This window comes from Dendronephthya gigantea, unplaced genomic scaffold, assembly GCF_004324835.1.
Source record: "Dendronephthya gigantea isolate DGI-Jeju-01 unplaced genomic scaffold, DenGig_1.0 000100F, whole genome shotgun sequence".
In the NCBI taxonomy this organism is placed as follows: domain Eukaryota; kingdom Metazoa; phylum Cnidaria; class Anthozoa; order Malacalcyonacea; family Nephtheidae; genus Dendronephthya; species Dendronephthya gigantea.
This window is the reverse complement of record NW_021163110.1, coordinates 195731-267819: the sequence shown is the minus strand read 5'-3', so window position 1 is coordinate 267819 and position 72089 is coordinate 195731. Positions and strand designations below refer to the sequence as shown.

General features: G+C 38.0%; 2 protein-coding genes across 2 annotated transcripts; both read right to left on the bottom strand.

The window, feature by feature from the left end:
- Positions 1 to 31987: 31987 nt before the first annotated feature.
- Positions 31988 to 33328, bottom strand: LOC114534425 (uncharacterized protein K02A2.6-like). The gene has a single exon (XM_028555869.1). It carries the CDS (start codon positions 33326 to 33328, stop codon positions 31988 to 31990), a length of 1341 nt encoding a protein of 446 aa, XP_028411670.1.
- Positions 33329 to 33847: 519 nt separating this feature from the next.
- LOC114534424 (uncharacterized protein K02A2.6-like) lies at positions 33848 to 36133 on the bottom strand. Its single transcript, XM_028555868.1, has one exon. The coding sequence runs from the start codon at positions 36131 to 36133 to the stop codon at positions 33848 to 33850; it is 2286 nt and encodes a 761-aa protein (XP_028411669.1).
- Between the last annotated feature and the right edge of the window lie 35956 nt (positions 36134 to 72089).

Here is a 72089-nt window from a genome sequence, read left to right as displayed (position 1 = left end):
GTAATGCGAAACGCCTGCTGATTAATGATTTGAAGATGGCGTTAGCTAATCCAAAAACGTACTACAAAAACCTTAATAATTTTAGGAAAGTCAGTTGAAGCTTGTTTAGCGTAGTTAAACAGCGTAGTCAAACAGCGTAGTTATTGTGTTTTTCTCTGTTTTGATCATCACATTATGCTTGCAGATTTATTCATTGCTATTATTCATATTACCATAATTTGAATATATTTTCCCTTCAATTTAATTGTGTAATATATATTAAACGTACACAGTTCCATTTCACGAAACGATAAATTGATGATATCTACATCACTATTACTTGAATGGCTTGATTCAATCAACCATTCGCGTTTGAAATCGTTCCTTCTTTTTTGTTTGCCATCAGTATACGAGGAAGGGCTACACCAGAATTCAAGGTTTCATATTTCCCTTCAAATGGATCATATTTCAACAATAACTATCAAAATATACACAGCTAAGACAGAACACTCGAAAATACATTTCTTACAAATGGATGGGCAAAATTCAGAAAGATTTTTAAGGATGTCCGCGAAATGGACATTTTGTTCCCAAAACAAATATATTATTCCGCAGGCGTTTCCCCAGTCGTTTGGTTTTTCTTCGCATTACCCGCGTTTCTAATGCTGCTCGCGCGCCGATTGCACCCTAATTTTTCCGCCCGCTCGCAGTATTATGAAACGACTGTGGAGGAGGTAGGTATATGTATATTAATTAAATTGGAATGTACATTAGTTATGAACTAATTACTCCCCCTTTCAATAAAAGATATTCATTTGACTTCTCATTGACTTTCAATTTTAGTTAATCCAGCTCACCATACATTTAACGTAAGGATATTTTTGAAATAATAAAGAATACAATAATTTATGTTGACGTCACGGAAAAGAGCTTCTAAGTGACTCAGTTATCTCATTGGAAAAGAAATTGCCAGAGTGCAAAGGGTTATCAAAGACTCTTCAAAGGTTATCAAAAGTGCCTCTTCAATTTTAGAATGTAAGTTGACACATATGCGCAACCTTGGTATGTTACCAGTCTAATGTAGCAATTTATGAAAGTTGGTATTGCATTTTTGAGTTTTTTGCATTAATGCTATTTGTTTTTCATTTAATCGCTCTTATTACAAATGTGTAACGTTAAAATAATATGATCAACAAGGCATTCATGATGAGCGAGATCAATCAATCATCATCCCTGGTACATACCATTTTTTTTATTGCAATTGAGTATAAATATGTCTAATAATTAGCATTATCTGATCTTCAAAAATTTTTACCCTATCAAAGTTGTGCGTGATGAAAAACTAGATAATTATTTTGCATTTTAGCTATGCCTAGTACATCTTTTAGCCCTTTCACAAAATCACCTAAGCATAAAGTTAGAAAAGGTATTGCACTTATTAGGTATTCCACAACACTTACAGCATATTAGGTACAGAAAACATTTTGGAATGGGGTATCATTTATGTTTTTTATGATAGTTGCATTCATTTAATACAGAAGATCACAGTTATTAGAATATACATGGTTTGGAGACTAGATGGAAGTACAATACAACTCATTATCAATGTTATTGTCCAGGTTTATGCAAAAAATGGTTGCTTGTCCGTCACATGTCTATTGTTTTTTAGCCCAACTAACCAATGGCAATGGCTTGGCTTAGCTCCTCAACCGTGACTTGAACAACATGTTAATTCAGACCTTACTATTGGTTTACTTGTTCAAAATACAATAGACACGTGACGAATAAGGAACAATTGTTTGCATAAATGTTCCCCGACATAGATGATGAGTTCTATTGTACTTTAATTTATGTAGTCTCCAAACCATATATATTCTATTAACTGTGAGAAGATGAAGGGTTATTGCCAAAGTCCCTGCTAAGTGTAGAACTAAACTTCTCTTTTCAGGTAACCAGTGTCGAAGCTTTAGTTATTACTTGCAATGAAAATGCTTTATTCTAACATACAACGTACTGTATTTAGATACAGGATGCAAAGAACCTGAAAAAGGCAGGGTGTCAATGATGGACAATTTACATCTATCAAACCCTGATAAGAAGTTTATATTATGATTATATGATCAGTCACTTTCAATTCAATCTAATTTTTATTCAGGAAATTTTTAAAACAAAAATGATGTAAAAACAAAATGTTTAAAATATTGTGAGATATACAGTACAATTATGCTTTTCTTACGTCCCTTATTCAAATTGTGCTATAGAATTAAAAGAGCAATTTGCCATCATAACCGAAAACACGATACAAAAACATTCAGGAAAATTACTTGTGAAGATGATGCTCGCCAATTACAACAAACTTTAACAAACCTAGCCACCTGGAGCAATACCAACAATATGAAGTTCAACGAGTTAAAATGCAAAGTGTTGACTGTGTCGCGAAAGAAACAACCGGTGGATTTCCCGTATCAACTGGGCTCAACCACTCTTTCTCATGTTGAGAAAGAGAAAGATCTCGGAGTTACAATGACTTGGAATCTTTCATGGGATTCTCATATCTATGAGATTACAGCTAAAGCGAACAAACTGCTCGGTTTATTGAAGAGGACATGCCCTTTCTTAACTGACGTCAGTGTTCGCCGTACTCTGTACCTTTCCTTAGTGAAATCAAATCTAACTTATGCCTGTGAAGTTTGGTCACCATATGTTTGCTCACAGAGGATAAAGATAGAGCGAGTGCAGAGGCGAGCCACTAGATGGATATTGAAAGCTAGGAAGGGTGACACCAGCTACAATGAACGTCTCAACGATCTGAACTTACTACCTTTGTGTTATGATAGAGAGATAAAAGATCTAATCCTCTTCTACAAGGCTCTTTATGGTCTTTCTGATGTCAATGTTCATGAGTATGTCTCGTTTGTTACCCATAACCACTCTCGTCTATGTCGTAATCCCAACCTGTTGCTTAAGATTCCACTGTGCAAAACCACAACATACCAGAACTCGTATTTCAACAGGATCGTGAAATTATGGAATAGCGTTTGTAAAGATGCCCCACCAAATACATTCTCCAGTGTCAAAACATTTAAATACTACCTCTGTAATCATTATTCTATGTTAGTATCGACTGTATTCGACGTAAACTTGTTATGTACCTGGTCCATGTCACGTGTCTGTCCTTGTCATAGGAGTTAATTGTCTCGTTGTGTAAACTTGTTATTAGTGTGTTTATTAAGTAAACTATATTCACATGTATTTTTTGGCAAGGTGCCTCGCATGGATAGCACAAATTTACGTTCCGTTCGCACCTCTTCCAATTGGGTAATACTGTATATGTTCTGTGCATGCATATTATAAGTACGTCTTTTTGTAAATAATCATGTTCATATTTACCCAATAAAGTATTAAAATTAAACCTGGGTGTTCCACAAAGAAATATTGAGCAACTCAATGAGAAATGCCAAAAATTTGGCAAAGGAGAAGACAGTGCTAATACAACATCTCAATTAGGAGATAAGATTGAACTATATAAAAAAACTGCATACAGCATCATATCTACCAAAAATGAAACAATAGACTCTTACAAAGAAGTAGTTGAGAAAGGAAATCTACTTGGAGGTCTTCTGACAAATTCTGAAAGGAATGCAATAACCAGTGAGGTTGAAAAGATGACAGCTATACTTAACATTGGTTTGAGCTCGAGAAGCAAAGGTGTTGTTGATATTGCTGAAAAGTTTGACCCAAAATTGTTCAAGAAGCTCAACGCCAGTGTCCAGCAATTTCTAACATTCTGGAACAGCTAGTTCTATCACGAAAAACGTCTAGAAATACCATATAAACAGCAGATATGAAGATGAGGGCATCGATTCATTTGTCGGCTTCCCTTCTGGATGTACGTAACCAGCGTGCTGGCAATGACATCCCAATCCTGTTTGAATTGCTTTGCATATGTTATGAAGCCGGCCCATGCAACATTTAGGACTTTCTGAATCATTCCAAGTTTTGTAAGTTTCATCTCAATTTAGAATGAAGATATGCTTTCATAATGATCAATCACTGCTTTTTTAACTTTGTTCAATGTTGTAGCCAGTGAAGTGCCAGTTGGGAATTGAATTCTCAAAACAAAGATTAATACCCAACAATTTCTTTTAAATGTATTGAAATAAAAAGGCACTACTTTTCAAAATGGATATTATGTTATTTATCATATTATCGCTCTTTTAAAAAGGATTTCTCGGGCATTAATCTTTGTATTGAGAATTGTAATGTATTAAATGTTGTAGTATATTGAATAATATGTTATGCCATCATATTTTTGCACTATAGAACTGATATGTGCTGTCCGCTGAAGTCACAGCTGTAAAATTATAAAGAAATTATTAAACTTCGGGTGAAAGATAATCAACCAGTTATCACATACCAAGACAACCTGCAGATGAAAAGAACCAGCATGCGTCACCGTCTCTCAAAATTACCCGATGCCGATATCGCACAAGAATCAGACGAAGATCGTAGGTGTGGCGGGAAATCTTAAAGAGTTTAATTTTAAGTGTGAAAAAGAAAAACAATATCTGCTTTTGCACCGTAGTGAAGAGGAGTTCGATTTAGATCGCGCCTACGAGAGATACGCGTTTATGAAAGCTCTTGAACGGCATAGGTGCATGAGGGTGTGAGGCAACGACAAAATGAACAAATCATACGGCATAAGCCTGTATATGAGGAGACACTATTGGTAATGGTAATGGTTTATTACATACACTGAATACTTATTAAGCTAAAACTATTGTGTTGTTTACAAAAGTTAAAAAGTTATAAGATTCTACATCAATTATCATTGTTATATTAAGTTGAAAAAATTTAAAAGTTTGTAAGTACGATAAGAAGGTTAAAAGTTTCAAAAATCTACATTATTAACAATCGATAATATGCAGTATATAATTACGAAGATGCATGCTTAAAATTAGGTACTAATGGATCCTCTGGTACCCTAAGTGTTTATCAGCAAATTCTCTAAACTAAAATTATATTTTTCGATGGTATAAAAAACCGGACTATACTTATAACGTTCGGTTTTACATGAGAAATTGTAATATTGTTCGCCATTTGACCTTGTCTGCCGACACCTGAGATACTTTTTTTGGTAGCAAATGATGTAATTGTGGTCCCTTCTTCGGCACCGCCTTAACTCACAGCGGCCTACGGTTTATTGATATCTCTAACAGTACTAGTGTCAAATACTGAAATACAGACACCTTTACCAAAGGTGTTGCGCTATTTTTGCGGCATATGTATACATATAGGGAAAAAATATTGTTCTCTCGTTTTTTAATGTGGCGCAGCGTATATAAACACTTCTTTATTGTCTAAACCAATGTCTATATAATATTATCATGTTTCAAAAGTCAAAAGACAAAAGTCTTCTTCAGCCATGACGAATGCATGCTAATATTGGGCTACAAAAAGTGAACGGTGAGCTAGATGAAAGAACTAATTGTTTACCTAAAACACTTCGTGGTATCACATCTGTGTCTCATACAAACACGAAGTTAAATAAAAAATTCGAGTTTTGAAAAACGATTGATATTGTACGAAAGAACGGTTTTGCACTTGGCAGCACTAAATGGGAATACGTGGCTTGTTGCTGGTTTAGTACAGTGTGCATGGAACCACCTTGGAGAGTGAGAATGGAGCCACCTTGGAGAACGAATTATTTTTTGACAGAATACCTCCACTCCAAATAGCAAGAATAAAAGAAAATGAATTCTTGACTTTGCTAATGAAAAAATAGAAATGAAAAAATACTTCGCATCGCATCTCATGCAAACCGTCTGTCAGTTCAGAATATGTTCACGCCGCAGTTGGATTTGAGGAGAAAACGGTTTCAAATTACGAACGTCTTAACATTGGTGATCAAAAAAATACTGTGACAGTACAGGGGTGTGCAAATAGGTGTCCAGATATTTATGCTTGTCATACAGCTGGAGGAGGCGACTTCCATTCGCGGGGTTACGTAAACGAATCGATTGCAAGGATTGCAGGACCTGGAGAATTCTGGCACCTAACCGAACGCATTATAAGACGGCCAACGGTTAATCCTAAATCTTTCAAAATCAAAATTTGAAGAAAACAATTACAATAACAATGAGGAAGCCCTGATGGATTATGACACGGGTTTTTTTTTGCTATGATAAAGAGTTGTCAAGAGTCAACCTTTTTCCCACATCAGAACAACTATCTGAATGCAAGGATACAACAGGCAACCACAACGATGCACTTTAAAAAAAATGAATGGATACAAGACCTCAAAAACGATAAGCAAGTCGTGCATAATACTGAGATAATCAACGACCTTGTGCCAATAACTAAGTGGTACAAGGAATCAATACGTCAAGGAAACGGCATTTCTGTAGAGGGAGTATGCATGTTGTGTCTGGCACTTTTTTGTTAAGTTGGTAAAATTAACTACTGCGACGAAGCGTTTACACAAATAGTGAATTCGATTGCAAAATGGCCGCTCGCTTATAGGAAGCTCCACCAAAAAAATCGAATTGTGAATTTAAGTGGTGATGTCACTCCCGCCGCCGGGGCACCGGACTGAAGCAGTTTAGGGCGGCGGGGGCATAGTTTTAGAAAAGGGCGCATTCATTTTACCATAGCAACCACACGAAGAGGAAACTCAAATTTACAAGTACATGCGAAATCGAAGGGAGAACGCATTTTCAATAATATTACCGGTTAGTTTTTATGCGAAAAGTAGGCATGATGATTAAATGTTGAATTTATAATACTTTTATATGGTAGCAATGGGCACAGGGCTGCCTCCGCTCGCCACCGTAAGCAAAGGGCAGGGTGGGTAGCTGCCCCCGCTGCCCCAGTGGTTCCGGCGCCCTAATGTGGGAAGACAACTGGCTGGTGACGGGCTGGAGTATTTGGTGCGACCAGTTAAGCAATTTTCAAATGCCCAGTCATCGTTTAACATGGTCGAACTGATGTCATGTAGTATCAACCTGCTTGAAATGAATAGGGAAATGCAAAGACGTAGAGAAGCATTCAATATTCGCTCCACGAAAAAGAATAAAACACCTAGTTTTGTTCTTGACCAGATGAAGGTTGCCCGATTCGCATTAAAGAAGGGATGGTTTGAAAGTAATGATGGAACAATTGTTAGGAAATACCCAAGGGTAGACAAGGTTTGTGCACCAGGTGATAAAGTATCCCAAATATATCAGTGCTTGCTCTAAAGGAGACGAAAAGGCAAAAGTTGAGTTTACGAGTTTCGTTCATAAAAAGTTCCCAGATGATATGCTTTGAGGAGTAAATGGGGAATAAATATTTTGATAAGTTTTTATAAGCAGGCATACAAACGTTGAAAATTAAATTCTTATATTTTGTTGCATGTGAAAACACTACAGTGAATAAATGGGAATAACTTGGGACTGGTGCTCCGGGACCAGTTGTATGAGGGCTGAATAGAGCTATCCACCGAATAGTGACTTTTTCAGCCATTGTCAATACCCATACCAAATGGCCGATCATACTTTATACAACATCTAGTCCCTGTTTCAATAATCCACTGTGAACTTTTTCAACATCATGTGGTAGGACATATTTCCGTCGTCTCTCACATCGCGAATTACAAAATCATTTCCCGTTATTCTACTCTGCTGTTGAAGATATTCAACTGCTTTCGGTTTAACACGACATGCCAGACGTCGACACAAATCATTCTGCCATTGGAAGGTGGGTGGACAGAATTCTAGTGAATTAGATACTTGCTCATGGGATCCCGTTATTAATATGTCCGCGTATGAGGTAGTTGTGGTACCAGTAAGAGGACAGGAAGCTAGCGCTTGGTAATCATAATTTTGTTCATCGCGTTGATCTGATGTTTCAGACCTCGTAGGTATTTGCAGTTTGCAATCAATGAATTGTTTCAAACCTTTAATTTTGGTTCGTCGGGGCATTCTTAAACATCGTTAAAAATAATATAGCTAGACAGCGTAGACAGGTTTGGTAAATGTTTTCTTTTAATTTGGGCGTGAACGATTTTTCACTGCATCTGCCTGCTGCTTTTGTTTTAAAATACATGTATAATTAGTTATAACGATATATAATATTTTGCGAAGTGGGAAGCTTCGACAGATTATTGCTTTAACATTTGTGAGGAGGCCTATATAATGGTAGACAAACTTGGTAGATTATTGACATTTTTAGCTGATTTCTAAACTCGGTTCACACTTGTTGTAACTTGCTACAAAGGTCAAAAGTAAAAATTCGAACTGCGTCAATCGATGCGGAATATTGCTTAAAATAATCGTGCCAAGTTTCATTCCTATCAAACAAGTAATGCTAGAGCCTTAGGGTTTTTTTAAAGAGCGTCGCCCCTTTACAACAAGAAGAAGAAGAAGAAGAAGAAGAAACAAGAAGAAGAAGAAGATTAGTATCGGTTAGGGACCAGTTCCTGGTCCAACAATGTAAACCACTTTATTTCGCTCAAAAACAGCGTTATAAAGAAAACACGTTAACTGAACATCAATAAAAACTATCTAACACCTATACCTAAAATATCAAAGTTCTTTGCGCTCCCATCAACCGTCGCCATTTTATTGAAGCCTCTGCAAAGAAAAAACAAAGAGAACAAACGTAACTCAGGATACAAACAATAGTTCATGAGATAATTATATCCAAAGGGAAGGGTGGGAGGGAACCTTGTTATATCTCGTCTCCTTATTCTTCATATAATTCATATTATACATCAGGCCGCAAGCGGCCCTCGCATAATCTGAAATTATATTTCAGAAACGTCGCCTCGATATAACAATGTAAGTTTAAAGCTACTCATGAACTGTTTAACGAGGATTTCGAAAGAACAGTCTGCACAATAGGATTCTCACAAATTGGTCAGTAATAAAATCGCTTAAACGTAGAGTCATTGGACCAATCAGCCAGACTTAAAATATCCTTAAGGGAAAGCACTAAAGCACTGCGAGTTGAATAAGCTTTAAAAATGTTGGTATCCACCCCCGCATTCTTCAAGAACTCGACCACCTAGCGACTTACAGTGTCTGTCGAGATGTATTTATGCGGTCGAATATATGACAGCAATAATTTGTTTGACATTTCGTCCGATGAAGTGCAAAAACACTGAGTGCAAGCTTCATACTCGCGGAGACAGGACACGACCGAAAGATTCAAGTCGGGTTGTCCGGAAAACTAGCGTGAAAAGATCTTTTACAAGCTTTTGAAAAGCATGACTTCTTGAGCAAGGTAGGTAATTCAAAAACTACACCTTCGGGAAGGTAACGACATAAAGAATATCGTGTGCAACTATTTTTGAAACTCTCTCCATCGATGTCAACAATAAAAAGACACTTAACTTCTGGGATAGAAGCTTAAGTGAAAGTGAATGATTCTCTTTCAATGAATCAATATAATTGAGTACCATTTGTATATCCCATGTTCTCCTATCCGAACTCCATCGATTATTGGATGTGTCATTAATATTGCAGAACGATCAACATTCAATGTCCTATAAGCCTTCCCCAACTGAAACTCAGCAGTCAAAAAATCTAAAATGGCTGCAATATCTGCGTGAATGGGATTAATTTGGAATTTACCACACCAGCTGACCCATTTTCGCCAGGCGGAAGCAAAAGTATTTGTAGTGCTTTTCCACCATGCTGCAAGGAGCAAGTCCTGAGCTGTTTGCGATATTCCTGCTGTCGAATAGGATTGGCTGATACAAACCAGCTTGCTAGTTGGAGATTCGTTAGAGGATGAATCTCTGCTTGTCGCAACAACAGTCCTGAAAAGTGTGATAAAAGTAGAGGGGCTGCTGCATGCAGTTCTAGAAGCAATGGGTACAGGGCTGTGTTTTCCACACTGGAGCAATTAACACTAAAGTTTGAACATTCTGGTCTACTACCTGTTTCAGACACCTTTCCACTAGTGAAAATGGCCGGGGAAATGTTTATCTTGAAGGCAGTGCCACTCTAGTGCCCAGGCATTGCAAGCTTCTGCCTCGGGGTCGGTTCGCCAACTCACGAACCGAGGAAGTTGTTTTGTTAATCGAGAGGCAAATAGATCGATTTCTAGAGGGCCCCATAGGTTGTTTATGTGCTTGAATACCTGAGGGGCTAGTTGCCAGTCGTTGTGATCGGCGAAAACCGTGGATTCTCTGTCTGCCGCCACATGTAGCACCCCTAGAATGTGTTGAGCCTCTATCACAATTCCCCGGGAGAGACACCACTCCAAGAGATTTATAGCTAGAGTGGCTAAAACTGGGGAACGGGTTCCTCCCATTTTGTTGATATAATATGTTGCTGTTATATTGTCTATTAAAAACGGTCCCTTATTTCTGCTCTGTTCTTTGCAAATGCTTTGAGCGCAAATGCCCCGGCTAATAGTTCTAAGCAATTGACGTGGAGAGATTGCTCCTGAGGTGTCCATCTTCCTCCAGTTGACACCCCCATGCAGGAGTCACCCCAACCTTGCTTGGATGCATTGGCTTCTATTACTAGGTCTGGCTCCCCTATTACAAGAGCTTTCCCGTTCCATGCATCTAAGTTGTCCCTCCACCAAATGAACTTGTCCTTCGCTTCTGGGCTGAGTTGAAAGGTGGCTGAATAATCCTGGGAGACTAGCAATGCTTTGTTCTTGTCTATCTGTAAATGCCGGAAATGTATTGGAGCAGGAAACACTGCTTGGATCGTTGATCATAGATACCCTAACAGCTTGGAAATTTGTTGAACTGATGGCCGGGGATTGTGTAATATACTCTGGCATTCTTTCTTTGCTTTGCGCACCTTGTCCTTTGGTAAGCTGAGTGAGAGACAACTTTTGCAATAAATCTACATCTAAAAGAACTGGGCTGATACTTACCTCGGTTACTGTTGTTGTTGCTGCTGTTAAGGCTGCACACCCCGGCCCCAAGTTCCCCGTTGTCGCAGGAAACCTCTGTTGAATCGTCTTGGAGTATCCCGATAATTTGCACCACTTCGGGGGAAATTTCTGCTCCAGAAGGAAGTGGTGCGGCCACGAAAAAAACCAGTTTGTCTCCCGACATTTGAAGCCTGAATTAGGGTTCGAGCCGTATCTGATCGTTGCTTGAGACGCTCTTCAAACCCTTCCGCAAACAGGTTCTTCTTAGCATCTGGAAACTCTTCTGAAGCTAGTGAGGTCAGAGTTCCTTTATTATTAATCTTTTTTAGAATTACAGTACCCCGTTCTTTAGATAGTAGTGCTGAGGCATTGCCGACCAACTTCATACCATCAGCAATAGCACCCAAGAAACACTGTGCTTGGGCTGCAGATAAAACAACATTGTCATCTTTCTGTGATGAATTTACTATATGGTTGAGGTGTTCATACACCAGGGCCAAAGGACCCAAAACAGCCAACACTCGGTCTTGCATAAACCGAAATTCTTTATCTGCTTGTTTTAGACCTGGAATCAGACCTGTCAAATAATTGTCTATCACTGGAGTATACGCAGCCTCCACATCAGGTCGGGGGAATTTGCGACAGATAGCCTTGCGATCAAACGAATCTAGAGGTTTTCGAAAGGACCCAATAAAGTCCGAGAGTTCATTACTTGCCTGCCAACGTGAGGCAGGCGAAGTTGACTCATCCTCAAAATCTTCCAGGTCGAATCCGTGTTGCGAATCGCTCGCCTCTAAGTCAATGCGAGGTCGTTTTTGTGGAGGTTCATTGGCCTCAAAAGTCTTTTCGGACACTGTTTGTTCATGTATCTCAGGATCAGTAACACGAGCCTTGGTCGCTCTCGTATTTGGCGTAATATTGAGAGCGGATTGAAGCAATTCTAGCGCTCTTGGATCTGGAAAAATGGACTGAACTAAAGCTTTAGTCTTTGAGTTACCTGATACTTCCTTTTCTGGAACCGCCGTGATGTCATCTAAAGATGCAGGATTCTCACGCAAACTATTTCCTTCCGTAATGTTTCTTTGAGAGCGAAGTAAAATGGCGACGGTTGATGGGAGCGCAAGGAAATTTGGGACGGTGTTAGATAGTTTTTATTGGTGTTCAGTTAACGTTTTTTCTTTGTAACGCTGTTTTTGGGCGAAATAAAGTGGTTTACATTGTTATATCGAGGCGACGTTTCTGAAATATAATTGACTTGTATACGTATATACTCCGAGTATAATGTCCGTTGTCATTTCCATTATTTTCTTTCAGCTATTGCTTCTTCTTTTTGAAGCAAAAAACTTGGCGGACTTCTGCGCAGAAGCTCTGCTGACGCGAATGGTCCTAAATGGCCATGGTAGTTACCACTGACCAGGCTCAAATCTGAGCCCGCTTCGAAAACATTTCTCTCCTGGATTCTTGGGAAATTTCTATTTTGTACGAAACCTCGTTGTTTTCGATATTTTCAATATATTGTATTAACTATAATAAAAAAAAACAGTATTTCAAGATGTATATAAGTCGTTCACGTTATTTTTACCAATACCAGGACAAATAAGTAAATTATAACTTCAAAAATGTTGAAAAGAAGTCAACTGCCTTACCGGTAATTTTCATTTTTCCGAGTTTCATTGATTCATCCATGTTTATCTTACAATCCGCAGGAAATCCAACTGATTTTTAAACTTCTAGAGGAAACGTCTAAGAATTTCTTAACTTTTCGTATGCCATAAGTTGTTTGGATCTTTTATGGAGATAAAATTGACTAAATTTTCTAAACTCTAATGCATTTATCATCATTTTATGTGCCAGAAATAGAATTTCAGCTAAGTCATATTTGATTTATAGCATTGCTCGTTTAGCATTTCTCACCATGCATGGATGCAACTTGATACAATGTAATACCTGTGATATTGTCCATTATGACAATGTTTAGTTAATATGGAGAATTGTATTTCAGAAATTATAGCTGATTTGTTACCAATTGGCGTAGGTTTTCTTTTACCGGCTGCAGTTACAGTGATTTCATGTTTCAAAGAAACTTTCAAAACGCAACGGGGCTTATTCACTCTATATTATAAATCCTGAATTATCCCTCCATTAAGTCATTAACTAGCCGTTTTGGGAGGATGGTTATCGGTTTGAGACACAATGCTTAGTCATTGTTTGTATTCATTTATTTGAATAACTATTGAACTGTAAGAAAAAAGGTTAAAATCAAGGCATAATCATTGCATTTTGCTCTAATTCAATATTTCAGAACAATGGAATGAAAGGATGCAAGCAATCTTTTGCTTTTTTGTTGATTTGCCCATTGGCATCTTATTCCTGCAAAATAAGAGGAATCTCGTAAGCCTCACCGCACTCAATTTAGTCCACCTTTTATTAATAGTTACAAAGTGAGTACAAGGATAGAGAAATTATAACTATTAAACCATGATAAATTTTGTCAAAGAAAATATTAGGCTTTAAAAGCCACCCCAGTGGTTGTTAAATATCTTATTTTGTATCAAAACATGCCTGAACCCCTGTCACTTCAAGCAGATTAAACCAATATAAAGTGACTACTGACTAGTATATCTTGTTCAGCTAAAAATATACGTACAATCTGCCACATACCCACAAACTTATAAATTGTATTGTACTAAAAGTTGGCTATTTGTATTCTACTAAAAGTTGGCTAATCTAGTCCCTTCCATATCTGTGCGTCGTAAATTGATAGTGATAATGGACTAGATTGAGTTCCGAAATATCAAATACTCGAACTGTTTTGACCTTGTAGCTCAGTTGGAAGAGCATTGGGCTAGAAAACCAAAGGTCGCGGGTACGATTCTCACCGTGGTCAAGGTAATTTTTCAGCTTGCCCGGTTGGTGACTCTGAGTAACAACATCACATATACATTTAATCAAAATATGCTGCTGGCAAGCATTTTTGCTTTTCATAACATAAGTTTTGATAGATTTACTGGCTTTGAGCTTTAATAGATGTCTTATATTAGTTATAAACTAAAGTCCAGAGTCTCCAGACGGAAGAAACGAAAATATTTTAAAACGAATTAGCGGCTTACCTGATTCTCTCCCGATAAAACATCGAGTAGTACATCACAAGTAGATCAAGAAACCACTTCTTCGCTTAATTTGTAAAACAGGGAAAGCCCGGAAACGAAGAAACAATCTTAACTTTTAAACAATTTTAAAAACTAAATATTAGGAAAAATTATTCACCGAAAACCACAAGTATTTTTTTTTAAAACAAGGAGAGAGATGACTCAATTTTTGTCTTTGGGTCGCGGTATTTTAGCGGTAACTACCCAGGCTATTTAGGACCATATGGCGTCAGCAAAGCCTAAAATCTGCCATCTTTTTTGCTTCACTTGATGATGGCGAGCACTCCCTTCAGGAATTATATTATAGCTCAGTGAGGCCAACACAGTGCATATCCCCACCGGGCAAACATCTATGTAAGGCAAGGAATTAGAATATAGCGAAATATGTCAACAACGACTTTCAAAAACGCATTATTGATGAGTTAATTCGAAAAAATCTGGTTCGTTCGATAGGCGACGAGAATAGAAAAAAGTCGAAATAAAAACGAGTATCCTTAGATAATTGCGACTAGAAGTTCGACTGAAATTGACTGGAATCGGACTGAAAATCGACTGAGAATCGACTGGACATCGGCTTGAACTAGAAAATAACAATTAAACAAACTCACTATAAAACGATCGAGTATATAACCCATGTATTATGACAATTAACGAGTATACTTATATACATCCACTAAGACTATAAATTATTATTGCCACTACGTAGTTACATGGCGATCAATGCTACAACTAAAAAGATGATGCATGCAAATTTAGCGTTTTGGAATAGCAATATTTAACTACAACATGCGGCCTACAAACTAACAAAGCTAATAAAGGAATACGCGTAAACTGATTGCTTTAAATAGACAAACAGCGTAAATTTGAACATAGCGCATGAGAATGATGAGATAACTATTAAATACAATTTCGATACGAATTTAACAAATAAATATCTAGTTTACTCACTTTGGTCAGTTGCGCATGCACCAAACTTTTTAGTGTAGAATATGTAGACAATAAACTGTTTAAGGTGGTCTTGATCTATTCTGTTTTAAAAATTGCAAGGGATGCAAACTTAAACGTCTCCCTAATCGACCCTGAATATTTTTTCTCAAAAAAATATATAAAGAACGCGACAATTAAACGAAAAGTTTTATTAATTAGGCTTTTACCCTGATCAAACGAGGGGTCGATCGGCTTATTCTATTGTTTCCTTGTTCTCTTGCATTGTTCTCTATAATTTATGAAAAAATGTTCATGGTTGACTTTAAAGTTAATTGGATCGGGCGTGGACCTAAAAGTGTTGCATTCCGTTCAGTCTAAGTAAAATAGCTACTGTTTATTTTGGGTAGATCGTGGAAGCTTTACATTTATAGCCTGTAAAACGTTTAATACTGGAAAATATTTATTTATTCGACGTTAGCTCCAAGGCAAAAATATTTAGAACTAAATAAAACAAATTCCGTTATTTTTGCGTTAAAACATAGTTTGTTATCGTTTTTACAAAAATCAACTATTTCCCACCATTGGGTGTGTCTGTTCTGGGTAATTATAGTGATTGAAGATTCCTACAAGTCTTTTTTCACTGAGAGCAAGTAGGCTTACAATATGGAGGGAAAAGATTTCTATATTTTTTAAAATAAAAAAATTTCTGCTACAAGACCACCTTAATAAAGTATAAATTTTCTAAGCTGGAAGGTTGCTAATTCTACTAAAGATAGCCATTATTCACACAAAATTCAATTGTCTTGAAAGAGTGAAAGTGAATAAAAACGATTTGTTAAACTGCGCCCAGTAATTCATGATGTGCTGTATATCATATTGTAAACTGATATCATATACCATTTCAGTTCATGCCCCAAGCCAGGTTTGAGTCGTGGACAAATCATTCATAGAACAACGATGAGCTGGGTTAAAGCAGCCATTCTGATATCGACCAAAGTTGTCCTCGCCGAATTTCTTTCCTTTCTCATCATCGCATGGAATACTGGATGGATTATAACTGCAATTTTGGTTATGGCTTCTGAATGAATCGTGATGAAATGGTACCGTAAGTTTATCATCTCTTTGAAGTAAAAAAGCACGGCAATTTGTCGCGCCGCTAGTAGAGCACTCGTTTCCGCGAACATTTACGAACTCAACATTCATGCATTTACTACCAGTAAAAGTCATAATGTCGACTTGAGTTTTTAAGCCTTCGATATAATCAGTTTTGTTGAGACCATCAACGTCATATCGACAAGTCATTCGCCATTTTGAAGAATCGTTCTGTATGGAGTGCATTGTAGCGTTGGACAGGCGGTAAAACTCCCAGTTTGGGTTTTCGGCATTTTTAGGATCGTTCCTGAAAAAAGGATTCTGAAATTCTACTCTCTTTCCAAATTTATAGGACTGGATGAGTGTCCAAGATACTGTAATATTATCTGCTGACTTAGCGAAATTGCAAAATACTGGAAAGGGTTTATTCTCGTCATCCACGATTGTGTAATGGCCCGAGACTGGTGGGTCATAGCTACCACTAACGTATCCACGGCATGACTTGATTGGCTGTTCACAATGGCTTCCGTGATAGCCTGGGGCACAGTCACATGTGAAACGTGGCGAATGCAGGATGTCAAAAGGATATCTTGGTTTACACACTCCAGCGTTGAGGCAAGGTTGTGAGGTCAGACAACAGTTTGTGTCTTTAAGGCAGTCCTTCTTTGCACCTTTCTAAATAATAAATTGAAAGACATTATAATCTCATGCGAAGATCTACTGTTAGCCTGAAAAAGCCGATTTTAATTTGAACGAGTAAAACAATAAAATGGTTACATGAGATTTTATAAATATAAGGTGATTTAAATCCTTCCTCCCCCCACCGCGTCTACCAATATCAGAATGCTGAATGGCTGAATAGGAATACTAAATGACTTTGGGTAAGTTATTCGGGAAGAAAACAAAAATTCATATCAGGGGGAAGGAACAAGAATGCGGTTTTGATGCAGAGATCAGCTGGTCATAGACGGCCCAATAAATGTTGTGAACTTTTATTAAAAATTGTTGAAGGTTTTTATTTCGTTTCATCCCGTTGGTTGATATTTTAAACCTTTTTAGCCTACTTAATGAACTAAGGAGTTTACAAAATGTTGTTTAATGATTTTAGTGAATTTATTTTTGAACATTTGTGAAACACCCCCAAATCGCACCTTAAAATCTTGAATATCACTAAACAAAATTCCAAACATTAAAAAAGTGGTATGAGATAGCAACCACTAGGATTAGAAATGCCAGATTAAAATGTAAAAAATTAATGTAACGTGTCTGAAAGATTTTGATTTCATCCCCAATTGATTAGGATTTGTACTGTCGCCCGCTAGCTTTATTAGGCTTGCTGGTTGCAGCAGCTATCAATGCACACGTACTCTCCGAAGGACTGAAATATTGCCCTCATAAATAATTACTATTATACAAAACATGTATTGATGAAACCACACCTCACAAACAAGTTGTTGATTTCTTTTGAAGGCGAAATAGCTACATTCTTCCATTTTGTCTTCCATCTTGAGAGACACGTTATGAGACAAACACAAACTACAAGTCTTATCTTCGTCACACATTCGCAAAGCTCGACACGTGCAATTTTTCAGACACTTTGCAAGACAATTTCCAATCGTCGTTTCTGATGTATTTTTAAAACTGCAGTTATAAGGAATTTTGTCTCTAATCTCTGTCACCCTGTAAAAAGCTTCATTCGGTACGATGCTCAACATTATCAGTACGAAACTGAAGAACGATCTAAAAAAATATGGCATGGAATAACCTGCATTATCATATTTATTTTAAAGAATTCACAGTCTCTGATGGGCTAATAGCCATGTGTGAAATCGTCATGTTCAACGTGTGACGTCATAACGTGTGATACGGCTTTTTTCTTGCCCGTTACTACTTCATAACGTGTGATAAATAGTCGTATTCCACGTTATGACGTCACACCAATGACGAAGACATCAACGTCCCAAAGGAGCGGGAATGTGAAATCGACACAAATTCAAGCAAACAATTCAAAGTCCTATTGTTCATTCTTAGCGCAATTAGCGGAATAGCCAATCCTTAACTGGGAGTCTGGGATGTATCATTTTCCGGCTGTAAGTTTATTTATGAATCGAAGTCTGGTTTCTCGAAGTTACAATACATTAATTTATATATACCACTTGTCAGTTTGGTGTTCGTAGCATTTCATTGGTCGAGAGCGAGTCACGCAAGAGTGACGAAATTTAGATGTCGCCAGCGCGACCCCCTGCAGAGTGATATAACTGTTATCTCATGGGAAATAACAGCTTTCATCACGTGGGCGCAGCTGGACGTGCGACTTTTAGACTGTTGAAATTATGAATAGCCTTTTATGAATAGATATTTCGTTGTTTACCTTGTAGTTTGGTTTTTCTTTGACAAGTTGTATATAATAAAAAACTTATTTACTGAGAACTCAGAAAATATTATGTATTGTGGACCCTCGATATAACGACAGGTCTCGGGTCCACAAAACATAACGTTTCCTTCGCTCGCAGTAAATAAGTGTTAAATAACTATTTAAGATGTCAAACGAAACACCAAAGAACGTTTAAACCAGGACAAGAGGTAGAAGAGTCAGAGCGGAAAATGTAAATGCCACTGTTGTTGCTTGTGTATGAGGCGATAGAATAGATGTCTGATGTCTGACTTGTTCTTGTATATATATCGTCGGAGAATTTGCACATCATATATTATTTATATATTTATAAATACACAGTATATGAGTGTATCAGTAGTTCTATTTCCTCAGTGAATTTGCCCAGCACTGAAAATAGTATATGAGAATCGATAGTTGATAGAAATTCTCAATGTAAATATAGGTATGCACTATCCGCGATCTTATAAATATTTTGTGGTAGAGACTCTGCGACTTTTGAAACGTTTCGATCGAAAGCATTTCGGCTATTTAATCCTATACGGAAATATAGCGTGAAGATAAAATAACGAGAACGCTACTACGCTCAGCTTTTGTATTTATATTTGCCAATACTCTCTTGCACGTAAAGTAATTGCAGTAGGTAGAACGGTATCATAACTAGTTGGTATAACGGCTAAAACATGCTTCCCAAGGAGTAAATATTTAATGCTATCTCTTGCTCGCGTTTAAGAATCAGTGCGCGTTTCGACATTCGAAAATTATTTAGTTTTAGAAAAGCGGAGCGAACGTAATCGTCATGCAATAATTTCCGCCAAGACCAGACGCCTTCAAATTTGAACATTAAAAATTAAAAATATTTACTCTTGATTGACAGCGGATTAGACTCGAAGCCAATCATCAATTTCCGTTTACAAGTGGACGGGGTTTCTAAAATACATAGCTAAACCCGGCAGGCGGTCTTTTGCCGTCGTTGCCTTGCCCGAATTTAGGGACTGTTTCCCATGCATGCAGGCTAATGTCTTAGTGACTCACAGACGATAATAGCGCATTTGTTAAATGGATGCCGCTTAGTATTTATATTATTGCCTGATGTTTAAAAACACATGTTTCTGCTACAAGAACCGATTACTATACAGGCATGGACGTAGTTTTGTTTTGTTGATGTAATATATTCAATGCTATATAACGCTGTACGTGTTTACATAAGACTGCAGTATTTGACAGGTGTATGGGACAGAGAGGCTGAGAGAAATATACATATGAAACATAGTTATGGTTGAAACTAACAGGGATTCGCGTGAAAAGAAAGTACTTTCGCATTTATAAATGCCCTTTTTGAAATCAATATTCTTAGGCTTTTTACTAAAAAAGTGGACCAGAATCCAAGAAGTTACCCTAACATTTCTGACTTAGCGCGTCTGGGGAATACTTAAATACACCCAAAATCGTTCTCAAGAGTGAAAGTTAAATGCTATTCAATTTTATCTTTCAATTGCATAAAACAATGCTACATAAAGTACGGTGAACTGAAATGACCCCGATAAGGAAGCCCTCTCAACGCTCATTTCGATTTCTTTGCGGCAATGCAATCTGCTCTAATGATACTAATAAAATATTCAGTAAAGAGATACACAGCTTTTAGAAATTTGTATAGATGTTTATATATATATTTTGTTGAGATATTCATGCATATATATTTCTAATCTCTAAAGACTGGGGATTAGGTATGCGTACGTACGAATACAGAAAAGACGACAGTTAATAAAACTAGATTTAGTCATGGCAACGAGAGATTCGATTCGAGAGTAAACGATTAATGGAAATAATATTATTTATTTATTACCTGATTTTGTAAAGCATCCTGCAATAAAACTGAGAGAAAAATGATTGAATACCACGTTAGAGTCTTTTTAACTTTAATCTTATTAACTTTAATCTTATTCATAAAATTGCCCAGAAAAACTGAACGTTATACGTGTTGTGTGACATCTGTATTTTTGAGACTTGAATAATTCTGCGTAATTATCCATGTCGTTAGAAGAACAGGTAACTTTCATAAATAAGAAATAAGGAATTGTCTACAAGGAAACCCGGAATCGGCCTTTGTAGTCCAAACTGGTATTGTTCCAAGGGAGAATGACAATTCTTTAAAATCGTCTATTAATCCATCGCCGGAATAGCAGTATTGTAATCACTACACAACTGGCACGGTTGTAAAATGCGCGGTGTCTAAAAAAGCCATTAATTTCAACAAGCTGCCATAAATAGCACATTGCATAAAGTAAAGCATAGCAGCAAAGAGAGCACTTAAGGTTTTCTGAGGGGTTGGGATAAAACGTGGAAACGAAATACGGAATACGGAACGGAATGGCGGAAGCGGATTCTACAAATGGGAATAAAACGCGGATTCCGGAAGTGGATTCCGCCAATGTGGATAAAACGCGGATTCCGCAAATGGGGATAAAACGCGGAATTGCACAAAAAAGATTAAAAGGAGCAGATAAAAACCCAAATGGGCAAGTTGTCGTCGACGACTCCCCTAAAGTGGTTGACAAAGTTGTAAGTATGTATGTATGTAAAACTTTACTTAAAGACACTAGCCCCAAGAACAATACGTTGATTTCCACGGGGGGCGTTTACAAGATTAAAAATTACAGAAAGCGTAAGAAAATAAAGACTATGTACAAGTTGGTGTGACCCCAGATAATATGGTTAGAAGATGTTACAACATATTTCTCAGATATTCATTACGTTGGAGTTAAGTTTTGGCCGGCTTTTGAATGTATAAATCGACTCAGGCAGTTTGATGTCGATAGGGAGACTATTCCATAACTTAGCTCCACTATATTTAAAGCTCTTTTTTAAAAATTCCCAGTTGGGCTCTTCCTAAAGCCATATCTGTATGACTATTTCTAAGTTCATAGTTAGTTTGCATATGATTGCGTCTAATCAAGGATTCTTTCAACTTGGGACCTACGTAATTGTTCAAGACTTTGTACATTAGTATTGATTTACTAGTACGTCGTCTTGTCTCTAAGTTGTCCTAATCAAGAGATCGAACAACATCAGCAGATCTAATGTCATAACTCGCACCGGCTATGATTCGGGCTGCACGGTTTTGGAATTTTTGGAGTTTATCCCTTAAGTTTTGATCACAGACACCCCAATTGGAGAACAATAGTCTAAATACGGCTGAATCAGAGCCCGATAAATTGTTTGGAGGGAGCCAGAGGCCGGTTCAACCTTTAGGGCAACTGCATTCCAAGTTATTTCCAAATATATTTTTGTTAGTTAGCCATACGACTTTAATATGTGTACAAATTTAAACATATTCTGACATCTATAGCCCCATTGTCTGCGATCCTCAATTGATGTCCCAATCTTAATAATTAACATTATGATCTAAAGCAAACCTGTCCTAAAACAAGGAAATACAATGCCAATCAAGAAACTGAGTCGAAAACGACTAAGCCTTTATTTCGCATTTTACTAACTATACCAAGGACGTTAGGTATTCAAATAACAGACTTTATAAACATCCAAACCTGCCCGTTAACAAATAAAACTAAAAATCTAAATAATGGTGACTGAGAATTCTGGTCGTCTTTGCGGACAAATTCTTGCAGAATAATTACTGGGTATAGCGCTGTACTGAATGGAAGCAATTCGCCGCCGCCGTTTACATACCGCCTTTAACGCTATTGACGTTGAAATTTTAAAGATCAAAACCGGACCAAAGTTATCTGAAATTTTTCTGGAAATGATATGTACATTGCAGCTTCTTTTTGAGTTGGATTTGTCGAATTCTGAAGGCAATCGTTGACCAAGATTCCGACGATGAAACCTGTACAAACACTGACCATTATGAGAAAAAGCCAGGAGAAGGTTTACCGCAACCATTGTGTAGTCAACGTTTGTCCGCAAGAGCCATCTTAAAAGCAGCTGTTAATGTAAACCTGTCTATGCATTTGAAAAAATTTAATATCCAGCTGTTATTTTCAGGGTGTTATTTTAACATCACTTTTAAGGGATTCTAGGGGTGTAATAGGGGTGTTGCAAAATTCCAGCTAAATAACTCCACAGTTGGATTTAAAATAAAACCACGTAAGGGGGTTACGCAATGTAACGCCATTTTGGGGGATAAAATAAGTACATTATACCACGTGATCAAGCTGATGCAATCATGCAAAACAAACTATTTTGCAAAATCTTCGCAAGCACTGCTGGTTCCACAGGAGAATTGTCTGTTTTTTTTAGGGATAAATTACGACTAAAACCGAAATAAACGAGGAAGAGACAAAGAAAGGTTGGGAGATTTGCTGTATGCGGTTGAAAACAGCCAGGTACGTGTTTGAATAATTATCATTCCTCTGGGTAGTGAGTATATCGTGTCCTAATTTCGGACACCAACGTGCTGTTAAACAAGCAATAATGCAACACGTAATTTTTCATTGCAAAAAAGTTTAGGAAGATTCAAAATGATGCAAAAATATGCTTTTACGCCAATTCTTGATTATATAGTGCAATACGATTGTATTATAAAGAAGAACTAGATATGGCTGCAGTGCCCTCTAAAATTAGAAGTGCCATAGACCAAATGCCAGAAAAATAAAATTAACTTTAACAATTGTTTAAAAATAAATTGTTATATTTATTCTATATTAAATTTCAATAGTTAATACCAAAATTCAGCTTACCTGAGCGTCAAATCACGATCATTTGAGGGTATAAATTGCCCGGCCGAGAACGTTCTTATCAAAGACTAATGGTGTTATTTTTTATTTACATGGTTATGTACTTCAGTGTCTATAATTTACGTGCCGATATGCGTGTCTGACAATGTTCAGGCAATGTAGGTATTAAATAGTATAATAATATATATCCTAAATATACAGGGTGTATCAAAAAAATGTCCCAAATGTAAAATTGGCAATTTTTTGTGTTCCTAGAGATAGTTAAGACTTATCTGGTATACCTAGGTCAAGTTTGGTTTTTCATTAACAAAATTATGTTACTGGGGGGGTGGTTCCTTTCCACTGATATTGAGAGGACTTGCGCGCGAAAATGTGAAGCTGAAATTGAGATATTATTTAGCTGTCTAAAAGTAGGAAAGCTTTTTAATAAACTGTCAAAGTTTCAGGAAAAATAATGCAAACTGGGAGCAACGCGCGACCCCTAAAAGTGACAAATATTTCATTGCGCGCAGTGGAGTAAATGCATGGTTGATTTTAGCGTGATCGATCTCCATTGGGCTGCCCATATGCCTAGATGGTGTTTAGAGTGTGTTTAGATTTGTGATGATTTATTACGAAACTTTAATATGAAGTTGTATTTATGTTGTCAATATTGTAGCCTGCTCGCAGACTGAATTAGGGGGGCGGAAATTATAGGGGGGAAATTCAGTCTGCTGAATTGCGGGCTTTATCGTGTACGGTGACGTAACACTTACACGGATTTAAGTAATTGAACATGATTGGCTCAAACATATCAAGGATAGATCAAGCGTTTTGATTCATTTAGTCGCTAAATATTTTGAATAAATTATTTTCGGAAATATAATAATTTTACACTCTTTGTTATGAAAACATCACGTAGTCGATGGACAGTTACGATATAGATGTTCACGTTGGGAAACTGCCTTGCGGACTGTGTGCTCAATACATTTAAATTAGTTGTATGCTGAGCAAATAGCTCGGTTTGAATGTGAAATTGGAGTTGGTAATTCCAACAATTCTGGCAGCGCACTGACCAGTTCTGTTATATGTGTAATTGCAAAAAGGCTGTATTATTTTTTTCATTAAATAATAATACTTCGTTTCATAATAAACAATTTGTCAAGTGTTATTTATTTACTGCTAATAGTGCATGTTTCAGTTGAGAAAAGCTTGATTAATATTTGATACGGCGTTTTTTGCATAATTTAGACACATCCAGAAATATGCTACCAATTTTGAACATTGATATCTCCGTAAATTTTTAAGTAAAATACAACTGTAATATATCAAAATCTAAGTTAGTCTTAGCTTAAGTAAGTTAGTCTTAGCTTAGCTTAATAGCTTAGCTAGTTTAGAAGCTATTATGAATCAAACCGGAGTACTTTTTTCTGAGACACCCAGTATATATATATATATATATATATATATATATATATATATATATAATTATATATATAAACGTCTGATTTTGATGTGATTATTCCTCCTTGCAACGCCTTTGGGGTTGTCATACATTGTTTAATCTGATCGCATAAGGATGGAAATCTCAGGAATATGAATACACGACAATAATCTCATGATTTAATTAACCAGGGGCCGGTTGTATTAAGCCCGTTTAGCTTAAACGGTGGATAAGTCAAAATGAAATAACACTCTTACATCTCTCTTGAATGAGTCAACTTGAATATTATGCACTGAATATGTAGTTGTAAACAGTATCTTTGTATTAAGGTTAAAAACATTCAGTTCGCTTGTTGAATAAAACGGCAGACTTGCTTTCTATTTTGAACTTATCCACCATTTAGGCTAAACGGGCTTGATACAACCGGCCCCAGGAGCCAGTTGTTCAAAGCTGGGATATCGCTAACCTTGGGTTAAATTTAAACCCACTGTTTTGGTTAAGTGATTCTGAACCGCTGTTCGTTTTAGAAACTTTGTTAGATATGGCTTTTGTCGGTCCAGAAAATGTTTATGGGGAAAAGATATTCAAAACCAGGGATTAAAAAAAGTGATGTAACGATTTGCTTTAACCCATCCATGCAGGTTTAAGCTAACTGGCTTTTGAACAACCAGTACCAGAGTGTTAAAATGTTGAACTTAGAGGTTAACAATGTGGGGCCCGTAAAGCTGAAAATTTCCAAAACTTCGCATAATTCGAAATTTTCTGGACCAGCTCAATTTTCTCCAGCTCATAGTCATGCATATTCACTTGAAACCGTAGCGTACAAATAATGAAGCGAAGAAATAATGCGTTTGGTTTGGTTTATACACCACAACTTGAAAATGTGATTAATTTTTATAATTTATGATGCACAGGTGTATATACCCTATGATTTTGGTACCTGGCGTGTCTATGAACACTAAACAGTTAAACTAGGAACCGATCACAGATTTTTGTACTTCATTGACAAGCTTGATGGTCAAAAATATTTTGTAAATTCCTACACACATTCACATAGGCTATTATTAACGTACACGCCATTAAGTTCTCATAACATGGAGATTCGTTACGGAACTATAGAGATATATTCATTATCATGGTTATATAGTATAGGGCTATTGAATTCAACTACACAAAATCCATGCCGTCATTTACCGAAGAGGTCCCCGAGGATCTGATTCCACGGCGTTTTTTTTCGAGTAAATGCAAAATGTCTCGCTTGCTTCTTTTGAACCGTGCGCAATCAAACAGAATTTTTCAAGTGCATGATCGCAATTCAAAAGAAGCAGGCAAAATTAACCTTTCGCCTGCAGGGGCAAAACTAGAACGATAATGGGGGGGAGAAGGTGGTTATTCATATATTCACATCTGCCCGACGGATTTCTATTGTAAGCTATTGCACTTACCAAAGAAATCTGTCTGCAGAACTGAATATATGAATATATACCCCCCCCCAGTGATTGTTCTAGTACCGCCACTGTTATAATATTGCTTTATAATGTTGCAATATTGCTTTTCGACTAGCAGAACAAAAACAAAAACACTAACAGGAATTTATACTGAGAATGGGATGTCGGGTTGAAGTACTACAGAGATAGTTATAATCCTCAGTTTCTAAAGAAACTTTAAAATGTTGTTTTGAAAAGAACACAATGTATTTAAATCTCATAAACACTTTGGCAAAGTGTTCCATTTTCCTCGACCGAACATTCGCGGAATTACGCACAACAACGTATGTATGCAACTCATATATTGCAACTTCGAAGGACCAGTGTGGTGGCCGAGCTGCCAGATAATATTTTCTTAATTTTTATGTACTTAAAATTAAAAATAAAAACAATGTTAAATTTGAAATTGAATGCAAAGTCAATCAGAGTTTTAAATGCATTACAAATTGCGTAGAGTTAAAACGCAAAACAAAAACAGATTGAAAATGAAGTACAACTTAAATTGAAAATAAAAAGCAATGTACAATGAAAATTCAAACAGAAGTAAAAGTAAATATATCTGTGGCCGAGCGCTGCCAATACCATAATACCATGCGCGCACGAGTGACGGTTCCAGTACTGAACTATATAGCTCAGTGGGTTCCAGTGTATGGTTCCGACGTCAGCGCACGCAGACGTTCAGTCACATTTCACAATCTATTCCATGTAAATAAAAACTTTAGTTGTTGTTGAATGTTGGAGTTCCTCGTTGTGGTTTAAAAGAGTAATAATGTCCGACTTTGGAGAAGCGTTGTGGAAAAACGATAATGTTCTACAAGAAGCCATGGTAAAATATGTAAGACAAGGCCTACAAAGGCGCGAAATTTTGGATTTCCTAACTCGTGACTTTCCGCAATACACGTGGAGTCTTGGAATCACTGGACAGAAGACTTCGTCATTTTAGTATATATTTCAACGATGATAGTGTAACAGTATATGAAGTTATTCAGGCAGTTCAAACCGAACTGAAGGAGCCGGGGTTGTTATTGGGATATCAAGCAAGAGGTGGGGTCGGTGAAAAGGAGCAATGAAAAAAAGGAAATTTCACCACAAAAGGCACTAATTGGGTCCACTCTCTCGACGGCCACGATAAGCTAATGGATACCAAAATTCAACTTTCCCATTAGCTATATTGCCTGGACACCGCAAGTCGAAAACTTCTCTGGCTAAGGATATGGGTGACCAATTGCGACCCTAAGATCATTGGGAAATGGTACCTGGAGCATCTCTATGAAACACGAATAATTTCTGCCATTCTCAGAGTAGACAAAGGCACAGAGACAGAAGTGATGGCTACAATGAATTCATTTTTGAGGAGGTACCACGGGGATATGGATCCACAAGACACTGTTATTTATGGGCCATCAACAGCAAATCAGGTAAGGTTCATCTTAAATGTATTATGCACTCAAAATATATTCTAGTTTCTCTGGCAAAACAGTGAAGTCTTGAGACTTTTAGATTAATGCTAACATACAAAATTGAAATATATTCCAGCCACCCACTGGATCATGTCCTATATGTTGGGCATTAGCTAATTAATGTTACTAGTATGGTGGTGGTACGGTTGTTGGACTAATTATTACTTTACCCCAAAGCTGTTATGTAGTGTATAGTTGCACTACACAATAGCTTTGTCATATTGGCAGCTGTTCAAATGCTTCATTGTGCATTTATGCCACTCCACCGGAAAACCTGGACGAGATTGAGGCGAGAATTCAACACGAGATGGATATTCTGAAATAGAACAGGCAAATGGTTCGTCGTGCCGTTTTTAGCATGATAAGGAGGGCAAGAATTTGCGTGGAAAGGAACGGCGGACATGTTGAGGACTGAAGATAACTTTTGTAAATTCTGCTTTTGTATGCTTTAATGTTTTGGTGTAACAAATGATTATTTATACGAACTTCTAAATGAAATTAATTTTTTACAACACCATTGTTAGCTTAATCACCCGAGCAATCACTCATGCATGAAATCATTCGTGCATGAAAAAAGTTACTCAAGCTGCGAGTTAAACGGAAAAAAGCCCACGTTTACGCAGTTGCGCGGCTGACTTAATTTTCATCAAAATTTCTGAAGTTTCGATTCTTTGTAAACAATTACCCAAACGTTCAGCCCTTGAATTCAAATTGGATTTTAAACTTCTCATTCATGTTTGCACATGCCATTCAAAATTATGTTACCACAAACCGCTCTTCCATTTTTCGAGGTTAATTTTTCTGTTTGTTTTTAGTGTTAGAATGACCTGAAGATGGTAAAGTACCCATACTACCGTGTGTCCCAAAAAAAAGTACCTATTTTTAATTCAACATAACTTGTAAGCAAACTGAAGAATTGCAATCAAATAATCCATATTAAGTGGAGTAATGTCTAACTTAAAGTTTGATATATTACATATGAAGTTTGAACGAGTAGTGTCTGAGATATTCGCGTTTAAAGTCGTAGCAACGTTTTGAAACTTGTCGAAAATCAGGAAAAAATGGCCTATTAAACTTGTTTCAACAATACCGGTTCGTAACATGGTATCTTGTAACTTATTTTTTAGTTGTTTTTTTAAAAATCGTTTTTTACTTGTTCTTATTCATCTGCAAATTCATGTCCATCAGCAGGAACACACTTTCTTGCCCGTTTCAGCATGCCATCAAAAGACCTTTGAATCATGTGGGCGTCCAAATTGCGACATGATATAAAGCTACCATTTATCAACGAAGAATTTAAGCGGCAGGCTATTAGGGTAGTAAAGCGATCACGAATACCGAATGTAAGAATACATTTCATCAATGGTCAACCCCTGTCTAAAGTTTTTGCGCCACCAAAGACGCAACAGAACTGTCCGAGCGAATGTGAAACGTGCAAATTATCTTCAAAATCGAACTTGTGTCTAAAGAAGAATGTTGTTTACAAAATCGAATGTTCAGCATGTGATATCGTATACATTGGAGAAACGGGGCGAACAATCGGATCAAGGATTAAAGAACACTTGAAAATGGAAAAGCAGACGGTTTATAAACATTTGGAATCCTACAAGAAATCCAGGTTACCTGTAATAAGATGGATGATTTTACATGCTAATATCGCGAATGACGTGCAGAGGAAATACATTGAAGCATTTGAAATACAAAAACATTCTGGAGACTTGATGAACGGCTGTATTGGCAGAACAATCAGTGTTTGAATTATTTCTAATCTATTAACATTGTATAGAATTTTAAACTACGGGACTATATAGACTTTTATAAATTAGTGAGTTTTAATAAGTTTGCCTAATAATGGCACATTAAATGCATGAGCATGCTTTTTTAGGATTTAAAATAATGGAACACTATAGACATTGCATACTCATTGGTAATTTAGCATTTTAATTAGTTGTATATAAATAGGAAGAAATATCATTGTAAAGCATTCCACTGAAGAAGCCATAACAGGCGAAACGTTTGGAGATACACCTCGTGTGCTTTAATTCTATGTCTGAAGAAAGCTTAACCAAAACCAAGTTCATATAATATCCAGACATGTTACCTCATAACTATTCATATATATACACATATATATATATATATATATTATATAATATATATATATAATATATATATTATATATAATATATATATAATATATATATATATTAATATATATATATATATATATATATACACCCATTTGCAAAAACGTTGGCCGCAAATAGATAGATAGATAGATATTCGAAGTCTAATTATAATTGCATATGATTACATTTGCATGGGATTTCAATCATATTACACAGCATATGCAATTCTAATTAGATTTTGAGTATCTATCTATATATCTATCTGCGGCCAACGTTTTTGCAAATGGGTGTATATATATATATATATATATATATATATATATTAATATATATATATATATATATATATATATATACAGTACTGTGCAAAAGTTTTAGGCCCCCAGTCAAATTGTCACTTGTTAGTAAAATTCATGGTATTGCAAGACATGCTAGGTAGAAAGACTTGTAGTGGTCTTGCACTTGGTACAGCCACCATGAAAGACCATTATTGGGGCACAATGCCCAGTCATTGACCCAACAAGCTTGTTTGTTACATCTGGATCAACAGCCTCACATGATGGAGAAATGGTCTCTTTGATTCTTCCAGATGTCTAGATGGTCTTCTATCTCACCTTTTCCTCACTTATTCGCAAAGATATTCAAACAGGTTTAGGTCAGAATTCTTTCGTTGCCCTGTACTGATTGATATTTCTTTCTGTGGGGCTTTTTCTCTGTCACATGGTGCCCTATCTTTTTCAAAGATAAAGTCTCAACCGCAAAGCTCTCTCCACCTTTTAGAAAGTCCCAAGATCGTGAATTTTCGACTAGATACGGAAAATGGTATGTTTGGCTTGTATCTAGAACTTTCCTAATAGATAAGATGGCTTTGTGGTGGAGATTATATCTTCCAGTAAGATGGGGTACCATGTCATACAGAAAAAAGCCTGAAAGAAAGTGATATTGACCAGCCCAGGGGTATAAGAGATAGCTGACGTAGACCTCATTGAATATTTTTGGGAATAAGTGAGGAAGAGGTCAGATAGAAGACCATCTCGACATGTGGAAGAATCAAAGAGACCATTTTCGCATCACATGAGGCTGTTGATCCAGATGTAACAAACAAGCTTGTTAGGTCAATGACTGGGCATTGTGCTGCAATAATGATCTCTCATGGTGGCTGTACCAAGTGCAAGACCACTACAAGTCTTTCTACCTAGCATGTCTTGCAATACCATGAATTTAACTAACAAGTGACAATTTGACTGGGGGCCTTAAAACTTTTGCACAGTACTGTATATATATATATATCATTGCGCGCAGTGGATTAAATGCATCGTTGATTTTCGCGTGACCGATCTCATACAAGGCTGTGCAAATGAATAAATTAAAGCGAGAAACTGAACACAAAAACATATGACAACCTTTTTGATAACGACTGTATATCAAAAAGGTTGTCATATGTTTTTCATATGGTTGTCATATATATATATATATATATATATATATATATATATATATATATATATATATATATATATATACATGCAACAGTTAATAGAATACATGGTTTAAAGAATACATCAATGGAAGGACAGTGAACATCTTTAATTGTATTTTTACCCAAATAACAGCAATAGTTTTGACTAAAATTCTTTTTTATCTGTGGATTTGTGAAAAACAAAAGCATGATGAAAATGGTTTTTTTTGTAAAAAAACACATACACCAATATTTAATGAGCTGTATTGTACTTGTATTCTATTAACTGGTACACCACATTTCCCCAGAGTTCATGTGTTTACATACAAAGACAATGTTGGCCACCAGTTCACAATGTAGGATTCCCCTAGGATGTAATCATTTAGCCTTTGGCCTTAATTTAAGACATAAGAGTTCACAATATTTATTGCAATAATGATTGTTAAAGAAGCCAATAATTGCTCCTTCAGCCAAATTACCAGTACAAAACATATAGTTACCATCATCACCCACCAGCTCTAGGGTGGCAATTTCGGGGTCGTAGAGGGTATGCCCAGCACCCTGGACATCTAAAACAATCAATTTGCCCTCGGATTTTTCATATGTGAAGTGAGCAAATGCTTGTACCTTGTTGCAAATATCTCCATCCTCACAAATATACCCGTCGTTATTAATGTATTTTACAAATTCCCCGTCTATGTACTTGTAATAATTAAACACACTCTGATTTCATATTTTATACTTTATATTTTAAACTACAAAACGTCCCCCAAACTTTAACACGCTTCTTTCTCGTATATCTCTCGTCCCCATGCTCCCGCCTAATAACGTCAATAATTACATCGCTTTTTTTTTTTTAAAAAAACTCAACTGAATAACTATGAAATGTTTGTTATTGTTTCCAGTTCCCAAGTTTTAGGACACTAGTCCAGATGGTATTGGGTTACCAAATCTGTTTACAGGTTGTTGTTTTCTCGTTGATCTTCTTGGTGGTGGTTGGTGTTCTACAATATCCTGCATCTCATGATTCTCATCTTCGACTCCGTTACCTCGTGCATCATCCACGTTTTTGGGCTTCTCTTCGTCACTACTTTGTTCATCCGCAGGTTTAACTACTTTGAAATGAGACACATTGCGTGTGATAGTACGTCTGTCGTTTCTAGCTGTGGCTGTTGCTCCTTTCCTCTTCACGATCGTAAATCGCTCAGGATTGAATCTAGGAGATAGCTTGTTAATTGGTTTTTGTTTGCAAATAACAATGTCACCTTCCTTGATTGTGGATGTTTTGGTGTTATTCTTGACATCATAATATTGCTTATTACTGATCTTCCTCTTCTCAATGTTTTCCTTAGCGCTTTGATGCTTGTTAACGATTTTCTTTGTTGATAGCTCAGGTAGACTTCCTTGAACCTTTCGGTTGAACAGTAACTCACATGGAGGTATCTTAGTAGTGGCATGCGGCGTTGAGCGATAATTTAATAAGAATCGTTGAAGTTCTTGTCTCCAATTCTTTCCCTCTAACACAGAAGTCTTTATCACTTTTCCTAGCGGCTTCATCACACTCCCCGCATTACCATTCCCTTGGGGCCATAACGGAGTGCTTCTGGTCCATTCGATTCCCAAGGCAGCCATGTATCTTTTGAAGTCATCCCCATTAAAAGGTGGGCCATTATCAGTTTTAATTGTTTTTGGAATGCCGTGAGTTCCAAATATACGGTCTAGCTTAGGGATACAGGCCTTCGCTGAAGTTGACTTCACAATTTCCACTTCAGGAAACTTAGAATACGTGTCGGTTACAACAAGTAAATACTGTCCACTGTGGGGAATAGGACCATAAAAATCGAGTGCCAAGCTTTGCCATGGCTCCGTTGCTGTAGGCGTTATACTCATCGGTTCAGGTGGACTACAGGGACCAACAGTTTGACAAGCTGCACAGTTTTCAATGAAGGTTTTAATTTTACTATCCATTCCAGGAAACCAAATTTTCTCTCGTAATAGCGCTTTAGTCTTTTCTATTCCCTGGTGTCCCACATGGCCAAGTTGCATTGCACGGTCTTGTAATGATTTTGGTATAACAATTCTGCTTCCCTTCAGAAGAAGGTCTCCTGCTTTCGTTGCTGTTAGTTCTTCCGCACACATGTGATAAGATTTGAGTTCTACATCCTTCTCGTCCCATTTCCCTGTTTTTAAGCATTCCACAACTCTGTTTAAAGTTGCGTCTGACAGGGTGGCATCCTTGATTTCTTGGAGTGTCATTGACTTCGGTACGGCGTTGTTAATGATATAGTTTACATAATTATCTGCAATCTTTTCTTCTATTGTGGTTTTTTCTTGAGTGCTGGTAGGATGACGGCTCAAATAATCAGCTTCATTAATTGTTCCCTTCTTGTAAATCACACGGAAGTTGTACGGTTGCAACCGTAACATCCAGCGCTCTATACGAGCTGGAGGCTTAGATTTCGGATTATTGAAGATTGCTTCCAGAGCTTTATGGTCAGTATAGACATCGAACTCACTACCCAGAAGGAACAGTCGAAAGTGTTCAATTCCCCAAACTAGACTCAAACCTTCAATATCTGTCTGAGAATATCGACTTTCAACTGGAGACAGGGCTCAACTTGCGTAGGAGATAATACGGTACAATTCTCCGGACTTCTCTCGTTGTGCTAAGATTGCACAAATTCCCAAAGGCGATGCATCAACAATAAGCAAGCTTCTTTTTTCTGTATCGAAATAAGCCATAGTAGGAGCTTGTGTCAATTTCTTTTTGATCTTCTAAAAGGCTCTTTGATGAGTATTGTTCCATGTGAAAGCGACACTTTTTCTTGTGAGATTCCTCAGCGGTGTAGTAATTTCAGCATACTCTGGAACATACTCTCGGCACGTGTTAGCTAGACCCAAAAAACTGCGTACTTCGCTGGCATTCTTTGGTGCTCTGGCTTTGACTAAATTTTCTACTCTTGCTGGATCAGGTCTTGTTCCGTTTGCTGTAAAAATGAGACCATAGAAGTTAATCTCGTTGCGTAGGAAACTACACTTCTCGGGTTTCGCTTTTAAGTTGAGTTCATCTAGTCGTTTCAAGCAGTTTTCTAAGGCTTCATCGTGTTGCTTTCGTGTTTTCCCGTGAACGATTATATCGTCTGCGATATTCTTTACTCCACAAATGTCACTAAGGTGTTGTTGCAAAATGTTCTGGAATATTTCTGGTGCACTGTTTGTTCCATAGTTCAGTCGTTTGTAACGAAAGAGGCCTTCATGTGTCGAAAATGTGGTTATGTAGCGACTTTCTTCGGTCAGTTCTAACTGATGGTAGGCTTGCTTTAGATCGATCTTCGAGAAATATTTCGATCCATTCATCTCAGCACGAAAATCGGAAAGGGTTGGCATGATATGTCTTTCGCACTCAATGGCTTCATTGGCTGCCCTCATATCAACACAGATTCGTGTTCCGCCATCCTTCTTTGGGGTGCACACAACGGGCGAAATCCAGGGTGTAGGTTGGTCACAGACTCTTTCGATCATATCTTTCTCCATCAATTTTTCTAGCTCTTTTGATACATCTTTGCGAATATGATAAGGTATCCGGCGCTGCGGCTGAACTACCGGTTTAATATTCTTATTAATATGCAACCCGACTTGTTGAGTGTTCAATTTTCCTTCACCAACGAAAACATTTGCATATTTATCAATAATTTCCTGGATATCTTTATCGGCACATTTCGGCGTTGATGCAAGCGCTGGCTGGCTTTTATCCGTGCTTTTATTGCTTTTTCCGGTGTTTTCCATATTCTTCGAAATGACTTCCGGTTTAGAAACTTTCGGTTTCAGTGGCGTCTCAAGTTCAGTGACTTTGTTTACCAATTGAATTAATGCCAAATCTTGAGCGGTTTTGGCACTAAGTAGATTTCCAGAGCCACCTTCGACAACATGAATAACCGAGACAGTATAACGTTTGTTCGACTCCAACGTTGCCTGAAATTGACCTTTAAGAGGTAGTGGTTTATCCGAGCCATAAGCAAATATCTGTGTGGCACTCTTGCACAATTTTACGCTGGATTTGAGGCGATCGTACGTTTGGGAATCGATGACATCAACTGTGGCTCCTGTATCAACAATGAAATTAATATTAGTTGAATTTATCCGTATGTTTGTTTTCGTCTTTGGGTGGTCTTTGGTTTTGTTCTTCACTGTGTACACATAATCGTCTTCTGAACTGGTCTCCGTCGAGGAATCGAGATGTTTGTTGACTGCCCGTGCATGATTTTTTTGTTTGGATTCTGATTTCAATTGTTCTTTTGATTGTTCTCTTCGTCGGGGCGATTCTTTTGGAAGTTGTGACTTGGGAAAACGACGCGATTGTTTCTTTCGACACACTCTCGAAAAATGACCAATTATACCACACGCGTTACAAGTTGAATTGGCAGCTGGACACGGGCGATCCCCATGAGGGTAAGCAAATCCACAATTATAACACATAGCTTCAGCTGGTCTTTTCTCCACTTGATTAAGTTGTACATCTTTAAATTTTTCTTCCATCCCACTGGCTTGGGCTATACTGGTTTCAGATTTGCGACCATCGATCAACATATCTTTCAGTGAATAATTGCTTTCTTTCAACGCTTTCTTACGCAGTCTTGAAGATGTCCCATTGCACACAATTTGCATTTTTATCTCAAATTCAACATCAGTGAACTCACAATGCTTTGCTAATCTTCTCAAGCGTGTGTGAAATTCATCTATTGTTTCATTATCTTGTTGCGCTGCTTGTCTAAACATATATGTTTGGTAAATACGATTTTTCTCCGGTTCGAAATATGCAGTGAGGGCGTTGACAGCTGCTTCGTAATCTTTCTCGTCTCCTTTGTCTGGCAGTGTTTTAAATATTTCGTGAACTTCAGGCCCAGCTTGGTACAGTAGAAGTGCTCTTTGACGTGCAGTATCCTTCACATTTGTAGCGACTAAATATGTTTTAAAACGTTGAATCCATTGTGTCCATCGAGCGCTTGTATTCGTTGGATCAGCCTTCGGTTCGAACAAAGGCATTGGCTGTAAGCCATTCATTGTAAAAAAAATTTTTTTTGTCCTCGTCGCCAATGTAATAATTAAACACACTCTGATTTCATATTTTATACTTTATATTTTAAACTACAAAACGTCCCCCAAACTTTAACACGCTTCTTTCTCGTATATCTCTCGTCCCCATGCTCCCGCCTAATAACGTCAATCATTACAGTACTCTTCAATTGTAACATATTTCCCTTCATCCGTTTTGCCCATAAAGACTTTTCTGTATTCAAAGATCCGCCCAAAATCTTTAATTCCATCCTTGGCAACTTTTTTATGTAATTGTGAAAGCAAAATTTTTTGCCAAATAGTGCATTTGCACTGACTTCTGTGTGTGTGTTTGTTCGGTCTCTTTTGTTTTTGTAATTGTGTCAACAGCACTTGGCAAATACTTCTTCACTACCCATGTAGTTTCCTCAAAGCCTGGTGTTATACTGGTGGCTTTAAATGCTTTTCGGAAACCACCAGCAGCAAACGGTGACTCTTCAATCATAAATTCTGCTTTTATAGCCACTGTTGACCAAAGCATGTGTTTAAAATTAAATTGAAATATAGAAATAATAGTGGATTCCTTTTTTGGAAAGGCTTTTCCTAGATGCAGCATGTCTTTTAGCGATAAACTTTTGGGGTAGAATTTGCTTTTGTTGCTTTGTTTTGATGTATTTGTATTCTTCTGAGGGCTAGGATGAGACATAGCCGTTCTGCCTGTTTGCCTGATTTTTTTCTGTGGCTATTATTAAAAGTATAAAGAAAGAAATTTTTCTATGTTCTCAGAATTCATTCCACGTGAATAAATTGGTGTTCATAAAGGGTGTGGCATCTTGTTCACTGAATTGTGGCATGGGGCGATGGAAAATTCCATAATGCACTTTACACACAAAAGCAGATAATATACTAGAGCTACACAAATTGGGTATAACGATAGCTAGCTGCTTGACCTTTTTTGTATGTTTCGCACACATATTAATCCTGCATATTTAATAGTTTTTTGTTTGTAATAAATCAACCTGGACTTCTAACGGGAATCTCCAACCCACTATAGAGAAAATGTATACAATGGAGAACACACACAAAAGACTATTATATGATTATTGCATTATTAATGAACAAACCTGATCTTCGAGAGCTAGATCTTCGACTCATCATCGAAAATTGCGCTGAGTTCGCTTGGTGTTTTGGGTTTAATGAATCGCACGTAAAATACCTTTTTGTTCGGTATTTGGCTCATAGTTTTACACGATGGGCCACGTTCGCCTGCTACGATGTCACATACTGTGTCTTTCTCAATTTGCCCTGCAATTCCGCAAAATGCTTTTGGCAAGATTGAACAATGTTTTCGAACGTTATTTCCTCATAATCAAACGGCACAAATTCTTGGGGGCCGATTCGGGAATATTTCTGCTGTTTACCTGACACTTCTGAGCTCATTCTCTGAACTACAATTTCGTCCGCGACTTCATTTGACTCTCCTTTACCTTTCTTCACTTCAGCCATTCTTTTTTGCTTTTGTTGTAACTTGAACTGCCTCCAATTAGACATTTTGACAAGAGCAATATTTTCCTCGCACGTGTGTGGGTATTTACGGAATGGACTGTAATTAAAATAACCATGCATATAATCATGCACGCCCGCGAATCTTTCATGCGCGCATGGTATTATGGTATTGGCAGCGCTCGGCCACAGAAATATTTACTTTTACTTCTGTTTGAATTTTCATTGTACATTGCTTTTTATTTTCAATTTAAGTTGTACTTTATTTTCAATCTGTTTTTGTTTTGCGTTTTAACTCTACGCAATTTGTAATGTATTTAAAACTCTGATTGACTTTGCATTCAATTTCAAATTTAACATTGTCTTTATTTTTGATTTTAAGTACATAAAAATTAAGAAAATATTATCTGGCAGCGCTCGACCAGCATAGACCAGACTACGAATCATAAATAAACTTACAGCCGGAAAATAGTATATCCCAGTTGCAGGCTAATCTAGTAGCAGACCGGGTCGATTCAACAAACATACCCCGGGAAATGGCAACTTTTATTTCCGGAAAGTTTGAAAGGATCGAGCATGTGCCTTTGCAATTGTTAAATGTGTTAATTAATTTACGGAGCAAGAAAGAGCAAATATTTGACTTTCCATCTTAAAATCAAGCTTTACCAAATGATGCAAAACGAAGGGTAAAAGAAGCCCAATTTGGATTTAATATGAGCACTACCTGTGCGAGTCAATTAGAACGTCCAGCCGGTGGAACAATTTGAATTCGATCGATACGTTTGTTTGCAAATATTGATCGGCGATTACTAGTTATTAACTACATACCGTGATACAGGTATTTTCAGAAGACCTAGCTTGCTATATTTGCTGTAACTTAGCCGTTAAACGCAATGTGTTATTTACGACAGCTTCAGTGTTGAAATTAAAAAATGGGTTTTAGAAACCGCGCATCTTACAACTGCGCCAGGGCAATGCTGTCAACGTTCTGCAATTCTGGAAATTGAATATTTAGTTTTGCCTCAGAATGATATGATTCAGATCAGACAGTCACTAAATACCACAGGTTTTTCCTACACAATTTCTAAAGTATTTTTATGGAAACGTGTGATTGGAAATGAAAACTTTTTGGATCTAAATTTGAATTTCCAAATTTTCATATTGCATACTGATAGTTTATAAAACATGCAAGAACAATTTCACTAAAATACATATGTATCATCTTTCATTTTTTTACATTGTATTTGCAGCCATCTAATATACAGGGTGTATCAAAAAAATGTCCCAAATGTAAAAATTCCGTTTTTCAGGATATTTTGCAGAATTTGGCAAATTTTTGTGTTCCTAGAGATAGTTAAGACTTATCTGGTATACCTAGGCTAAGTTTGGTTTTTCAGTAACAAAATTATGTTACCAGGGGGGTGGTTCCTTTCCACTGATATTGAGAGGGCTTGCGCGCGAAAATGTGAAGCTGAAATTGAGATATTATTTAGCTGTCTGAAAGTAGGAAAGCTTTTTAATAAACTGTCAAAGTTTCAGGAAAAATAATGCATACTGGGAGCAACGCGCGACCCCTAAAGGTGACAAATATTTCATTGCGCGCAGTGGATTAAATGCATCGTTGATTTTTGCGTGACCGATCTCATACAAGGTGGGCAAATGAATAAATTAAATTGAGAAACTGAACACAAAAACAAAGTGATTTATTCGGGATGTTAATCCTCAGCATGTCCACCATTTCATTCTAAGCAAACTGCGGCTTGTCTGAGCATACTAAACACTGAACAGCGAACCATTTGTCTGTCCATTCACCTAGATTTGCCGGTGGTAGCGTAGGCGATTTGCAAGAAAGAATTTCGAACGAAATGGATAATTTGAGGCAGGACAGACAAATGTGGTTCGCCGTTCAGTGTTTACCATGCTCAGACGAGCCGCAGTTTGCTTAGAAAGAAATGGTAGAAATGTTAAGGATTAACATCAAGAATAAAAATCTTGTTATTAAATCGCTTCGTTTTCTTGTTCAGATACTCGCTTTAATTTATTCATTTGCACAGCCTTGCATGAGATCGGTCACGCTAAAATCAACCATGCATTTATTCCACTGCGCGCAATGAAATATTTGTCACTTTTAGGGGTCGCGCATTGCTCCCAGTTTGCATTATTTTTCCTGAAACTTTGACAGTTTATTAAAAAGCTTTCCTACTTTTATACAGCTAAATAATATCTCAATTTCAGCTTAACATTTTCGCACGCAAGCCCTCTCAATATCAGTGGAAAGGAACCACCCCCCTGGTAACATAATTTTGTTAATGAAAAACCAAACTTTGCCTAGGTATACCAGATAAGTCTTAACTATCTCTAGGAACACAAAAAATTGCCAAATTCTGCAAAATATCCTGAAAAACGGAAATTTTACATTTGGGACATTTTTCTTGATACACCCTGTATATAAGCATAATTCTATGTGAGGGTAAACCAATTACGATTTTGTGGCACTTCACTTGATGTAGGTGAATTTTAAAGGTTTTAAAAAGGTCTTGATTTCGAGTGGAATCATACACAACTCAATTAAAGCCAGGAACAGTTGAGAAAAATTAGTCAACTATTGATCGGTCCTCCGGCAGGAATCGAATCTACGCTTACATGCGATGCCGGTGGAGTGCTCTTGCAACTGAGCTACAGGGGTAGCTGACAAGAGCAAGCGTGGTTAGTGTGTATTTTAAAGTAGTAATGCGGAGGGTTCATGAACATAACCCCTAAGTCTGTTTCGATGGACAACACGAGGTTTATCCCGACTAGACTTCCTCACTCTGTACAATTCATTAATTCGTTTCATATAATTACATATGGTCCCTCCCAGTCACACGCTTTGGAGAGATTCTCTGCATTTGAACGCAGGAATATCATAAGTCCTCTTCATTTTGTGACTTGTCACTCGATTTCTCACTCGCGCAAATTCGTGGACGTTCTCCATTATTCTCTGCAAGCTATGCATATAGTCGTTCATGTCCTTACTTTCTCACCGAGAGGCCGGCCATAAAATAGATCAATGGCCAAATCTAATTCACGTCCGAACATTAAGTCTGCCACCACCACTGCCTGTTGATTCTTCAAAGAGTACGCTTCTGCTCATTTAGTAAAATAATCAACGACTGAAAATAATCAACGACTGTAAGAATGTATTTTTTGCCCCAAAGAAATTGTTCCTATACCATTCTTCGAAGCTCTTTTGGAACATCGAGCTTTTTCTATGGTATCTCCGGAGGTGTTTTCCATCTCCTAGTGTCCAAACAACAATAAAGTTTTCTCTCAACCATTTGTAAAGATCCCCATTGTCCCCAATATGTTTTGACAGCTGGGCAATCGGATAACACTTCATTCCAAGAAGGTTTGCTTGTTGATTTTTCCAACAATTGAGTAATGACACAAATTTCTGGATCCTGTCGTTGCATTTCTTCAATATTTTTTGTTCACCTGAACTAGATTGGGATGATATGCTGCGAATGACTTGCTCCTGTGTGCCTGCTTCACCCTTTTTTTACTTGCTCAAGTCTTATTGCTTCCTGAATATTATCTCTCTTGTCACAATACCAACAAGGTACCCAGTCACACGGTCCGATCATTCCATGCATCCTCCCTTTCTGATGTTTTATCTCAAAATCATATTGTCGCAACTTTTGTATCAATCTCGCCATTTGCCCCTCTAGTGGCTCCGCCATTATGCAATAGACCTCACGCCATGGACGGTCATCTACGTTATGCGCATGCGCCAGTGTGAACTTCTAAGCTCTTGATTAGTAGAGACAAAAATTTGTATTTTCAAACGTGCATAACTGATTGCATAACTGTCATTTCGCAAAATTTTGATGAAATTTATGAATTGTATATTTTCATAAATGTGGAACATATGTATTTTTTAATTACATTAGACGGAAACTCAAATGTGGTCAGGACTTTTTACGGTTTAACAAAGCTAACAAGACCAAATTTTCGGCCGAATTCACCATGCATAATGAAGTCAGAAGATTTAATACACTTGATAATATCTCACCCGGCACAGCTTTAAAAAGTCATTCTTTTGTGGTTCAATATTCTCAAATGTATTTCACTATAAATCTTAATGTGTTATGTGATAGACGACATTATTTTTTAATTTATAAACTCCGTTCTCATAATGACATGAAGAAAATCAAATCAAAATATTCGCGTGCAAAAGCCAGTCGAGGCGTAACATAAAACTTCAGAAGTTGAATGAGACATCTGATGTTATATTTCATGGTAATTAATAATTAAAATAATGTACCTTAATGTTCATTTTTTGTAAAGTTACGTTCTCATCGGTCGATTTGTACCCCGCGAGTGAATGTTATATAGCAACAACGCCACGACAGTGCCGTTATAGGATTTATTGCACTAGCAAAATGGCGGCAACAAACAAAAAATTTACCGAATTTAGTGAAGAGGAAAGTAATGTAATTATAGATGAATCCACACCGAAAAATACTAAACGGGAAACCGCTTGGGGTGTTTCAGTATTTAAAGGTAAGCATGTTTTGTTTAGCTAAGTTTAAAAATTATATAAAGTCTTTACGAGTTTACTCAAAATGAATATTAAAAGCATTATCATCGTGTTTTACATGCACGAGTGCACAAACAAGAAGCGAGAAGTTCAATACTGCACGAGGCGAAACCGAGTGCAGTATTGAACTTTGAGTTCCTTGTTTGTGATGTAAAACTGTAGAGCATGTAAAACCTGATAATGCACAAAGAAAGAGTGCTTTAAATAACGCTGACTATAGATGAGTAACTTGACACCCAGAAAAAAGGTAAGAATCTTGTCGCCATTTTTTTCACAAAATTAATGATCAAGTTATAACTGAGAAGTCGGTTATAGCGGAATCATTCAACCAGTTCTTCAGTTCCATTGTTCGACATATTACATCTCAAACGGATAGTTATGTTACTCAAATAAATCAATCTAATTTACGTAGCCCTGCAAGATCATTGTTTACAAAGACGGTTTTTAGATTCAGGTCAGTAAGTACTGATTCTGTTTGTACGAACTTCTTAAACTTAAACCGAACAAAGGGACTGGTTTAGATTCTATTCCTCCACGCTTCCTTAAGGATGGTGCATACGAAATCTGCAGTTGTATTACAGAAATAATTAATATGTCGATACTACATGGAAAAGTTCCGAATGAATGGAAATCTGCCAGAGCAATTCCGCTGTATAAAAAAGGTAAAAGAGACGATATGAACAATTACCGTCCGATATCAATTCCTCCAGCTATTTCAAAAGTTGCTGAAAGAGTGATTTTCCAGCAACTTTAGGAGTATCTATCAGAAAATAAGCTGTTACCGCCATTTCAGTCCGGATTTCGTAAAGGTTTTTCTACTGAAACCACAGTAACATTTTTTGTGGACAAAATTCGTAAAAATATGGACAGTGTATGTCTTACGGGAGCGGTCTATATAGACCTTAAGAAAGCATTCGATGGTGTGGATGTACACGCTCTTGGCTGGTTTAGAAGCTATCTTCATGGTCGACAGCAGATCATAGAAGTAGAGAAACACCTACCTACCTACCTACCTACCTACCTACCTACCTACCTACCTACCTACCTACCTACCTACCTACCTACCTACCTACCTAGGTAGTCGTCGACGAGCAATTCAGCGTATTTAGCGATTTTAGGCGTTTGGCTATAAAAACAACTTCATCACGCTAGTCTTGGACTATTTTTCACACAAAGTTTACAAATTGCTGCTTATGTGTGACTATTATGACCATACACGAGTCTTTTTGGCGGAACTCTGAAGACAAAAAATAAAGACATGGCCATATTATGTTTTGAGTTTCGGGTTTAAAATTAGCAATCAGACACTCTATGCTTTGACATTATTTAAAAAAAAAGATTTAAAAGACGATTAGCAACTTGAAAAATTCAGATAAATAATATTTACGTGTAAATATGGAATTTCGTTTCGAAGAATTCAGCCAGAGTACATATATTCCATAGTGCCAATGCAGATATCTTTCGGCATCAATTGGACCAGCTTTTTTGACTTTCAAAAGTCAATTTTGCGCTATAGATATGTTCAATTGCCTTTCCTGAATTAACAAAGGATACATATACCGATACTCTTTAAGAATTTATTCCAGAATTAGCCATAGGTAGCGTGGGTTTTTTAAAAAAACAATTTTTCTTCTTAAAACCGGCGTTTTACTCATTATATTCCCTCATGACACTTGCCAAGCTCGCCGGAAGTCATCACGCGCTGGCTGCGCGGGGGACACAAAACATTGAGCAAAAACACAGAAGTTTCATATCTGTATATAGCTAATTTGTGATTATGTAGTAAGAGGAATATGTAGTATACAAACGCACAATTGGAAGGAGCATGTGGAAAATCAACAAATCAAGAAGGAAAGGGATAAGGTATATTAGGCTATCCAAGGTCCAGTAAATACACATTATTGTTGCTGTAAACACTTCAGCAGCAACATTTTTCTTATTTTTAACAGCTTATTTAATTTATTATCTAACAGCTTATTTTTCATATTTTTTATATTTTTCATTTTCTTTATCAAATGGATTAATGTCAAAACGAACGCGCCCAATGGATCCAGTAGACATAAGAAAAGTCCATTGTTTATTTCATTGACGATTGGATCCGATGGAGATAGAGAAAGTGCATGGGTAATTCTATTGTCCATTGGAGTTTACCTTGTTATGGTATTAACACAATACGATATGACGTCTTTGAACACATTGACTGCATGCTAGGTGAACCAGCGATCGGAAAATTTCCATTGCATCGAATGGGCATTTTCTATCTATAGGCTTTAACCTAAAGTCCAATGGACATTTGCAAGGTGCAATGGACATTCACAGAGGTAATAGAGAGATAATTTTATCTAAAGAGAATTTTTAAATTCTCTACTACTTAAAAGTAGTCGAGGTGAAATTGTTTAGTATGTAATTAGGTTTATGTCAGTTATACATCAAAATTTTTATACAATAAAATTCCTAATGCAGTATTTTCATCAACATTAGCTGCACATGCTGATAATACAAAAATGTTTAAATGCCTCGCGAGAAAGACTGACAGCATCCAGGTTTTTTAGGTTACTAGTGATTGGAGGGATACATCACATGCTGGCAATGTTGGACCAGTTGAGATCTGATTTGATGCTCTTTAGAGTGCTGGAGGGAATTAAGAATCACCCAAATGTTATGGCAACAATGTTGACCATAGAAGGTGCTGTCTACTCCCAGTTAACTGCTGATAAAATCCTGGATAATATTATTGTGGATGGCAGTGAAGAAGGTAGCAACAAAAAAACAGAAGAAGTGAATGTTCACAAGTTTTTTTGTAATTATATCTGAGAGGTTGAAACAAGAGAAGGTACAAATTCCCCGCATAACTTTCTTGAAACGTTTGTGCTGTGACAATAAAACTAGACTTCTAGACTTCCTTCTTAATGCAGGTGGAAAAAACCCATTGTCCAAGCTGTACAGATTTATAACAGGAGCAATACCATCACACCCCTTGATGCTGAAAGTTCACATCATGCTCAAATTCAAGCATGGCTGCCCTACACAATGCGAATGTCGCTCAACTGTTGTTACGTGTGATCCCAGTATTATGTTTCCTATTCACTACAAAGATTTCGAGCAAGAATTGGATGATGTTCTAAAGGAGTACTTTGGGTTTGGACAGGTGTAAATATACAAAAGCGCAATAGATCGTTTTCCTTTTAAAATGTTGAACTAAAAAAATCATCTGTACTGCGTTTTCAAGATACAACATCCCCAAAAGAGTAAATTTGGAAAATTTGGCTGCAAAATATTGAAAAAACTGAAAATAATTAAGTAATGTTAACAGAAATGTCCAATACATTCAGCATCAATTTTACTCATAACAATGCAGGGCTTGTCGGTTTAAATATTCCTCAAATTTTAGATTTTTCTGTGCAACTCTAGTTTGTTAATTAAAAAGCATATTTTAAAAAATATAGCAGTTAATATTACGGAGAAGGGATTACTTTTAAAATTACATTAGAAAAATGCTAACGCTTTACTGCACATTTATGCAATTGTAATATTTTGCCACCAAACTTTCCAATTTACTAATTTTGTGATGCTCTTCCATCTGTATTAATTTTCAAAGTTTGGAATTTTGTTTAATATGGATATGGCTTGCTAGTCATATTACTGATATTTTTTGTTTCGTTGTTTCAGTTATTAATAGAGAATGCCACTGTCCATGTCAGAACATGATGAAACTCTTCTATATGAAACCCTTGCTTGAACACTTCAAAAAGTATGGAGGAATGTCAGACTGTGATAGGTGTCATCTAGTTAAAGTGCCTATATCACTTGTGGGGTCTTTATGCATTTGAAAAGAACGTAAAAAGTTAGTTAATATATTAAAAAAGTTTTTTGATTTAGTGCAATAATTTCGAAGATACAAGCCTCTAAAGTACCTGCTGTTCCTGAGTCCCAACCTCCTGGGCTTAAACACGGCTATTCAATTTGAAACTGCCCATTGTTTACAGGAGCCTGGGACTCAGGAACTGCTGGTAGTTTAAAGGCTAGTATCTTCAAAATCATTGCATGAAATCAAAAAACCTTTTTTAATATATTAACTAACTTTTTAGATTCTTTTCAATTGCATAAAGATTCCACGAGTGGCATAGGCACTTTAAAGTTTAGTTTCTATGTCTCATTAAAATAATGAATATCTGAACAGCTTCATTATAATCAGATGGATATTGTAGGCTATTGTAACTGTGAGAGAAACAATTAGGAAACTTTAAGAAACAGCTTTAGAGACTGGGGCTTTAGAGTCAGTGGTTAAGTAATAGAAACGGGATCAATAGCATAGTCTAGTGCTTTTTGAGAAACATAATAAAACGTTTATGGTAAAATATACCTTTAAAGTGAATAAAATGTAAGAAAACTATAACTCGGAGTAACATTTGCAGGTCCCACCGAGACTATGGAAGATGATACGTAGAAAAGTTTATGTTTGGCCGAGAAAATACACGAAATTTACGAGATTTGTGGTAATTTATGTACGTGAGTTTATACTGGTTTATGTTGTTCTACAACGGGAGTCTGGGAAACTATTGTCGAAAAATGTCAGAAGAATTGATAATAGAGCTGCAGTCTTGCATGCTGGGATTAAAACAAACCGAATTAGCTCGATCTGGAGAAGAAATGAAATGGATAAAGGCAGAGAAAGGTAGGTTGGAACTGATTACAATGATATGTACAATAGTTTAAGAAGAAATACTTAAGTGTAGTAGCGAACAGCTTGACAGTCTATTGGCGAAAATGCAAACTGTCTTAGCAAAGCAATGAGTGAGAAAGAGAAAGGTGAACAGGAACTGAAACAGCTCAAAGCACAGTATGACAAGTTATTAGTAGAGCAAGAAAAACTTAAAGATCAAATAAATACTGCCCAAACCCAAAATAAAACAGTTGAGAATATAACAATAGTTGGTGAATCAGTAAAACAACAGGACAATCAACAAAGTCCATATCTTAACTTGAAAACAAGCATGCTATGTTGGGAATTCAAGATACAATGACAAATTGGGAACCAGGACCATAAAGATAAGCTAGCATACCAGTCACTCGTTTCACAGATTGAAATTGGGCTTCAAAAGGGTTACTCAGAAGAGGAAATTACTCATGATGTGGTTAGAGCTGTTCAGGCAGGGTTATAATTACAAAGTTATTTGGAGGGGATCAATGGGTTGACTTTAGTCAAGCCCCAAAAGAAAGTCCTCAAGAATTCTTAATACGAGCCTTGACGATTAGGCAAAAAATTGTTTTTGCATCGAAAGAATCGGATACTAAGATCAAATATGATTAGGGTCTTGATTAAGGTCTTGTCCAAGGCCTATTCTTGCATGCACTAGAAACTGGTCATGCTGATGAAAATATTTGGGCAAAAATGAGACCACTTCTTAAGAATGAATCAGTGTCTGATGAAGAACTAATTGAAGTAATGAGCTCTGCGATGGCTGCTGAATCAGAAAGAGCCACAAAGTTCAATCAGGGGGCTTGGGCGAAAGCCTGGACCAAAGTCTCAAAGGTAGAAGCTGGGGCATCTTCAAAACCAGTAGAACCACCAAACACAAATGATAATGAGATACTTGCCACATTAAAAGCCATCCAGACAGAATTGAATACAGTTCAGACTGAGGTAGCTACCTTGCGAATGAAAGTAGACCAGAAAGATTCCTCTCAAGGACACCCCCCTACCGATACCTTCAGAACCCAAAGAAATGACAGTTGGCTGGGTAACCACCCCCCATTATGTAAACAATGTCTGGAAAAGAATCAAGTTAGTTGCCCTCGTTGTTTCAGATGTGGAGGAAGAAACCACACTACCCGATTTTGCAGGTCGGGAAACGAGAGGAGGCTACCCTGCGGGACTAGGAGTAGCCGCGTCAAAACAGAGTAAGTCCCACCAATGCAATGGTTGTAACCAAGAGGAAGTTCATGCTAACTTTAAATGTTGTTCTACTTGCAAACTGGTGTATATTGCTCAAAAACACCAAGTACTTTGCAATGCTGTTAAGGAACAATTAAATCAAAGCAAGAAAACTCTCAGAGGACTGGGAGATAGTTCAGACACAGAAATGTTTGCAAGTCACCTTTCTCCAAAGAAACATGCAGCAATCGCCAAACTGGTTGGCCGTAAATGCTCTGTTCGGTGTCTTGTAAATGATGTTGACATAGAGGCGTTATCGGACACTGGGGCCCAGGTCTCCATTTTCCCAGAACAGTTACTGTCTGACAAATTTTCTAGTTTGAAAATATTTGATATTAGTGAATTGCTTGGTGCAGATTCTGGTCTGAATTTAACAGCGGCAAATGGGACATCGATTCCTTATAAAGGCTGGGTGGAAGCTAGATTAAACTCAGAAGATGAAAAGGAAGTAACAGTACCATTCTTAGTTACACCCGAACTGTTAGAACAACCAATTGAGTACAATGTGATCAAACTGTTTTTACAAGAAGGTGAAAGCTACTCTGATAACTCATCAGTGGCACAACATATAGTGTCAAGTTTTAATAACGTTGGAGTGGAAAAGGCTGAGCGATTGATAAGGATTATCCAAAGGAATGAGGAAGAGTTATTTGCCAAGTGAAAACATCCAAACGCCATGTTACAATACCAAAGAAAGCTACCAAACAGTACCATGTCGAGCTAATACAGGAACAATTGACAATACCAGACCAGTGCTCTTTGAGCCTGATGGGGTACAAGAGTGGCCCCCAGGATTAATAGTTAATTAAGCCTTAGCGACTGTGGGGGGGCGGAGGTCCACTATCATGCAAGTCCAAGTGACAAATGGTCGATGCGTGACATTGTACTACCGGGACGAGCTGTGTTGGGGGTCTTGAATTTATTCGATCTGTTACACCAATTGGGGTAAAATATGCGTTGTGGGATAAAAAAACCGAGAAGTAGGCAGGCTAGGGGTTTTTGTCGTCCGGCTGTAAAGTCTGATAAAGAACAAGTCACCGGAAGTCGACTACCGTGCGCTGAATAAAAAGACCAGTCAAGACAGACATCCGATCCCCAAGATACAGGAGACTTTAGATAACTTAAGAGGAAACTCTTGGTTCAGTACAGTAGATCAGGGCAAAGCATACAACCAAGGCTTTGTCAGCCTGGACAGTCAACGATTCACAGCATTTGTGACGCCGTGGGGACTTTATGAGTGGGTCCGAATCCCATTCAGGCTAACGAATGCGCCAGCGAGCTTTCAAAGATTTATGGAGGGATGCTTAGGGGAGAAATGAGACCACCAATTCTTAATCCTTTGATCATGCTTCGAAGCACCAAAAATATGAGTTTGTTTTCCAGAAAATGGACCATCATCATTTGTTCGAAAGTAGCATTGTACAGCTGCAATTACTCCATTTTCAGTCCCACAATCAGTTCTTGTCTGGGGAGGACAACCTCAGTTTTGCCTTACATAATCTAAATGGAATTGAGCAACAGATTCTGGAGCATTGTTGGATTGTAACCTCCAACCATAGAACTTTTCTGCTGAAACCATAAACAGCACCATGAATTGGGAAGCCGAAGGGCTTCAACTTATCATAGCCTGTTAACAAAGATTAATTATTAGAACATTCCATTGGCACGAAGTATCATTGCATACGTACTATCAATATGCCAACACTGATCGACGTGTTTTCAGTCTTTTTCTTCTTCTCATTGTGCTGGCTTCTGGGTCAAGTTCTCTTAGAATCCTTGCAACAAGCTCTCATGGTACATGTATGCGATGTTTTTGACACAGAATATGCCACATCTTTCCGTAACCTGCGAAAGATCCCATGCCTTGCATTTCCTGACCTATTGTGTTTCTGATGTGCTCTTCATCTAAATTCTCGTTACCATTCCAACGGGATAACTGATATTCATTTAAATGTCTCTTCATAGTGCGAACACACATTTCTATGTTATGTTTATTTTTTAGAAGTTGAGTTATCAGTTCGTATTTGTAACCAAGATGGAAGTAATGTTCTGTTACATCCCGTTTGACAACAACTGCAATAATAATAATTTGTACAAGTATATTATAATGATTAATCGAAAGGTATAAAAAATTACATTTACAATTTATTGGAAACCCCAGATTCCCAGAGTACTTGTAGCACTCTGAATGGAACATAAAATAACTAAACAATTTCCAGCATGTTATAATGCTACTTTCGCAATAACAGGATGGACAAAATTGAATACAGACGTCGGGTGGAAACTCAGAAAAACATTGCTTACAACCCGCCATACTGTATCTACAGACAACATGAACATGCGCATGCATTAGTTTAAACTTTCCACCAAGAGATGTTTTATTTTCCACCGAAGCGCAGTAATTTTGCACAGAACATCCACACATTTTCTATGGAATTGCCATACTTTTTCAACAGAAACATTACACGTTTTCTATGGAACTATTACACATTTTCTAGAGAACGTTTGCATATTTGAACCGGAAAGCTGTTCGCATGCACTATTACGGAAGCTTTTTGCCTCTTCCACGGAAAAGCTATAGGTTCTCTATGGAAGTCCTTCACTTTTTTTAAGGAACATGTGTGTCCCCAATCGGCCACCATACAAAAGGCTAGATGCCAGGGGCAGAAGAGTTTCTTTCTGACATCGGACAAACGCTGACTCGGACTGGTCTGGACTCCTTCAGTTGGGGTGTTTCGGTAGTCCAACAGAGCTAACCATGGGTCTTTGCCATCCTTGTACGCTTTTTTCAAGAGGTTCTTCACTATTTGTACTCCCGATTCCGCTTTTCAATTGGACCTGACATGTTTGTTTTCCATTCTGTCTTTAAAACTGAGAATTCTCGGATGGTATAAAGGGGCCCATTATCTGATACCAAAACGTTGGGGTTGCCGTGCCGACTGAACATTTCTTTGAGAAACTCTATAATGGCTGACGACGTCGTTGCCTGGAGCTTAACAACTTCTAGGAAATTAGAATAACTATATTACGAAAATTTCCAATAGGAATTCCTATAGGAAATTATTTCAAATATTCTATAGGATCCTATTGGAAATTGGCCCATGAGCCTATAGGATCCTATAGGAATTCCTATAAGTTCTTATAGGAATTCCTACAAGATCCTATAGGAATTCCTACAATATCTTATAGAAATTCCTACAAGATCCTATAGGAATTCCCAAAAGATCGTATAGGAATTCCTAAAAGATTGTATAGGAATTTCTATAAGATCCTACAGGAATTTCTTCAAGATCCTATTGAACTTCCTATAGGAACCCTCTAGTTAAGAATATGGAGACTTTAATGAATATGACATTGTTTTAAGATTTCCAATATAATTTATCAATGTGAATCTACATATATAAATCTACAGCATTATAAAATATATTAATAATTTACAGGACAAACTAATCACATGATAATATGCTAATATATATATATATACAAATACAATGAAGAAAAACTGTCACCTTTCCATGTAACCTTTCACATGTAAAACATGTAACCTTTCACAGGCTTGTCATCTGGCAAGCGAAATCTCTTTACAACCAGGTCTAAAACAGGAGGAAGCAATTCAGTTCAAAGCTGATCATATGGTAACACATTTAAATTTAAGTTAAATTTGCTGCAAGTCCACAATTTTGTTGGGAAAAAATGTGTAAAACTCAGCAATTGGACAATTTGATTTATTGTTTTGGCCTGATAGTACTTAAATGGAATGAATTGAGAGAAATTAGGACTAAAAGCTACTAACCACATAGTGCAGCAACTTTTGCAGGATTCAGTGATGGCTTTGGATGCTTAGTTTTTTCAGCATTTGAAACCTTACCGGTAAGTGAATGTGTGGCCAACACATCCCTTGACCAAATCATATCCATCAAGGCATATGTGTATGCTTTAGTATTTCCATGTAAAGATGGCAGCTCTTTCTGAGATGGAAGGATTTCAATCCCTGGAGCAAGTATAACCTGTTACGACACCATTTTGTATACATATAAAGAACAACACTTTATTATTACTTATAATCTTGCACTTCTGCAGGAACATTCTGCTCATAATCCCTTTCTTTAGTAGTTCTAAGAAATTTCCTGTTCCTTCTTAACAACTTGTCTCCAACTCGCACAATGTATGATCAAGGATCCGATTTCTGCACACACGTACCAGATTCCCATCTTCCATCTTTCTTAACTACAGTTGGTATTTCCATGTAAAGATGGCAGCTCTTTCTGAGATGGAAGGATTTCAATCCCTGGAGCAAGTATAACCTGTTACGACACCATTTTGTATACATATAAAGAACAACACTTTATTATTACTTATAATCTTGCACTTCTGCAGGAACATTCTGCTCATAATCCCTTTCTTTAGTAGTTCTAAGAAATTTCCTGTTCCTTCTTAACAACTTGTCTCCAACTCGCACAATGTATGATCAAGGATCCGATTTCCGCACACACATACCAGATTCCCATCTTCCATCTTTCTTAACTACAGTTGGTTGTACTCAAACCTTTTCACCAACTTGTAGCTCTGGCAGGTTTTCAGCACCACTTTGATCATAATACTGCTTTGCCTTTAGTCGTTTCAGTTTTATCTTTTCTGCACTCCCTCTTCTACTTTTGGTTTTAACAGCTGGTTTGCTGTCGGTAACAGTGTTCTTGTCCGGCAAGACATCAGACGCTGTACAGGGCTGCTTTTCATATTTTCTGTGGGTGTATTCCTCCAATCAAGAATAGCCTTCCACACATCTTGCCCGCTTTGCTTGGCTTTCTTCATCAACTTCTTTGCAATCTTTACAGCCAACTCCACCTTTTCATTAGATTGGCTATGATAGGGCGATGATATTGTATTTTCAAACTCCCAACTCTTTGCAAACTCAGTGAATTCTCTGCCATTGAATTGTCTTCCGTTGTCTGAAACCATGACCTCTGGAACTCCATGTCTACTGAAGTTCATCTTGCACAGTTCAATTACTGTAGCGGCTGTCATGTCCTCCAAACAGTCTACTTCCCAGAAATCTGAATAGAAATCCACCGTGAGAAGATAATCTTCACCATATAGCATAAAAATATCGATGGCCACACGACTCCATGGTCTCTCAGGAATAGGGTGTGTCATCAACGGTTCTTTTTTCTGCATTTGTTGATACTCATTGCATGTTGTACACTGTCCAACCATATATTTAATTTCAAAACCCATGTTAGGCCAGTAACTGACGTCTTGTGCTTTGCGTAAACAGGATTTTCCCCCAAGATGACTTGAATGTATCCGTTCCAACATCATTGCATTGCCTTTGGGATCAAGATTCTCTCTCCCTTAAAAATAACACCATTCTGTACAGTCAACTCTTCTCTAAAACACCAGAATTCTCTGATCGCAATTGGCACCTCCTGTCGTATCTCTGGTCATCCTGAAAGAATGGTTGTCTTAAGCATCTGCAACACCATATCTTGAGCCGTATGTTGCTGTATCTGTTTCAGGCTGTCAGCTGTAACATTCAGAAACAACATATGATTAACACTTTCGACCTCTTTTTCCACTTTGGTTTGTTCACTGACTCTAAACACTTGCTCTGCCTTCATCTTGTTGTTGCCATTCCCATTTTGAGGCAAAGATGCTCTAGAAGTGTATGTGCTAAATACATGTCTTTCCCTTTCTTGTATCTTACATCAAGGTTGTATTTCTGCAATTTCAGCAACATTCTCTGCAGACAACAAGGCGCTGACAAAAGGGACTTCTTGAATATCACCTCCAGTGGCTTGCGGTCAGACTCAACAAAAACTCTCTCTCTTCCATAGAAATATAGGTCAAACACTCTTTCTTGATCTGCACATATCTGCGTTCAGTTGCTGTAAATGACCGCGAGGCATAGGCCACAAGGTTGCCGTTCTGCAGGAGTGCCGCTCTCAAACCAACTTGACTAGCAATGCACTGTATGGAAACTGGCTCATTAACATCATAATACTTCAGCACTGGATGGTTCATTACCAACTGCTTTATCACCTGCATTACTTTATCATGCTCGGGTTGCCAGAACCAAACACCTCCTTTATCTGTGAGGCTTCGTAGTGGCTCGCTTACTTCTGACAGATGGGGTAGAAGCTTTGCCAAATACTTAACAAATCCCAGCAATCGCTGAACTGCTTTTACCCCATCCGGTTTAGGCATCTCGATCACGGCTTAAACCTTTTGGGGATCTGGACGAAGTCCTTTAAAAGTCAACAAATGACCCATATAGGCTACTTCCAATCCCTCGTAACTTAATCTTTTGCTTATTCAACTTTAGACCACACTGTCTCGCTCTTTCCAGTACTGCTATCAAGTTGTCATCCTGATCTTGAATTGCCTGTTCAATTGTATCACCTGATCCATAAATCAGAATATCATCTGCGATAACTTCCACTCCTGCCAATCCTTCAAGCACTTCATGTAACCGCTGCTGAAACTCTTCCGGAGCAGTGCTCACCCCAAAGGGCATCCGCAACCAACGAAAGCGACCAAAAGGCTTCCAAAATGTTGTAAGGTAACTGCTTTGTTCGTCCAGCTTCACTTGCTAAAATCGCTCTTTTGCATCCAACACCGAGAATATTTTTGCATTCGCCAGACGTGGCAGAATTTCATCAATGGTTGCAATTTGATAATGTGGCCGCTGGAGTGCTCTGTTAAGGTCCTTCGGATCTATGCAAACTCTCAATTTTCCAGATGGTTTTTTAACGGCTACCATACTGCTTATCCACTCTGTAGACGTTGTCACCTGCGATCACTTGTCTTTGTTCAAGCTCTTCAATCTCTTTCTTTAACTCGGGCTTCAGAGCAACTGCGACTCTGCGTGGTGGACTGCTCTCACTGTTGTATCAATATCCATATGATATTCACCTGGAAGGGATCCATGACCAGTAAATACATCTGCATACTTGACCAGCATGTATTTTTGAGTTAAATGGCTGCTTGCTACTTTAGTGACGACAGAATTGTCCTTCCGTACTCCCACTGCATGTACACTTTCTTGTCGATTAACAGTCAATGGTCCCAATTGTTCACAAGTTGCTACTGACAAGAGGCATTTGCTCAGTATCCACCACTTGAAATTTGAGGTTGTAACTCTTTAATGCTTGTTTACATCTCAGCTCACACACCCCCAAAGGTAAGATCACTGAACTGTCATATAGTCGCAATTTTGCATCGGTTTTCTGTAGCTTTGCATCACCATCTTGTGCTATCTTGCAATATTCTTTATAGCTCATCACATTGCATGTTGAACCACAGTCCATTTGACACCGAACCATTTATTGTGGACCATCTCCAATACTAAACCGAGGGCTACATACCATTTTTCACCTTGCGTTTCAACTTATTGTTCCACTTGGTAAATAGATTCATCTGATAACTGATCCACTGCAACTGAAACGCATGTTCCCTTCTCGGGAATTGTACAACAAAAGCTACCAGTTACATCTGTACATTGGGGATCCCCTGCAGTCAGTACATTGATGACAGGCATAACGGCCAGCTCGACATGCCAGCTACGTGCTCTTGGTCACACTTTCAGAAGGCAGAAGCAGCAGCCTACATCGTTATCACAGTGCTTACGAGTTTAGGCTACACTCTTGCACTTTCGAAGTCGCAGTTAATTCCTTTACAATGTGTGCGCTTTCTGAGTTACCTGTCGAGTTCTTTGCTCATGGCTTTCATATTGCCAGATGATAAAAAAGAAAAATTTCGGAGGTTAAGGGAAGCCATTTTATCTCAGCGAGAGGTCGACATCACCATGTTGCAGCGCTTCGCAGGAAAAACTATGTCCTTTTCTATTGCGGTTCCAGCAGCACGGTTGCACACTCGTGTAGTTTTTCAGGCTATTGGGTCCTTTGCCAAGAAACCGCAGCACACTCACATTAAAATAGTTGGAGAGTTACCTGAGGAGATTATTTATTGGCAATTCCTTGACACTTGGCAAGGCCACTTGCCTTGGTTTGATGAGCAGCATTTGGTTTTTAAATTTTTTGTTCATGCTTCCAACTTGGGTTGGGGCAGTGTTAGTTATTACCAAGGCCAGGATGCTCTGACACTTTGCGATTACTGGTGTCCTCAGGATCTTGGGAAGCCTATCGTCGTTAAGGAAGCTCTCGCTCTTCTTTACCCTTTATCTACCGCTGCACCACTTAAAACTTTATATATTTGTAATTGTAGGACAAGCGAGAAAGTAGCGTCTGTAGCGACGAAAAATAGCCTTGCCATTTCGGGTCCTCATTAATCAAATAAATTCTTGAAGCATTCCTTTCACAATAATATTGCTTTTTTCTAGCAGCCTTATCTTTATTACTTGCAATTCGAGCCTCTTCGCCTTGCGACATAAAATAAAATAATTGTGCTCCTGAACCATAAGAAATAATAGACATAGAATGCGTATTTATCACAAATATGTGTCCCACATTTTTTCCAAGCTGTGCCCTTATAAATGCATCATTTTGAATCTCGTGAGGAGTGAGAAATCTTTCAAAAAAACTTTTAATTCAAAACTTCAATTTTGGGTAAAGGCATATTTTACAGTCAATTATTAGCACACAGAGGAACAGCTATCAGACTCCATCAGTCAATTCATGAAACAATATAGTGAAAACCAATTAATGCTCAAGTACGTGACAAAAAACAAAAAAAAGAAAAACAAGCTTTTCTTTCAAGCTCACTCGTATCTCACTCCTCGCAACAGTGCACAAAAAACTCCTCGCAGGAGTCTGAGACGAGGAAACGGACTTTACCTCATCTTTAATTTTAAATGCACGCTGGCAAAACTGTTTGCATGCTAAATTCAGTTTATGAGCTTGTAATTTCAGTTCAACATAATATTTTAGAAAACCAGGTTTACTTGCTTCTTTCAGGCAGAACATTTCAATAAAATTGCTTTATCATTATGGCAAAATTACCGGTTTCATAATATTTAGGCAACATAATAAATTGCTCGATTTACCTTTTTTACACTAAGAAGCTTAAAAGTGCTTAGATGATGAATAATAAGGGACCCACTTCCCTGAGGAACTCCAAAGCATACAGATTCCACAGACAAGTAAACATTTCCAATTGCAGTTACTTGAGTTCTATCATAGGTAGCCCAACACTCGTGGTCCGCGCGCGTACACGCTACTCAGTGATTAGCATATATTAATTTATCCTAAGGTTGGCAACTTTATCACCAATTATCAATAATATATCACATACATACATGTCAAACTTCGATAAAAACTGAAAAACTACCACAAAATACTGCAAAATTAATAAATATAAATGAACTTGGATATATTTTCTAAATTTCGACATAGTTTTTAGCTTCAAAATGTATTGGGAAATACGGAAATTTGTTCATTTAAAATAAAGTTTTTGAAAATATATTGTCGAAATTTTCTTGTCGATAGGCGGGATCCAATTTACTCTACATTACGTCACCTTCGGAGTCAATCGGAGAAATCCTGAGTCAATCCTATTGGCTGTTCTCTCATGGAGCAATCTTCGGAAATTTTCCGACTTTTCAGCAGCCAATAGGATTGACTCGGGATTTCTCCGATTGACTCCGAAGGTGACATAATGTAGAGTAAATTGGATCCCGCCTATCGACAAGAAAATTTCGACAATATATTTTCAAAAACTTTATTTTAAATGAACAAATTTCCGTATTTCCCAATACATTTTGAAGCTAAAAACTATGTCGAAATTTAGAAAATATATCCAAGTTCATTTATATTTATTAATTTTGCAGTATTTTATGGTAGTTTTTCAGTTTTTATCGAAGTTTGACATGTATGTATGTGATATATTATTGATAATTGGTGATAAAGTTGCCAACCTTAGGATAAATTAATATATGCTAATCACTGAGTAGCGTGTACGCGCACGGACCACGAGTGTTAGGCTACCTATGGTTCTATTTATAAGATATGATTTAAGCCAATTCACAGATGCATCATCAAACCTGGCGATTTTCAATTTGTCATACAAAATTCTGGGATCAACGGTATCAAAGGCTTTTGTTAAATCGATTGAGACTGCCCCTGTAATAAATCCTCCATCCATATTTGCCAAAATTGAGTCAGTAAATAACACAAGAGCAATTTTGGTCAAACTTTTGGGTCTAAACCCAAATTGAGATGGCGACAATAATTTATTGTCTTGTAAATAACTATACATTTGTGAATGAACCACTTTCTCCAGGATTTTACTAACAATGAGGAGAACTGTTATTGGCCTGTAGTTGTTTGGATCTGTTCTTTTACAGGTTTTAAACAGGGCAGTGACCTTTCCACATTTCTAAATATCAGAATACATAGAAGAGGACCATGAGCGATTGAACAGGTAAGTAAAGGTCAGTACAGGTGCAAGTACATTGGTAGAATCCTTCAACAGATGGGCACTAACACGATCCAGGCCAATAGCTTTATTGGTTTTCAACTCACAAAGATTTCTGTAAACAAATTGTTCATGAATAATACCAAAAGCAAATGAGGCCTGTGTATCATTGACAACTTTTGACGTATTGACCCGATGAATGATCCCAAATCTAGATTGAACCACTGCAGCTAATCTGGTTCCGATAGACAAAAAATGTGAGTTTAAAACTTCCGCAATCGATTTAACATCAGTTTGCAACGAACCGTCAGATTCAATACTAGTTATAGAAGCAGATGACTTTTATGATGTAATTTCATTCAATGTTTTCTATATGTTTTCTAATATCGAAGTTGGATCGTACATTTTAACTTCATTCTTTAATTTAATTCCATTTGATTTAATTTGATTTGATTGGGTAAATGATTGGGTGTTGACAAGTTGTTATAGTATGTACAACGTTAGAGTTGAACAATAGGATATCAGTATTACTGAGACATTGTGCGAGTGAACAGTCCGTAGAGATCCACTCTTCAGGTATTATAAATTGTATTTGTGTTTAGATCTTTTTTCTTGTAATCTTTAATCAATAGCTAATCAGAGTCTAATCAATTTTATAGAATGTATTAAAAATAATATATTAGGAAAAATCTCTACTGGATTGTGTGTGATTTGGCCCAGATGGAAACATGTTCTGAAGAATTATTTGAAATCAGTGCCGAGTTAGCAGGTAAACGAGTCAAGGTTTTCTGGGTGGAATCATGAGCGACAACGAGAGTATCAGCGCGAGCAAAAGCAGTCCAAGTCAAAGTAAAGAAAAGAACTTAGTAACCTCGGTAACATGTGGTGAGTCATTTGAGGAAACAGTTTTGCCAACAAATGAGACGGAACAAGTGCTATACAAATTAGAGACTAGCAAGGATATTCCGACTGTTAAGCTTAATAAGTATGATGGTAATCCATTGACCTATGTTGAATTTATCGAGCGTTTTATTTAGCACATTCATGACAAGCCTCACCTTTTCGATGACATGTTCTATAATAAGAAAATAAAACCACTAAGAAGCAGTGATTCTAAATTGTGGTGGAAAGCGATTAAAAAGGTTTGTTATTTAAAAAAACAAAAATATATCTCTCTGTAATCAAGAAAATGGAGAACCTTTAACATCAGAAGATGCAGCTGAAATAATAAGTATTTTGTTGACCTAACTAAACATTATAGTACAGTGCACAACCGTCACCTCGTTGAAGGTCAAGATTTAGAACTTCCTACCGTATCAAGACAATCTGTCGCATGAAAGCTCCATCAGCTTAATGTGAACAAATCCCCAGGTTTTTTTGACCTGCCACAGAAAATAATTAAAATGTTTGCCGAGGAATTTTCAATCTCTCTTACGGACATTATTAATTCCTCCTTATGTGAGAAACGTTTTGGTGATATTTGGAAAGCCTATAATGTTTGTCCAATCCCTAAGCCTAACCCTTGTACTATCATCAAGAGTATTAAACCTATAGCAACTACAAGTATTTTTTCTAAAATACAAGAGAGTTATGCGCTAGAGTGGATGATGTATGATGCTAAACACAATATTAGCAGCAGACAATTTGGAAGAATTCCTGGACCCTCACCAGTATTGGCTCTCCTTGATATGCTTCACAAATGGTATGCAGCTATGGAAAACCCTGATACAGTGATCCGTGTCATATTTTTTGGACTTCACCAAAGTGTTTGATCTTATAGATCATAATATTCTTCTATCTGATTTGGAAAAGATTGGTGTAAGGCCCGCCCCGTCGTAACCCTGGTTAGCATCATATCTGTCTCCACGTCAACAAAGAGTAAAATCCCTCGTCGCATACCCTTAACTTAACTTAACTTGCATACCCTTTTAATACTTATAAATTGTAATAGTGAATCATAGTAACTTTCGAATTATTAACCTTCCCAAACTTTCTATTTATGTAATATAACTCACGTAAACGCATAGCAATTAAGACAGCTATTCCTGTCTTTTTCATGTATTCTAGTTCCCAATAATAAAATAATAATAATAAAAAAACGGAGGAAAAGGTTAGGCCTTCTATCAGAAAAATAACAATGTGAGAGAATAATTTTTTTTAATCTTTAATCTTTTATAGCCTCATTAAGAAGTTGTCTCAAAGAAACTAATAAAAATGTTTAGCAAATTAGCCATTAAAATTTGAATATAGAGTAGGAAGAGTGAAACCAGTCGAATTGCAGTATATCTTATGTTGTTACCTTCTCGGCTAGTTTAAACTGATTTGATGTTTTTGTATCTTGTATCCATCACTATAGTACAGATAACAGTAGAAGAGTCTAGAGCCAGTAGGTTAAAGTGGAAACGAAAGACCGTATATAGGTGATGTTATAAATATTAATAAGAAATACAGTATTTTTATTTACCGTATGAGTACAAAGCATATTAAAACTACTATATGCATTATATCATATTCTCAAGGGGAAGCAACCGGTCATGCCAGATTGCCCTACACAGTGCTGGAAAAAGGAGAACTGAAGTTGGAATTATGTGGCCTTACATACATACATACATACACATACATACATAAACAATTTATTTAATGACGCCTTTCTCATCACCATTAAATCGATGTTCTTCCTGAGAAGCGTCAAAGGGATAAAACATATTTCTTCCCGAAGGAATTAAATTTAAGCATCCTGCTAACATGGGCGAAGCAAGCTTTGACAAAATAACGGAAGCCACTAACAGTATGGAATTTGTCCAAAATTCAGGTTCAGAGGAAAGAAGGATGGACGATATTGGAATGAGTGCTGGAGCAGCTGGACTGGGGGATAAAACATATCATGAAAAGACGAAGAAGAGCAAGAGGAAAGCTAAGGGGAATAAGACCAAGCACCCACAAAAGAAAGGAAAGCGGTGTACGTACCAGAAGTGTTCGGCATTTTGTTGCCAAGAAACCCCAGTTGATGAGGAAACTGGGAGGTTAAACTGGGTTCAATGTGACAAGTGCGACAAGTGGTACCATTGGGACTGTGTTTGTCTTTTGAGAAGCCAAAACAAAAACTTCTACTGTGGGTGTGACAAGGCAATACTTTCTGAGAGGTATAGGGTCCGTTATAATACAGAGAAAATAAATCCACTATACTATTATATTCTCAAATATGAATTATAATGTCACTTGCAACTTAGAAAAAAGTAGCAATGTAAAATGAAATAAAAAATAAAATACCTGTTACCTAACTTTCCAGCACGTCAACAAGAATGGTCATGAACTTAAATGATGTTCGCCTACATTCTTCCCTCAAGGTATCAAACCCAATCGGGTCTTTCTTGTTCTTGCGAAAATTTTTGAGAAAATTTTTTCTTATTTTAAGCCAAATTATCTTGTCCCATACGTAGGAAAATTTTTCTTCATAAGATTTTCTTCATTAAGAAAAATTTGAGAATTTTAATCTTATTAAGAAAAATAATTTAAGATAATTTTTCTTTTGTACCATAGGTAGGAAAAATTTTCTTGTTTTAAGAAAAAAATTCTTACAAAAATGAAGCGAATCTTACCCAAAATCTTAGCAAGATTAGTATAAAACTTACCAAGATTAATATATTTCTTATTAAGGTTATTCATACAAATAGAATATCTTAATTTTAGTTCTTAACTTAATTCTTATGAACATCCAAATAGTCTAACATAAATATTAACTTGAAAAATGCATCTATGTGCGCTATAATGATTTTTATTGGGATTTAACTGGTTAACAAGAGTGCAATTGCTGATTAATTGAAATCTGCCACGCTCTAATTAATATTTCTACATAGCTATACAAAAATTAAATGATCACACAGGTAAGTCGTGCAGTTGATAATTAAAACTGCATACAAATGATTTTTGGAGAGTTTACTGCACTCATTCATGTGTGATTACTTACTAATCAGACATACAAAATATCTACTAATCAGAATATACAAATTCAAACTCTGAACCAAAATTTCAACATTTATAGTAATCTATTCCAACTGCAGCCACGCTACATAGGCTTTTGGAGGAGAGATATGGGAAATACGAGCCCGAAAGCCTATGTGCACGGTGTAGTAGCTTGTCGTTTTGGGGAGGCGGGGGGGGAAAAAGGAAATAACGCAAAACACCGACACATTTAATAAGCGACATATTTATTTTCTACATATTAATTGCAATGAATACATTCATCCCGTGCCCAAGTCTAACTTCATCGCACGGCACAGTGTTCGATAGAACTCCAAGTTCGCTACAGGACACATAGCAGGATTCGCGGACGGACGGATGGGAATTGCTCTGGAGTGATTTGGTTTAAGCGATTTACCAACCCTCTGGTGAATAAGTAGAGTCTTGCTGTCGGGGGTCCTTAAAATGTCAACCGTTTTAATCTACCCAGATCGGAGGCGCGCTGACCGGTGTAAAATTCCATAATAAAGAATGTTAAGTCACGAGTATAAATATACTTGTCTATGGCGGATGAATCTGGGCGGGAGATTTGAGATCGCAGATGATGCACTATTTGACGAAGCTTGTCAAAAAAGACAGGTGGGGCCTGATTCGGAGAGATCCGAGCATCTTTCTGCTCTGCCTGGACCGATTTGAGGTACTGTTTGACGGAGAAATGTGCTGCCGGGTTGCCCGAGCCCGAACGGATATCATACTCACCAGAACGATCAAGGGCGTTAAAGATGGCCCGCAATTTCCCTATGGTAGGATCAATCGTACCGGCGGCCAAGCGTGTTGGGCAACTACAATGACCGTCGCTCTGGGAGCAGAAAAACTGACAGTCCGGGTGGTGCACTCGAGTTCGTCCTTTGCTGTCTTTCCAAACCAGAAATCGAATAACGTCTTTTGGTGTACATGAGAAGAGGGTCTTAGAGGGTGACAATGTGCCGAGGAATTGTTGTAATTCTGTTTCGAGTCGTGATTTTTGGCGTCCATAACGAGTGGAAGCACAAGCTGATTGAAGTTCACTTATTCGAGTGTCTATAGACTCCAGATTGGGTGTTGCCATCGGTAAAGGGGTGGTCGCTGCTAAGGATGTAGAGACTGGAGGCGGATATTGCGCGGCTCCATAGATCTGGCAATACAAGGCGCAGTCATCGTTCAAATAGTGGCACTCATTGCACGTCTTAGCCGGACGCCAAACACGCGGAGTTCCCTAAGGAAGGATTGGGAGTGGAGGTTAAAGGTGGGTGTGGCAATACGCGGAAGGCCCAAAGATCCCACTGCAACGGCTCAATTTGGAATACCCCTTCCCGCGTCGGGAAAAGGAGAACCCCTGACTGACCTTTCTTTCCTAAACAAATTTTGTGTGGGGTGATGCCATAAATCAGGGGCCACCAAAATTGTTGCGGGAAGAGGTCGGGGATGATGATGGTAAACTTACACCCATTGGAAAGAAGGAAGCGGAGGACAGGGCCAATGATCAGGGTGGGGGGGAATACATAAGCATTTTCCGTGTTGTCGATGGACTGGGTGAATAGGTTGACTCCAATGGAATCTGGGGTTGGCCAAGGAGAAAAGTGACGTAAAGGTAGACCGTTGGTCCCATTGTGTACATTAGAGTCAAGGGACATGAGGTCGATGGTATGTGGCCCCCATTGGTATTGTAGGTGTTCCCATACCTGGTCAGCCAGCATACAATCGTTCGCGGATAAGACTTTGGAAGGCATATCTGCCCAATTCTCTCTGGAGGGTACATGGGATACGGTAAGCCCAATGTTGGCGCGGAGGGATAACTCAAAAATGGATTTAATCACAAAATTCAATGCTGCGTTTTTACCACCTTGATTCTGATAGGCGTTTACAAATGGTAAACTATCGGAGTATGCATCCACGCGACAGTTGGACCAAGATTGAATGGCCACGCGGAGAGTGTTAAGGAGAGCGAGAGCTTCCCTAATGACAATTGGTCTGTCCCTGTCTGCAGCCGGCCAGTAATCTCGAAGGATAAGAGGTTGGCTTTCCAGGGGTAAAAGCACCCCGCCCCAACCCGAATTGGAGGCGTCTGCGAAGAACCGGAGGACCTTATGTCGCTCATCAAACCATGGGAGATGACCGTCCCAATTGTCAAGAAAACGCCAGAATAGGATTTGCTCTCGTAAATCACCTGTGATAGCAATGAATTCGCCCGGCTTCCGTTGATGGGATGCAATAGCATGGTACATGACCCTAGTATAGAGGCGAGCGGCAGGGACAGCAATTGAAAATGAGGTTGTTTTACCGGCAAAACGTTGTAGCATCTTAAGATCGACTTTCTCTTGGGATAAAATAGTTTCTCTTAGCACTCGAAACTTTTCCTTCTTATCCTCGGGCAGAATAAACGCTTGAATCGGGGAATTCGATAAGTAACCCAAAAACCGTACGACTTGCGCAGGAATTGACGTTGACTTCGTCAGGGCGATGGTGTAACCTAGGTTAGTGAGTACCGTGGTAACGATATAGGCGGTGGCCTCAGCCTTTTGAAAATCAGACCAAGTCTTGGAGGGGCAAACCAATTGGCCGCTGTGTCTATCGTCGATGTACTGACTACACGGGATATTTAAGGAACGGATATGACTGGTGGCGACTAAACCTGTGGAATGGTAAACATACGCACTCGCCTTCCAACCAAACGGTAAAAAAGCATAAACGAAATAACACCCATCCCAGCACAAACCGAACATAGTTCGACTGGAGGGGGTCAGGAGAAGATGATCATAGCCGCTCTTGTCATCGCAGACAATTTGGTAGTGGTTTAGGCCGACGTATCGTGGGAGGTTGGATAAGTAATCCAGGGTAAATGGAAGATCGCGAATCCAAAGATTCAGGAAGCGTTCATCGTGACACATTCTCGGTTTAGTGGGTTCGACCGTGATGGGCATCACTAGGTGGGGAGGTGGTACTTCGCCTACGAACCCCCAAAACTTTAAAGACCCTGTACGCACTCGCTCCTGAATGGTGGTGCGAATGAAATCTGTGTACTGTTGACATGTTGGACTGTTGGCAAATGCTCTATGAGGGGGATAGGCTGAATTATACGTTTGCCTTGCGAATTTTCCTTTTTATAGCCGGAAGAATTGCCAGACATCCACGCCATCCACGCCATCCCGCACAAAAGAAAGAACCTCCATAGCGTCAGTAGGAGCGATTTGCTCTCAGGCAGGATAATGGTTATGTAATTCCCCCGGTACGAACACGGAAGGGTCGCGGAAGATGACATCTTTTGCGCTGGCTAAAATATGTCCCTGCGATACCATAAGGGGAGAGGGTCTAGGACCGACAAGAGAGACGGGCGAGCCCCGAAAATCACACCATGCAATGTCAGGTCTTGGGTGATGCGCGGAGAAAAATTCTTGGTCATTACTGCGAACTTTCCGACGTTTGAGGACAGGCGCATCCTAAAGGGATAATGCAACGGTGTAGGCAATCGTAATAATGGGGTATAGGAGCTCGACTGCCACTGTCGGCCTCAGACAACCCCTTGCGGGGCATACGAGGCCCTAGAAAGCCCGCGCCTAGGTCCAACAATGGGGATGAACACATATATCAACCTGTAAAATTGTGGGGGACGCCATGGGAAGCAATTCATACTGTACACCGGGAATTAACGAGCTTACTTAATGGAGGGATTACCCCCGGCCCACAAAAAATGAAATATACAAGGAAAGGTAATAATTAATTTTTTCTGTGTTTTGTTTTTATCATTATTATCACATCTGATTATTACTACAATACTATTTTTAATTAACACTGCAGATTACACTTTTTGATGAAAGACAGTCCGCTAAACTTTAGGAGTGCGATTTGGGCAATGCGGTTGAAAATGCCCTGAACGGCCACAGGAAAAACAGACGAGCGTTGCGTCAGCTGGCTGTGGGGCACTGCAACGCCCAGACCAGCGCGGACCTCGAGGTCGGAACTGGCGACGATATGGGTGGGAAAACGGTTGACGACTGGAGGAGGAAGCCTTAGTCATTTTGGCAATGGTCGCCGTTACAGCAGTCTCCTCCTTGGTCCCGAGGAGACGAATGATTACGTCCCCGTATTCCGGTCGATACAACAGGGTTCTTGTTTGTCGCAGTATTGCTTCATATTCGTGGGCTTTTGCGTGTCCCGCACAGCGGGCTTTGTCTGCCAAAGTTTGGAGAGCTGCCATGATCATAGAGGGATCTCTCAGGCGGGTCGGAGCCGAGGCTAATTGGCGGACGTTCTGTAGGGCAGCGTCCATCGTATTGGCTGGGTGGTTTTCTCTTAAGGCCTTCACTTCATCCTGCAATTTCCGCAATTGCTCAATGATCTAAAATTGAGAAAAGTTCAGCCACAACTGATAACGAGTTTAAACCACGCTTACGCCCAACAAGTTTTACACATTGAGGGCGAGGCATTGCGAGCTGCAATACGCAGTGATTATATATAGCTGAATGGTGAACGACGCATGAGTACCTCAAAATGAAACGCTTCAATACCTATTCCCTTTTCCCGAGAACCACAACAGTGCCACAAACGACAGCAGACAAGGCGCAATGTTATATCCAAGTATCATTCCTTATCACAATATTTTCTGTATGGATGTATGTAATCTATATTTGCTATTTCCATCATCGTTGCATACTTGGCAATAACTGAATAATAGATATGTATATGGGGGCCTCAACCCTCAATATGTATGAGCAATATGAACGAATAAATTCTGCGCCGTACAAGTGCCTCCACTGAAGCTTCAGGAGTATATTACCATAGAATATGCATACACCTAACATTATCAATATGGCAACAACTAGGAATAACTCTAGTAGCATACAGGGGCCTTGACCTGCTGTTAACGAATATTGGCAACAACCAAAAATAATTGTAGCGCTATATATATATATATATATATATATATATGGGCCTCTACCCGATATTCACCAATATGGGCAACAACCAATAATTATAGCGCTATATATATGGGCCTCCACCCGCTATGCGCCAATATTGGCAAGAACGAATAATTATAGCACTATACATGGCCTCAACCCGATGTTCATCAATATCGGCAACAACCAAATAAAAATTGTAGCGCTATATAATATGGGCCTCAACCCGATGTGCATCAATATTGGCCAACAACCAAATAATAATTGTAGCGCTATATAATATGGGCCTCAACCCGATGCTCATCAATATTGGCCAACAACCAAATAATAATTGTAGCGCTATATAATATGGGCCTCAACCCGATGCTCATCAATATTGGCCAACAACCAAATAATAATTGTAGCGCTATAATAATATGGGCCTCAACCCGATGCTCATCAATATTGGCCAACAACCAATAATAATTGTAGTGCTATACAATATGGGCCTCAACCCGATGTTCATCAATATTGGCCAACAACCAATAATAATTGTAGTGCTATATAATATGGGCCTCAACCCGATGTTCATCAATATTGGCCAACAACCAATAATAATTGTAGTGTAGATTTTCATCAATATTGGCCAACAACCACATAATAATAATAACGCTATACATGGGCCACAACCCAATATTCGTCAATATTGGCAACGAGCAATAAGAGTTGTGGCGCTATACATGGGCCACAACCCCCACTATTCATCAATAGTGGCAACAATGCATAATAGTTGGAGCGATACTATGGGCTATAACCTAATGTTCATCAATATTGAACCTATGTATGTCATTAGTACTGGCAATAACTAAAGAATCCAACGCTATACAATGTGGGGTTCGATTAAATTCCCAATTTGTATCATAATACTATCGGTGGCGAGCAATAAATTTGTTGCCATATATAGTGTGACTCAATGACTGACTCTCCTCGTTCAAACCCGTATATGCTTTACGCTATATTATCCAAATCTAACAAAGAGATTGAGCGTTGTGGTACACCTAGTACCATAAACGCTGAGTAAACTGAACGGGTACATAGGCCACCATGGAAAATAATTATTTACGACTAACCGTGCATGAACGACAAACAAGAGCAAAGGGCTGTACACAAATTGTCTACCCGTTGAACAAGCTTTCTATATGCGATATATTTTAAATTTGTAAAGCGCCTAAAGTAATATGCGAATAAATGTACGAGAAAGTAATATTCCAGCAAAGAGCACATGTCTAAATTAAAGCCAACGAGAGGTAACACGACAGCCCAGGCTTCGTAAGTGCGATAGAACGCTTAAATGTGCCTCAATATGAAGACAATAGAGCGTATAGAAGTACAAATATTCGATAAAGTTATAACAAGTACCACGAGATAGACTAAGATTAAAAATAAGCTGGATAATGTCTTTCATCGGGGGCAGAAGAGGGAGTGGTATAATATAACGAAACGAAGGCTTAGAAAGCTAAAACTGGCTGTTGATTATATAAACAACGGAGCGTGAAATCGCCTAAGTTTTTGCCCTTTAGCCAGCCCGTATGCAAACAATAACAAACGTACCTCTGGTTGTTGGATAGGCAGTTGAAGTGGTTGTTCAGGTTGGGCCTGCTGCGGAGCGGCTTCAGCTGGCAGCGGTTGTTGAACAGCTTGTACATCAGGAGGCAAAACGACAGGCACATCCACTGGTTCGGCCATGAGTGTAAGGCGTATACCTGCTATAGCCTTGTTTAACAAACTAACCCTGAGTAATAATGATCTCTGTCTTTTATATCCTATGATACGCTTGACTGCACTTGGAATAGTTACTGCATGCAAGTCTGTAACTGTAGGCTACAAACATAATTGTTCCTAAATTATTTCCATCTTGTCAAGTGTTTTTTTCCCGTCTATTGCGCAGTCTGGATGCATTTGGTTGTCGTTAAAAATTCTCTTCTCTAGGACCGATAGAGATAATTGTAGATTATGCAAGTCTGTTTTAACAGATGCAGTATAATATTAATTATATAAGAGATAGGAGACGAGGTTTAACAATGCATTGTCTTTATTTATTCACTCTTTCTAACTTAAAATACAGTGAATTCAAAGAATAACAAACAACTATAATAACACAACGTCCTTACGTACATCAAGACATCACCGCTGGCCTGCGACCTCTCCTCGTCTTTTTTGAGAACGACCTGTAAAAAGAGAAACGATGCAAGGGAGGGAAAAAAAAGGAGGTGGGAATGCATTGTTAAATCTCGTCTCCTATCTCTTATATAATTAATATTATACTGCAAAAACAGACTTGCATAATCTACAATTATATTTCGAGATACTCGACTTCAATTTAACAATGCATATTCAAAGCCACCAAATTTACGAATGGCCAGCTGATAACACTGCTTTACCCGGCACAGCATTAAACTGTGGCTTGTAATAAAACTGAGTAAAAGTACTCTCTTGGGACCAGTCCGCCATTCCCAAAATATCTGTGACGGAAATACCCTGATTTAACGCCTCTGTCGTGGAGGCCCCTCTTAACGAATGCGCCGAAAAAATAGTGGTATTTATCCCCACTAACTGCAGCAAAGGCAGCAAAGATTTATCCATCTGGCTAACGTCGAAGAAGATAACGGATTATGCGGGAGAACATAAGACAAAAACAGTTTGTTACTCTCAACCTTGTCAGATCGAAATTCTCTCGTTCTAGATCGACAAATCTTTAAACACTCCACTGGGCATAAATCCTTCTCTTCCGTAAATGCTGGATGGAAGCATTTTCGGTGAGTCTCCTGGTTTAGAAGTCTTTGAAAATCCGGGAAGGGAGAAAGATACCCCTTCAGGATGGTAGGTACAGAATTGTAAATCTTGTTTTGCTGGATCAGAAGACCTATCTGGAGCCGTTAAACCCAGCAATGTGACTAATTTGAAGGACAACATCTTGAAACTTAAGTTCTCATTAACGCCAATTGATCTGATATAATCCAAAAGTTGAGACACCTTCCAAGTGTGCGAATAATTTGGTTGAGGGGGGCGTGAGTTAAATATCCCCTTCAGTAACTGCAAAACTAATGGGTGGGACCCAACCTTCCAGGAATCTACTAAAGGCAAAATCGAAGATAAGGCTGAACGATAGACGTTGATAGACTGATAAGCTCTGCCCTTCTTAAATTGCCATGTAAGAAATTCTAAAACAGTCTCGATAGATGCTGAAAGTGGATTGATCGTTCGTTGATCACACCAGCTAACCCACTTACTCCAGGGTGTGAGCTGCCCTCCTTCATAAGACATTGGGGAGGTATTGGAAACAGTAGTGGAGAATCCACACACATTTGTAGTAGCAATGGGTACCAAGGCTGTGTTGGAGCTACAAGAACTAGCTGATCCACTTTCTGAGACCTCACTTGTTGCACGAAACGACCTATCAGAGCAAATGGGGGAAAGGCATATCCTTGCCAGTCTAGGGGAAAGGCATATCCCTGCCAGTCTAGGGAAAAAGCATCCCTGTAAGTTGCTATTGGGTCCGGTTTCCAACTGGCAAATATGGGAAGCTGAGTTGTCAACCGAGATGCAAATAGATCTACTTGGAAAGATCCCCACTTGTTTTGTAGTACTGTTGTCTGATAGGCAGAAAGCAATGAAATAAAACCCTGATCGGCCACTATGGTCTGAACAAGGTCCGAGGAGGAAGGAATCTTACCTTCCAAAGTATCTTCACGCAACGATGGTTCCGGATTACCAGCAATTTCCAAATAATCCAAATCGAGGAGATAAAAGGTTGCCACAAATGCAACTACTGCTTGTACAATATCATCTTCTTTGAAAGACAGGAATATCTGTTTTCCAATTGAAATCATTGCTCCGATGTCATTTTTAATTTTTAAAGCGTGTTAAAAAAGATACAATAACGTTCACTTTGCAAGACATTGAAACTGTATTACACAATGCTATTAATGTATTCAAGGCCACATTTAGCTATTCTGAACTGCAAACACAAGGAAACACCAGGAAAATTTTTCTTCCGTAACATTGCTACTAATGGTTGCCAAAAAGGGAAACATTTAGGAAGCATTGCGAATCATATTTCCGCAACAATGTTTCCTAATTTTTCTAAGCCGCTATATTATTTAATAACGTATCACATATACCTTGAAAAATTTCGAACGCTTCAGGTTCTTTCGCTTTAATTTCATCCATGACATGTGAAGGTCGTCAAGCTAAAACATGCATGTAAGGCAATTTGGAAAAGGCAAGACTGTTAAATTTGTTAAAAATTCTTGATATCAAATGATATCATTTAAAAACTTGCTGGTAAATGAATAAATATGAAAAATGTACCCTTGATATCAGCTTTGTATAGTGTATTAAAGCTATACGGTTTGTTGTGGAATTGATCTGGATTCTGTTGTGTTTGTTTTTTTGCCTTCGAGGATTAACTGGAAAATACAGCCGGTCACACCACCAGTATCGAGCTTTTCAGTTTTCACATCAAAAGTTTGTCAAAAGTCGGACCTGGGCGAAGAGTGATGAACCAGTGAAAAAAAGGAGAAAACCAAAAAAGTGAACTACTCGAACATGTGGTATTGGTATAGGTGATAAAATTAATCTAAATTAGCTGAGGTTGTATTCTGAAATATTTCGTTCTTTGACTGGTTCTGTAATATGATGGTT

What these genes read in the sequence shown, in the direction of transcription:
- LOC114534425 (XM_028555869.1), bottom strand. Translation starts at nt 33,328, where the DNA reads ATGACACTCCAAGAAATCAAGGATGCCACCCTGTCAGACGCAACTTTA.
- LOC114534424 (XM_028555868.1), bottom strand. Translation starts at nt 36,133, where the DNA reads ATGAATGGCTTACAGCCAATGCCTTTGTTCGAACCGAAGGCTGATCCA.